Source organism: Cyprinodon tularosa, unplaced genomic scaffold, assembly GCF_016077235.1.
Source record: "Cyprinodon tularosa strain WSP-4 unplaced genomic scaffold, ASM1607723v1 ctg1504, whole genome shotgun sequence".
NCBI lineage: Eukaryota > Metazoa > Chordata > Actinopteri > Cyprinodontiformes > Cyprinodontidae > Cyprinodon > Cyprinodon tularosa.
Genome location: NW_024038337.1, coordinates 1 through 60,708, shown reverse-complemented (window position 1 = coordinate 60,708; position 60,708 = coordinate 1). Strand labels below are relative to the sequence as shown.

The 60,708-nt window shown below is 38.7% G+C and overlaps 1 protein-coding gene across 3 annotated transcripts; it reads right to left on the bottom strand.

Annotated features, from left to right (window-relative positions):
* Positions 1–11,198: 11,198 nt before the first annotated feature.
* Positions 11,199–51,036, bottom strand: n4bp1 (nedd4 binding protein 1). 3 transcript variants are annotated; one of them, XM_038279524.1, is made up of 13 exons: positions 50,330–51,036; positions 41,824–42,051; positions 40,597–40,770; positions 39,667–40,187; positions 39,094–39,466; positions 38,241–38,294; positions 37,995–38,135; positions 36,468–36,703; positions 19,640–19,770; positions 17,488–17,584; positions 17,049–17,156; positions 14,494–14,595; positions 11,199–14,399 (listed from the first exon to the last, which is right to left on the bottom strand). In XM_038279524.1, the coding sequence occupies exons 1-13, from the start codon at positions 50,639–50,641 to the stop codon at positions 14,060–14,062; spliced, it is 2,817 nt and encodes a 938-aa protein (XP_038135452.1). In that variant the 5' UTR covers positions 50,642–51,036; the 3' UTR covers positions 11,199–14,059. The 3 variants fall into 3 exon arrangements, with proteins under 3 accessions (XP_038135452.1, XP_038135453.1, XP_038135451.1); XM_038279525.1 differs by having other exon boundaries at positions 37,995–38,294; positions 39,094–39,236; positions 39,360–39,466; XM_038279523.1 differs by having other exon boundaries at positions 37,995–38,294; positions 50,330–51,035.
* Between the last annotated feature and the right edge of the window lie 9,672 nt (positions 51,037–60,708).

The following is a 60,708-nucleotide window of genomic DNA, read 5'->3' as shown; positions in this document are numbered from 1 at the left end:
GATTGCAGGAGACCGTGTGAAAAATTCTCGGAGAATGATTTTGTTTTGGAATCAGAAACAAGCAAATACTGCGTTGTGGCAAATCTGGGCGAAGGAGGAACAGCAAAAATCTTCGAAGGTATAAACCAAGAAACCGGAGAGATTGTTGCAATAAAAACAGCAACAGATGTCTGGGAAACTGACATAACCGAGGAAAAAAAGGTCCTAAGGAAAATCAAAGCGCTTGGTTCGGACAACAACAACATAGTCAAGTTTTATGAAGATTTTAACTACAAAGCAAAACAATACCTGGTGTTTGAAAAGCTGGATATCGATTTAGACAGTTTTACAGAACATATTGTAGGTGGTGGACTACATTTGAGTGATATTCGAGTTATTGCTCAACAGGTTCTGGTAGCTTTAAATTTTCTACATAGAAATGGAATGGCGCATAGAGATCTCAAGCCTAACAACATAATGCTGGTAGACCGCTCGTCACTTAAAGTAAAATTAATCGATGTGGGTTTCACTCAGGAGATAGATAAAATGGAAAATATTAGGTGTAATCCTCTGCTTTACATGCCTCCAGAGGAAATTATGCTCATAAAGCCAGATGCAAGTGTGGATATGTGGTGTCTAGCCCTCACTTTGATCTTTCTCTACATTGGAGAACACCTGTTCGAGTATGACGGCATGGAAGAAACATTGGCAGCAATTGTTAAAATGTTGGGTGAACCACATTGTAGATATACCTGTTCCTCTGCTTGTGAAAACGATTTCAGGGATTATGATCCCGAGTTGAAGCTAAATTCTTTGTATGACCTGATGAAAATCCGACCACCAACACAAGACCCCATTGAATGGGAGGATTTACTAAGTTTTATCGACCTTCTAAAACAAATGCTAGTTACTACACCACGGGAGCGTATTACATCAGCAGCCGCACTTGAGCACAGCTTTATTAAAATGAACCACTTGTCGGACTTTAACAGCAACAGTGCTTATGCTCATGAGGCCTACGAGGCCATGAGATATTACACATTTTTTAAGGCAAATTGGTCCAGCGAAAACGGCTCTCCGCAAAGATACCCATACCTTTGGTCCGACTTATGCCCAGAACCCGCTACTGTGACACCCCAACTCTACTCTAAAACCTCTGATCTACAAGATTATTCAATGACCTTCTTGACTGCTGGTGGTACACAGCCAACTGATTGTGGGAGATTGTGTGAAAAAGTATTCTTGGAGAATCCTTTTGTTTTGGAAACAGAAATAAGCAAATACTGCGTCGTGGCAAATCTGGGTGAAGGAGGAACAGCAAAAATTTTTGAAGGTATAAACCAAGAAACCGGAGAGATTGTTGCAATAAAAAGAGCAACATATTTCTGCGAAATCGACATAACTGAGGAAAAAAAGGTTTTAAAGAAAATCAAAGCTCTTGGTTCGGACAACTACAACATAGTCAAGTTTTATGAAGATTTTATCTACAAAAGAAAACAATACCTGGTGTTTCAAAAGCTGGATATCGATTTAGACAGTTTTACAGAACATATTGTAGGTGGTGGATTGCATTTGAGTGATATTCGAGTTATTGCTCAACAGGTTCTGGTGGCTTTAAATTTTCTACATAGAAATGGAATGGCGCATAGAGATCTCAAGCCTGACAACATAATGCTGGTAGACCGCTCGTCACTTAAAGTAAAATTAATCGATGTTGGTTTCACTGAGGAGATAGATAAAATGGAAAATATTAGGTGTAATCCTCTGCTGTACATGCCTCCAGAGGAAATTATGCTCATAAAGCCAGATGCCAGTGTGGATATGTGGTGTCTAGCCCTCACTTTGATCTTTCTCTACATTGGAGAACACCTGTTCGAGTATGACGGCATGGAAGAAACATTGGCAGCAATTGTTAAAATGTTGGGTGAACCACATTGTAGTTATACTTGTTCCTCTGCTTGTGACAACGATTTCAGGGATTATGATCCCGTGTTGAAGCTAAATTCTTTGGATGACCTGATGAAAATCCGACCACCAACACAAGACCCCATTGAAAGGGAGGATTTACTAAGTTTCATCGACCTTCTAAAACAAATGCTAGTTACTACACCACAGGAGCGTATTACATCAGCAGCCGCACTTGAACACAGCTTTATTACAATGAACCACTTGTCGGACTTTAACAGCAACAGTTCTTATGCTCATGAGGCCTACGAGGCCATGAGATATTACACATTTTTGACGGCAGAAAGGTTGGGACTCACATCATTACATCCCAAAGGAATTCTATCCAATTTTGATGAATTTCCAACCAACAACTCTGAAGCTCAAAGCTCCTTTTCTGACAACATTTACAGTGTCACTTCAGGCAACTACGACTCACCCAAAGATAATTTCTTTCCTGCTAAGACCGGAGAAATCCCAGAAAGCTTGCCCGTGCACTCATACCACAGGACCTCATCAAATTGGTCCAGCGGGATCCCCTCTCCTCAAAGCTACCCATACCTTTGGTCCGAATTATGCTCAGAACCCAGTACTGTGACACCCCAACTCTGCTCTAAAACCTCTTCAGGCATCAATGACTCACCCAAAGATAGTTTCTTTCATGCTAAGACCAGAGAAATGTCATCAGTTAGGGTCTCTGACCAGAAACAAGCATCGCCAACCAGTTCCAGATGTGTGGTAATAAACAACCAATGCGATTCTAAGGAGCCGCTCTTAAAAGAATATGAAAAAACCAGATCGTCACATCAAGATATCAAAACCATAACAAGCTTTGATGATCCCTCACAGGTAGTTAAAGTTAAAACCAAAAATAATTTTTGGAAGAGAATAAGGAAATTTTTCTCCAACCTGAACTGTTGTGGCCTTCGTTCCCCAAAAAGCAACCGTACTGGAAATTAAAAGGAGTTAATGGATTAACTTAAATCCATAACCCTTCTCTTCTTTCTTTTCTCTTCCTTTCCTTCACCTCCTAATCCCTTCCTCCCTCATCTCTTACTCCCTTAACCCCCCATTCCTCCTTCCCTTCATCCTATCATCCCTTTATCTCTTTCTACCTTTATCCCCTAAAACCTTTAAATTCATATTAAGTTTTGCCCTATCTTTGTCCATGTGTGGGTTTTCCCTGGGTACCCCAGTTTTCTCCCACCTAAAAAAAAAAAAAAAAAAATCAAAATAATTTAAATCTAAAATGTTACTGAACATGTGTTCCCGCTTTTCTAGTCTGTATGAAAGATACTGAGAAACAAACATAAACCATAAATTTTTTAACAGCGATACTAAATTAGTTGAAGTTTTGTCCATCTATTCTAAAATATTAAGATGGATGATGTGATAATAATTAGTGTATTAAGTTTTGCCCTATCCTTGTCCATGTGTGGGTTTTCCCTGGGTACCCCAGTTTTCTCCCACCTAAAAAAAAAAAAAAAAACATAGAAAATCAAAATAATTTAAATCAAAAATTTTACTGAACATGTGTTCCCTCTTTTCTAGTCTGTTTAAAAGATCCTGAGAAACAAACAAACAAACAAAAGCAACTTCATTTATGCTAAATTTAACAGCGATACTAAATTAGTTGAAGTTTTGTGCATCTATTCTAAAATATTAAGATGGATGATGGGATAATAATTAGTGTTACAATGATGCCAGTATCAGGCGAGGCCCCGATCCAGCACTAAAATGGTGGTATGAGGGCGCCATGGAGACACTCCAAGATCGCTTTAAATGCTCTGACTGGAACATCTTCAAGGCTGCAGCAACATATGATAACTATTAAATATTGATGAGTTTACTATGACTGTGTCAGCCTACATCAACAAATGCATTGAGGAAAATGAATTAAAGCGTGATCCGCCGCCGTCGTCATTACTGCCACTTGACTGAAATAGGGAAAAAAATAATACGGCAGAGCGAGCCAGCGCCGCAGGTGAGCAAAGGCTGTTTTCAAAAGGCAATAACGTCAACTGTTCTAATGACCGATACCGCAAACACAGTTCGAGCAAAGTCCTCTAAAGTTTGGGGCTTTGTAAAGCGAAAAAAGTCGTAACATGCAACTTTTGCAAAAACCAGTTAACATGGCACGGAAGCACCACTGTTATGATGCAGCACCTGAAAAGAAAACACGTTGGAGCCTTCGATGGCAGTGAAGAGAGCTCATCAGCAGGGTGAGCAACCATGTTTGTTTCGTTTTAAAGTGGGGAAACGTACCGTTAGTTTCTCAGGTAGCTCATCTGATGCTTTCCTTACCTTGTTAGTAGGTTACAGACAGTGATAAGGTTGGCTATTTGTTTTACTTTTAATTTCATTTGAATTACCTTAAGCAGCGTTTAGATTCACTTTATAAATAATTTAACTTGCAAATTATGAGGGCAAGGCTTTTAAAGTTTAAATCTTGTGGCAAAGATAAAGCAAAGAAGATCCTGTATTTTATAGAAGTAAAGCAGAATAAAATCCAGCCAGATCAGTAATATGTCAATTCATTATATGCCACATTCCCATGTAAATATCTGTCTTTGGAGGATGTGTTTTTAGCACCCCTAGTTCTCTCATTTTCATTCCAAATACAATTTATAATTTGAATCACAGGGAAATTTTTAATCTCTATGGTTAAAGGAATAGTACACCCAAAACATGATTAGCCTTCATTTTCTACTCACCCCCATGCTGAACAACACTCTGGAGTACTTTTTTGATATCTCAAATGCATCTGGAGATCTGGGAGGCTTTTTACTGTCTGCTGACATTCAAATAATGGAGGTCTATAGCGCCCGAGGCAGAAAGGTCCATAAAAGTCCACAAAAAAGGTGTCAATATTCCTCCATACTGCTCGTCCAATGTATTCCAAGTGTCCTGAGTGGGTAGCGTCCATAATTTACTCGAAACGAAGTCATTTAGAATGTTTTTAGAGCATAAACAGTAGTGTATAGGATTTCCTAAAAGTGCGTTCACGAGCCTACGGAAACCGCGGCAGACCAAACCAGATGAAAGTGCGCATTCAGCGTCTGCTCTGCCGATAATGCAAGCGTAGAAGAAGAAATGTGCTGTTTACCTGTGCAAAGAAAGAAACAACGAAAGAAAAATGTCTGAGGACTTCAGTGTTGAGGAAGAGCATGAGTTCTTTGCCGAGCTGAATGCGCACTTTCATCTGGTTTGGTCTGCCGCGGTTTCCGTAGACTCGTCAAAATATTTGTATTTTACAGTAATGGAAAATGATTAAGCAAGTAATTGAATATTTAAAATTTAAAGGGCACATCAAAAAGAATATTAGAATATTTCTAATTAAGACTACAACTTTTCATTTATGTCTGTAGATGGATAAATGAGGAGGTTTCAAATATGCAATACTACTCAGGGGTTGATTTTGTAAATGGAGCGTGTAACAAAAGTAATTTCCCTCTGGGATTATTAAAGTATTTCTGATTCTGATTCTGAAAAATGCAGGAACACTAATTAAAACAAAACCTTACAGATAAAATAAAAACATGTATAAACAAAGCAGGGGTTGACTTTAAGGATTTTTACCAGTTGCCCTTTGGGCAAGTGACTTTCACACTTCATTTGCCCAGAAACAATTTTTACTTGCCCAGTATAATGTTTGATAAATATAGTTCCTAATATTCATTTTTGTATATATATCAATGAAACATGTTTGTTTTTTTAAATGTTTTTTGTAATTCAGTATTTTTTAAGTTTCCAGGTTCCTGGTGTGTCTATGCATGCGTCAGATAATGAACTCCAGCCTACATTACCGTGTTAACATGCTTTTCAATCCTTCCTGCACATTCTTTTCAAACTAAACTTTGCTTTAAACTGTTGTGTGCTTGGAAAAATATAAATTGTAATGTTAAAAATCTAAAAAAAAAAACTTGACAGGTTATAAACTTAAGATAAATCCCAAGACAGAAGTCAATGTCACAAATGAATAACTTTTATTTTAGAGTCACGGTATGTTTATACAAGATAATACTATTAATATAATGTGACTTTTCTAGAGAATCATTATACATAGTTTTTTTATTCAGGATTTCCACAGTTTTACATCATTTCAGAATTCCCTGACTTTTAACTGACTCAGGATTAATTTTCCCTGACAAAATAAATGCAGCAACAAGACAATAATAATAACATAACAGGTCACCAATTTAACATGTTTAGCTCTATAACATTTAAATGCACCTCTCCAATGTCTAAGAGAAAGAAATTTAATGAACATTTTTTAATGTATGACCTGCATCACTGTACAGAAGACTGCCATATGATAGCCATATTTACACTGTGCGCATGGCATACGATTATGCCAGTTTTCCTAATCCCTGACCGATAATTTTTAATCTGGGGCACTGCATGAAAAGTGAGATTTTCGTCCCCGTAAACCCCCATAAACTCCCGCAGATCTGCCTGATTTTCGTCAGTTTCCGACAATTTGCAACCCGTGCTTGTCCGCGTTTGTCGTGCCACAAATTGTCGGAAACGGACTCTGACGTATGTGGAGAGCGATCAGCTGTACTAATGGCCCTAATTAGCATATGAATGCAGCAAACCCGCGCGGCTGGCCAGGTCTGGCTTGAATAACCTTCTCAGTATTGGCTGAAACCACTATTCTCAAACAAATGAAATCGCTCGTGATTGGCAGCAAAACCACACGTGGCCACGCCAGGCTTTAATTTTCTTACTGAGTATTGGACGGAACCACTTCTTTTTAAACAAGTAAAGTCGCTCGTGATTGGTTGGCATATATATATATATTTACATATATATATTTATTCATATATATATATATTTATTCATTCATATGGTGTGTATTTATGTTATCCTACACTACTACACAATTATTATGCTACCATCAAGGACATGAATGAATTTATACAGGAAATGAACATTTGCCAGGAAGCTGTTTATGCAAAGAAAGAGCTTTATTGAAACACACACACACACACACACACAACTATATACAACGCGTATCCAAACACATGCGTTTCTAAAAATTAAAAGTCCGTGAACGGTCCGTTTGCTTCCTCGGGGTTGGAGGTAACAGGCAGCATTCCCTCCGAGGCAGGTCCGATGTGCAGACGCCTACTGTGCGTGGCCCTGTACTTCGGCATCGCTTCTAACCGGGACTGCAGCTTAACACATAGTTCAGTGAGATCCGGCCTACGAAATGGCGGCGACCGTACAATCCATCCAGAGACACGCCGACGACGCCATCTTCTATGTCGGACATGAGGTCGACGGAGGCGGACTTCCAGAGTTCCACTTCCTCATCTGCCAGCACACTCTGCCTCGCTTTCAGCAGCTGAAAAAAAAACAATGAATCAGCGCACTGCATATGGACACAACACATCTATCAATGCACCTGAAAAATAGTCACATAATAAAGTCTTACCCTCTTTCTTCTGGCCCGACTCCGAGCAGATTGCCTGGCAGCCTCCGCACGCAGCGTGTTGGCTGGCTGCGTGTATCTGAAGCTCCTGCGTACCGTCTCATAATATGTCTTACAGGCAGCTGGAAAACAATTAAATGAGAGTGGTATGAATAAAAAAAAAATCAAACGCAAGTCACAGTAACAAGGAAGGAGAAAACATTAAAACAAGTCACTTACACACAATGTCGTCTTTATCAACATCGTGCAAATCTGGACTTGCCGAGATGGCTCCGAGCAAATAGGAGGTCACCGCCTCAGTGTGAGGCGACAGTAGTCTGTGAAAAAAAAAAGTACAGCTATGGTCGGTATTTATCCGTATCCATGTCCTTTTACCGCAGAATGAAAGCATATTCTTTAAATCTTACCCCTGCTCCGGTTCATAGCGCCTGCAATTAGTCTCCGAGTTGTGAAGACGGCGAACTGCTTCCTGTGAATCACAAAAAATACACTTTAATAAAGCTTTAGGCTAGGCTGCTTTTAGCTTACCTAGCTAGGCTAGGTTGTCTTTAGCTTGCCTAGCTAAGCTAGGCTGCTTTTAGCATAGCTACCAGTAATCGAACATATATTTACCGCTAGCGTGGCGTTGTGCACCCGTCTTCTCTTCCTCGAGTTCGTATATCCCGCAAAGTTGCTCGACTGCAGAGCCGCCATCTTGTCCTCTATGGACGGCAACCTGGAGTGCATCGAATACTCCAGCTAAGTGAGCCGCTCATTCATGTCGGCAGTATGCTGGGTAAGCTGACGAGACAGTCCGCTGATAGCAATCAGCAGTTTCTTCTCGTCAGTCTGCGGGCTGGCCGAAAGTTGTGGACTAAGAGCAGTTGGAGGCGAGTTGAACGCGAGACGTTGTGCAGCCATTGTTCACGTAACAACAAAATACAAACACGGTAACTGGAGGTGAAGTTCTTCTGAGTATAGTAACACAAACATGTCTGCTTATATGCTGGTCTCGCGAGTAGTCGTAGTGCACAAAAGTTCACACGTGATTGGACGATGGGGCCGAAGGCTCATCAGGCTCCTCCAATCACATACGACGTCATTGTTATACGGAAGGACTCGCGAGAAGAGCTCGCGTCGCTCCATTCTGGAAGGTGGCGGTAATGCACCTATAAATTGTTTGCCAAATGGTAATGGTGATTTTCTACGTTTGGAGGATTTTAACAGGAAGTTTAGAAACGATTGTTCACTAAGAATTTATAAGAAAGTTTTACGTAGTATCCCTGATGTCCTCATTCATTCTATTAAAAACAGTTTAACTAATTCCTTTATTCCTAGACTCCATAAGATTGAATTTGAGCAGGTGGACATTAGAGATAATAAATGCAACAACAAGTTTTTGAATCAATATTCTATAAATAATATGTACCCAGAAAGAACAAAAAGCACAGCTCTCTTACAAAATTTTAAGAAATCTATGATAGTCAAAATTAGGACAAATTATTTGAAATTCCCAATTCCTCCTAAATATAAAGAATTACAATTTAAAATAATAAATAACATATATCCTTCAAATTAGTTTTTAAGAGAGAGATTTAAGTTTAATGTTGAGAACTGTGGCTTTTGTACAACTCAATTGGAAACAACTAAACATCTTTTTTATGAATGTAAAGAAGTATTAAACTTATGGGATCAACTTCGAACCTTTCTGTCTTCTAAAACAATAAATTTAGATTTTATTTCCTGGCAAAACATTCAATTCGGTTTATCCATTAAAGAAAAAAAAATCTGGAATTTTTAATCAATATTCTAATAATTGTAACAAAGTATTATATCCATAAATGTCGCTATGCAAAATGCTCCCTCTCAATCTCTGCTCTCAAAAATGAACTTTCCCTTTTCAAAAGATGTCTGAGAAAGATACAGAATTTAAATGCAATTAAATTGTTTGAGTTAATTGAAGAATTTCAGTTGGTAGTCCCCACTGATTAATTTACTTTAACTACTATTATTATTTTATTTATTTTTATTTATTTTATTTTATTTTATTTTATACTTTGTTCCAGCCTGTGCATTTAATTGTATTTTTCAAAAGCAGGAGTTGTGATATTTCTTCTTGTATTGAAATATTTGTTATTGACTTGTTATTTGAGATTGTTATTGTTTTCTTATATATTCAATAAAATAAAAAAAAAGTGGAAATCTAAAAAAAAAATTGTTTGCCAACCGCCATTACAGCCAACTGATTCTGATTAAAACTAATTTTTGAAATAAATTATTTTGTGTATTTTTTTTACATAACATTTGCATACACAGTAATCTAGCGTACTTTAATTAAATAAATCAATTCAAGCTAAAATGTAAGAGTCTATAATTAGGCTACCGTATACTAAGCCTGATCTATTTCTACCATCTATTTGGGGGATATTTATTGCCACACTTTGGGCCACTTAATACCAATTTAGCATGCTGACCTATGTCCTTATGACCACAGTGTACCAATCTTCTGATGGCTACTTCCAACAGGATAATGTGCCATGTTATAAAGTGAATCATCTCAGAATCATTTCTTGAAACTTTTCCACTTAAGTAATTGTGAATTGAGCATATTGACAGACAACATTTTATTTTTTATCTTAAATGCAAATTTTTTTTTAAATAATTACTGCTCTAAATGTATTGCTCTGTCAGCTAAAGATCTGTTTTGGTCTCTATACTTTAATTAAAAAAATCAATTCAAGCTAAAATGTAAGAGGCTATACTGAGCCTGATCTCTTTGTATCAGAGATTTTCTTACCTTTTAGAAAGATGTCACTTGGGGTAAACCCCCCCCCCCCCCCCACCCCTGCAACCCTGGTTTGCATTTGTATAGCTCACAGCTTGTTCATTTACATGTTAAAGCCTCCCCTAGAATTCCATGGGGGGAACACTGCCTAAGAAATTCCACATCAATTTCTGACAATTTACGGGAGTTTTCGACGAAGCCTGCAAATTGCCGTAAACTGCCACTAACCTGAAGTTCCACGACAATCTAGTGCCGTATATTGACGAAAATCCCACTTTTCATGCAGTGAATGCCCCAACCACTAGGCCAAATACTTATTTTGTAAATGCAATTAACTCAAAAACAATGTAGATAGCTGTAATTACATTACCTTTATTCTAAATATGAAATTGGTTTTCCTTGTAAAGTGATTTTGGATGAAGTCTACTGTATTTAATGCTATATGAATCCCCCAGCAGGTTGAAAAGCAGATGAGAATTTCATCCTCATCACGTTAAAAACTGTGTCCATTTGAAAAAACCTCTCATCTTCTGCGGGCCACTTCTGGACATTTCTTTAAGCACAATGACAGGCTGAGACACTTAAGTGACATTTTGAAAAGAAACACAGAGCTGAAATATAACAAGTCAGCTTGTGTTCAAGTTGTACCTATTGATCCAGAGCTATCCCCTTTACTTGCAAGATGGTTCTGTGACCACAAAAGTAATTTAAATCAAGTTTTCAAAACTTTAGATTGTCAGAATCTGACATCTGATGTCTGAGTTTCCATCTGATGTTTATAATGGTGTAAAAACTTATCAAAATGCTGTTTCAGTCAGACATAATCCATTCAACTTCAAAGTTTTCCTCTGGAAAGTAAGGCTTTTCCTTTCACCACAATTACATTATGATTCATTTTCTTTGCATCTTGTAAACACTACTGGACACACCTACCAAAAGTCCACCTTCTTTAACCTTTTAAATAATTTTCTAATAAGAACAAATGTAATTAATAAATGTACCTCAATGCTTTTACATGTTAAGTTCTAAATATGCAAGTTCAAATCTGACAGAATGCAAACATGACACCAGATATTCAATGGGGACAGCTGCATTTATTTTGATTTTCCACAATCATAAACAATAATTGCACTGTAAGCAAAAATGCAAATATTTACAAACAAAAATCAATATACACAGAAGAAATATGATACAGGAAAAAAAAAATCAGTCCTTCAGAATCATTGCAACAACATAACATCAAAAAAAGGTATCTGTGCTGAATCTTTCATTTTAAACATGTGAAGGGTTCAGGTTAAACTAACACCAGAGGAACATAAGATTCGAAAGCTGCAGCCACACTGTCTCTATGAATTTTTAAGAGATAAACATCAAATGTTTCTCTGTTTGCCTATCCTCTGCAGGGCTTAAGTTCAGTGCATTTTATAATTGGTACAAACGTAAAAAAAAAAAAAAACCTCTGGGACTCAATCCAAGATGCACATGGAAGATAAATATTGTAGTGTTTGTTTTTCATCTAGACTCCGTCCACAACAGGGTTCATGAGTCACCAAGTATCACAGAACTGAACATAGGAAAAGTGACGGCATGTTCATCAAACGTGATGTTTTAGATCATCAAAGCAGCAAGTTCTGGTTCAGTGTGGGACTTAAAATGCAGGAAAATTAATGAGCGTTTCGTAAGTAGAGCTAGGTCTAATTCGTACGCGTTTTCTGATGTCTTTTAAAGAAACGTCAGCAATGTTTTGAAATAGAATTGTCTAAGTAGATTGTTCTCATTCACATGTTTGTGGAGCTTCTGCAATTTCTGCCACTAGATGTCACCACATCCTGCTTCTACAACCTACTTCCAAACAGATTTAGAGTCCTCCTAAAATGGCAGAATGCTCTTTAAGGTCTAGTCTAGTAAAATGATCAACAGCTACAAAACTGTAACCATTTTCACGCAGTGTTTTTCATACTTTGCTGTTTAAATCTTTTAATGACATGCAACCATTGTTTGGCAGGAAATAAAATCAGATTTTTAGAAATATTTTTATTTTTAGGAATAATAAAATATTCTGTTTCTGTAATCTTGGCAAAAATATATTCTCTCAGGTTATTTGTAAAAGAATATCAACTAGTTGGAAATGATTTACTTCAGATATTTTCTTTGCAGATCAAAATCCTTGCAGATACATTTTGAAAGGGAAGAGTCATGTAAAAGTAGTTTCCTTCACTCATCTGACCTGTAAGAAGTTCCTTTACAGAAGCTTGAAAGAGCCCATTAGATATCACTGATTGCTCAATACCAGGACATGGCTCATTTTTAAAAGTTAAACTATAGAGCTGCTCTGCTCCTCTTGTAATTGCTGTTTTTATGTATACCTAAAATAATTTTTGCAGCTTAATCCGGACATTACTGCTAATTTTTGCAACGACTGATTAGTTCTTTTCAGCTTTTCCAAGGTTTTCTTTCCGTACCAAAATGATTCTAGTGCTTAAATATTTCTATATTAGAAGCACTAAGCTGGTTCCACCTATGCACCAAGTCCATGCTAAACTTGAACCCAATTTGATCCCACCGTAGCCACTACTAATAAGTTTATCTATACTGCATTTTACATTTACAAAAAATCTCAAGCAGTCAGTGGTATCAGTTTGGTCAAATCCAAAAGATTAATCTGAGCTCCACATTTTCAATTCAGACTAAAAATCTAATTCAAACTAAATGTCAGCGTCAAGAGCTGTTAGAAACTATCGGAAATGCTCCATTTACTTATCAGCCAGGTTTGGCTAATAAATCCAGCGTGAAAAAGCGAATGCAACTCGTCTTTGAAGAGCAGCTTCTAGAACTGGATTTACATCTGAATTAAGGGATCTTGTTTGAACCAGTTTATAACACTGTTTTAGGAGAATGCGTGCAGCAGCCGGCAACTAAATGCCGACAGTCTTAAAAATCCTTTACAAAAATATTCTAAAAGGTTTTCAGCATCAGACTGATCAATTTGTGTTTTCAAAAAAATCTCAATCTTCTAAGATCCTTTTCAAAATTCAACAGCAGGGGGATCAAACATGAACCAAGAACAAGAGCCAGTTCTGACTCTAGAAGAACTGGGACCACTTTGATAGGAAACAAAACAACAAAACTAGCCCTGATTTTTGGTCTGCTGTGGAAAGAAAATAGTCTGATGTAGTCTGCAGTGTTCTGCTGAACACTTATCCCCACCTAGTGGTCAGGTATTGTTGTTTCAGGTTTTTTTCTTTTAAAATGTTTTGTTTCCTTGTCTAAAGTTAGAGGATGTTTTAAATAGAGGGGAAAAAACCTGCTGCATGAATAGATCTCCACCTGGTTTTGTTTCTGCTTCAGGAATAAAAAAAGAAAGAAAAGAAAAAAAGGGAAAGCTGATGAGGGCGACCAGTTTAATCAAAGTACGACTTCCAACGGGTGAAATATAAACTGAATCAGGTGTTATCACTGGAAATGAAGAGGATATTCTTAATCTAAGCAGTGCTGCCTTTGGTGCTAACATGCCTCTTCCCATTCACCTCAAATCACTCTGTAATTTTCTGTAACTGAGAAAAATTTTCAAACCTTGAGAGTTGATGTGGAGCTGAAAGCGGCCGTCCCCACCGTCGATCAAAGTCCTGTTGTCCGGCTGCTGAGATCCATTCTCACACAAACACAGAATTGTTCGAGGTGAAGAAAAGAAAACTGTTCATACGTTTGTTCTGCAGACACCGGTGCTGCTCACCCTGATGATTCAGGAAGTAAAAAAACAAAACAAAAACAAAAAAACTAAGGAAAATATCCCAGAAATCATTGTCGCAGATAGCAGCTAGTTTAATGATAAGTCTTTCCACAAAATAATAAAACCATTTCGGTGCCTTCCGACGAGGAAAAAATGGTCAAATAAATTACCCTAACACAGACGGACAGATGTTGTCTCAGTTTTTTCAGCCCAGCAGCAGCCCTGACAGGGCGTTCAGGTCTCTCATGTACGGGTTGTCGCTGAGGATTCGGTCGATTCGCTGCTTCTGGTCAGGAAAGATGTCATACAGCTTCCTCTTCAACTCTGACGTCTCCCCTGGTGAGCGCTGTGGCGGGGGGGATGGGGAGGGCGAGGAAGGGCGGCGGGGCGGATGCCATTCCGGAGGGCCAGAATGGGGCCAGTGTGCAGTGGGGTGAGCTGTCATGGTGGCGGGGGTCCGAAAAGTCTGGACGGTAACGGGCTGCTGCTGTGATGTGGCCCGGGGGTCTGCAGGCTGGAGAGGCGGGGGGGAAGCTGGAGCCCTCCTGGTGGGAGAAGAAGAAACAGGATTTCTGATGTTATCTTCTCGTTTTGCAGAAAGAAAGACAGATATCAACTCCAGCTGATCAAACAGCTCACCTGTTATCCTTCCTCAGGAAGTCGTCCAGGTGGGGTCCGTCTTTTCCCAGCGGGTCGTCAGGAATCATGAAGTGATCCTCAACAAAGGTAAACTGAAGCAACCTGTCAGGACACAAGAAGTGGAGTTTAAAAACACAGGATTCCCGCAGTCATTCATAAGGTGTAATAACTCCACAGCATCATTTCACCATTAAGAAATATCACAGCGCTGCACAGACCGCTTCCAAACAGCACTTCATAGCACTAAAGAAGATTAGCAGTTTTATCAGCTTGTTGAGCTGAAACTCGTTTTCCTGTCATGATGGAGATCTCCTCCAGCCAAAACACATCATGGAGACTTTAGCCTAAATATAGTCTAATGGTTATTGATACAAGATGAACCTTCTCCATAATCTTCCCCTCCAGTAAAATCCTGTTTAAATGGGACACAACAAGGTACAATATCTCTGTTCTGTTTCAGTAAATATGCGACTCATCTGATCACAGCTACTTCTAAAAAATGAAGAGAGACCAAAGTGACTCAAGCTGGAAAAAAAAACATTAGAGAAGTAAAAAACTAAACAAAGTTAGAGGGGTGGTAGATGGATAGATAGGTAACTAACTGTGAAATTAACAAATCAACCAACTATAACTAACTAACTATATACATACATAACTGAAGAAGTGTCTAAGTATGACCCAAAGAAAAGGAATTTTGCTGCTTAAAGGTACAGTGCGTTATAATTACACCAATATAAATGGTATACATCTATATGTATGTTATTTATTATCACCTATGAACTGAAAGTATCAATCTTCATGTTTGTCTTCCTAAGAAATTGTTAATAATTACATAGCAGTGGGTTTGTATTTGTGGAGGCAGACATCTCTTGGCTAGACCTGCGCAGAGCGAACAGACTAATGACTACAGAGATTATGCTCAATGGGACTGAGGCAAGTTAGGCCTAAATACAATCCTACACAAAATACTATTTACCAAATTATCTAAGTGAAACAGACTTAGACCAGCTACCGCCTGGTTATTATGAGACGACCAATTTAAATCGTCGATATTTTAATATTTTTTTCTGATCGGACTTGCATTTTTTTCTTGCCCTCGGTCCATGTTTGTTTTAGTCAGAGTGCCCAAAACAGGTGGACGAATCACCCAGGCAACAGAGGAAAGGCGAGACTGCATTTCTGAGCTCAGGCGGGAGAAGCAGGCAATCAGTGTAATAACAGCGGCTCAGAGAGCTCCATAACCGAAACAAGCTGCCCCAGCTATGCCCTACTCTAGGGCTGAGACACCACAGATGGTGCAGCTAGCCGCTGATAGCTCAGGAAGAGAGCGAAGGAGCAGAGAAGGGCCTGCTGGGAAACAGCGCTGATGGAGGAGGAGCCTACAGCTGGCCCATGCTAGCTAGAGGCCTTGGAGGATCGAAGTAGAACAGCGGAAGATCGGATTAGCCCGCTGGGCGGATAGGGGTCTGAAGGCAGGGGGGAGGGTTGAGTTTTACCGTGAGGAGGACAATGAGACAACGAAGGAAGCGACGACGGCAGGCCAAGGCTAAGCTCTGGAGGCTAACTGTTGGAGATAAAAAGAGGGCTGCTGAGGATCAGAGGAACCGGCTGCTGTAGTAAGCATTGGAGGAGGATGAGAGAATGGATCTGCTGCTCCGTGTCTGTGCTGAAGGTAGAATAGCTTTTTTTAAAAGCCACTCACAAACTTCTTTAGAGCATTCTCCCCTTTCTCCTTGGTCAATATTATTCCATTTTGATTTTAAAACCCATTAGTCTGACTATTAGACGTTGCTGAATATGATACACTGTAGCTTTAAGAAACAAAGAAAGCAAACAAGAAACTAGTGTGAAGGCTAAATATTGAAGTATCAAAGTCATGGACAACTATGTACTCACGTCAACAAGTAAAAATATTAATGTTAAAAATATATTAAATTACCTAACAAAATAAAGAACTAAACATCTGAAATATAATGTATCTAAATTAGTAACTCTGTAATTAACCAAGCAGCAAATCAAGAGTCTTAGCAACATGCATAAAAGCAACTAAAAAACAATAACCAATAGACTAACTTACCAAGCAGTAATCTAAGTAACAAAGTAATTACAGTAACAGTTACCAAATAAGTACCTAAACAGGAAAAAATGTTGGGAAGTTATTAAGAAGTAGCAAAAAAGTCTAGCTTCACTATTATCAGTTTTATTTGCTTGTTATGGAAAACACAAAATTAATTTAGTTCTGAACAAATACCCATTAAAGGCACCAAAAAAGAAAAACACTTGAAGAAATAAAGGAACAGAACTAAATCACTTTTAAGAACACTGGGATGTATAGATTAAAGTCTAAAAGTGAAATTCATTTTAATAAGAAAAACGAACCCAAAAACAAGCGATCAGTGTGAGCGATCAGTTCGCTTTTTTTTTTTACTTTAGTTTAAACAAACGATAAATCTTTATCCAGCAGCTGCATTGCTGGGTTTTCCAGCATATTGCTGGGTGATTCACCAGGTCAGCTTCTGACAAACCGAGCTCTGAAAACATCCCCAAATAATCACCTCTCTTGAATGATGCGACGCCATGTGTCCGAGGTGTCGACAAAGTCCCGCAGGTTGTCGTTGGTGACGATTATCCCGTCTGTTTTCTCAGCAAGATGCAGCAGGAACCTGATGGGAGGAAAAAAGGAGACAGGATGTGTTTGGATTAAACACTTAGGTTTTTCCCAGCGCACAAAGACCGGAGGGGAAACCTGAAGAGCTGAGTAAGGATCATTTTTCAGTCCCAAGACATTTACGACCCAGTCCAGTTTTTTTTTAGGAATTTCCTAAAACTTTCCTAAAGATTGGCATAAAACAGATATTCAACAAAAAGAGGATGCTCTGTTTTATTTAAAGATTGTTTAAAGGTTTAATTTTAAACAGTTTTGTCCTTCCTAATTAACAAAGAAAATAGCAGCTCCTTTAACATCTCATTTCATCTCAGAAAGACTGCCGTTACCTGTCGTCATGTGAAGATATTCTCTGGCCACAGACTTCTCTGGACGGGGTGAAGGAGAGCAGTCGCAGGTCTTCCAGCTGGTTCAGGAAGTGTTGTTCTAGAAAAAAATAATATATAGAAATTTAAGATAGCTGGACCCAAATGCCTGGTCAAAACTGTTGATCTGGGTTCTAGAGTATCTGATATATTTCCCTGCATTATGCTTTGTCATTCCTGGCTGTTGTTTTTTGTTTGTTGTTTTTTTAAGTGCAAAGCTTTCTAAAATTTTTAATTTTAAAATAAATGTACATTTTTATGATTTAATTGAAAATAATTTTAACTACATAAAGAGTAAATTAGCTTACAAGGAATAAACCTTTATGTTAAGCCCCTGTCACGCCTTGACGATTTAGCCAGCGTATGTCTGACGTCCAAGAATCTCCTAAAACGCTGGCATACGCTGAACTTTCTATGTATTTTTTCAATTTTGGGCGTATGCATAGAGTATTCATTATGAGTCCAGAGTGTATGTCCAACGACAGCCTAACTTATGCATGACAGCGCAACACCCAGGAAATGTCACAAATCAGTGTCATGAGGGGGGCAGCGATGCACCTAAAGGCGCCAAGCCTACATAAATATATTTCTTTGATCGGGATATTAACCTAGCTGCTATTTAACGCCCGACAAAAAAAAATAAAATAAAAAAGAATAAGTAAATCAAAAGAAAAAGAAAGAAAGAGGATCCATCACACTCGCCTTCTCACCCTAAGAGGGGGGTGAAATGTGGAGGAATACTGATGGTTTCCTCCTGTGAAACCCCTTTCATACCAAAACGCTGCCAATACACCATTAAACAGTAGCTGTAAGTTAGCAACAGGCTCATTGGTTGTCTGGAACACATCAAATATGTTGATGTGCGTTGGGGATAAGTTCTTTATAAGTTACAAATAAGTTATGCATAAGTTACTCATAGGTTTCGGATGAACTAGACGTCACGACTTATAAGTAACTTAAACCTAACGTATGTCAACGATAAAATAAATTACCTATGTCGACATGTGCTAGCGTGCTCATCACTTATACAAAACTGATCCATAACTTATCCAATGTATGTCAGCGTTTTTGCCAGATTTTTGGTCCGTCAGGCATACGCTATCTAACCGTATCTAATTGTTAAGGTGTGACAGAGACTTAAGAAAACTCTAAAGAAAATCAACACAAAATGCCCTGTCTTTAAAATTATTGAGCATTATAAGAAGTCAAGCCTGTGCAGATCTCATCCAAACCATTCCACATCACTCAGATCAAAACTGAACAGTTTTACTTTAGTTATAAATAAGTCAATGGATTCTTTCATTAGGATATTAATTAACAAAAACAAACTGCAAGGAGGAGGAAACTAAAGAATATCCAGAAAGTCTGAAAATGAAGCAGCTTTATTCTCTAACCTGCTTTGAAATGATTGTGGAGGACTGACCCCAGTGTTCTCTCCAACGTTGCTTCTGTTTGTGAAGGCTCTATGTTACTGAGGCCTGAACTTTGACTGGGCCAGTACAACAGCTTTACTTCCTTTTTCAGTCATTATGATAATTTCCCTCTTTCTGCCAGACGAACATTTGATCTAGAATACTTTGCTATTAAGACCAGTTTATGATCTGTAACACAGCCAGGGACTGTGGCTAAGATTATTACTACATCACCAAGATGAATGAGACATTTTGCTCCTCAAGAAAACACTTCTGCTACAACTGTTCCCAAAAAAAGCGATCAGATTTGTATTTTTCCAACTGGACTATCTTTAACTCTGTAAATGTGACTCCTTGTGATATAGGGCATTATTGTGAGCACTGCTTATCCTCAGCCTGGGATGGATTTAATGGCACATTCGGTAAAAAATAGTTGTTTTCTCTAAAGAAAGTTGGACTTAAGATGTATGTTGATGTTTTACAAACTTCTCAAACCAATATGTACTAATTGCTTTCTAGATTTGTCATTATTTCAAACATCTGTATGCTTCACAGCAGCGTCTACCATGAATCCTATTTTAACAGACACGCTTACTGTTGATAATCAGTACATTTTCATCAACAGAACAGAGGTCTTGGATAGGTCTTAGGTGTTAAACCCTATGGCAGCAGCTAAGATGGTCTTCATTATAGAGCAGCTTTACCTGTAGCAAGTCGGTCTCTCTTCTGACGCCACTGCGGGACAAACACTGTGATCTCCCTGTGGCCCCTCCTCCAGAAGGTCTCCACAGCCAGGGCGATGCCACGGCATGAGAAAAACCGATGAAGACCATGACTAAAGAGTTGAAGGAGAAATAAAGGATAAATTGTATTGAGAGGTTTCTGATTTCAAGCTTTAAAACAATGCAAACTACTGCAAAGCAGCAGAGGAACATTTCTATCCATTTATTTGTGCAGAGGTGGCACTAATATTTGACATAAAAAATAAAAAAAAAAACATTGAAAACTGGGCAAAGCCATAATTTAACTGTGGAAAATAAGAATCTATCTCTGCTGTGCAGAAATTCAGCCTGAGACTTGATGCAAAAGCATCTGTGACTGTGATGCAATCAGAAACAACACGCTGGAACTTTTTATAGATTAGCAGCAACTTCAAAGAAAACAGTGTTTATATTAGTATGATCAAAACTTCCAGACACACCATGCAAAGCATCAGCTTACACACAAAGTTGGTAGTGACGTGCAAAAACTGCAAGCGCACGTCACACTGCTCAAATAGGACCTGGTGGTAGGTAAGGGCAACCAAACCGCAACATAAACAACAAACAGCAGCAGAGATGAGAAACTCCCCGAGAGCAGGAAGCTGCAGAAAGACCTCCCAACTAGAAACTTTATCATGGTACAAAGATCTCTAAGTGTTCTGATGCACAACGCAGAATCTATTTTCATCCAGGTGTTGTTTGTCAGCTCTGCATCCAAACCACTAAACCGGTACGTGTCTGGGATTTTTTTTGAAGGTTAAAAATAGCAAAAGCATAAAATTTCTACCACTACTTATCCAGCAGCGGACGACATGAAAACAACAAAAACACGTTTCATATTCAGAACTTTCCTTTGAAAATGTCATTTTGCAAATATGTATCTTTCCAATTCAAAGAGCAAATAATAAATTATGACTAAAACTGAAAAAAGGTTTGATATAAGAAAAGAAAAAAAAAAAAAAAAGAAAAGAAAATTTGAAAAACTAACAATTAACTCAAATTAATAAATGTTTTTAAAATGTTTTCAGACTGAAAACATTTGCTCAAGTTTTACAAAGTAAGAAGCATTCGGTCCGCTTTGCAGATCGAGGCCTGCCGACTTCATCCTTGTCCATAAATATGGAGAATGAGGCAACTAAAAATAAACAAGGCACCTAGTTTAAAGAACTTGGGGCTCTTCTGTTTTTCCCATCATCCTACCAGACATTACATTCAGTGATAGAAAAACTGCTTAAACCATCCCTTCTTACTGGTCTTATGATTTGATATGCAAGAGTTGCACTGGAGAAGCCAAAGAGCCACAGGTTGCAGATCTTTGGTGTATAAAGAGACGGCAGAATCCATTACAGCAAAGTTTGAGAAAAAGGGTTCAGATAATCCAGTGAACCAATTCCCTCCAGACTTCTAATGTATCAACAGCCTCAACCTGTGCTTAATCTGAGCATAAATCGAACAGTTTGATGTACAGTGGGCGCTGATTGGAAATGGACACTTCACTCACGCTCCGCGTGTTTCACGTATTGTGTGAAAAACATGTGACTACTATAGCCACTAGGTGGCAGTCTGACTCCATTTCGGCGTCCCATGAGTCAGAATTACATAGGTCGAGTAGCAGACTGGAAGGGGTGTCACGTGTTGCGAGTGTGTAGCGTGGAGGTTAAGCTGAGTGGTCTTTGGTTCAACAGACTGTGGGTTCAATTCCAGCTGTGGCCGAGTTGCCTTAAATGTTTTTTTTTTTTTTTTTATTATAATTATTATCGCTTTTTTACAAAGTAATGCAAGTTAGAATGTAAAGTAATGAAACCAGGTTTTCTATTTTTGAAACAACGATTGGAGTTATTCGTTGGACATTCACGCATGAGCCTGTATAAAAAGAGGAGCTGACCAGCTCCTTTAGTCAGAGACTTGCTGTAGACACCGTGTCTGTACGTTTGTGGCCCTCCAGTCAACTGAAAAGCAGGTTTATCGGGGATCTTGGTGTGATATTGTTCTATTTTATTTTGTTTTTGATTAAAATAAAGTTAATGAATTAATTTAACATTGGGACTGCATAATCTTATTTCATGAAAATATTTATAGATAGATTAATAGTAGTTATAGATACACCTCCGATCTTATCTGAGAACTGTTATTTCTATTTATCTGCATCGCTATTATTTAATGAAAAATAAAATTAATTAAGTTGGAGCCGGGGATACGGACTGTAGCGCAACCAGAGAAAGGCGACAGAGACAGTGCTGCGGCTGGTGATGTTGAAATTAAAATCATATCCAAAGTTGATTCCTCATTAAGATAAGCCAAAGTTATTCAAAAGGGTATGTAAGAAAATATATTTTCTTTAGTTTTGTAAAATATAAGTGCCGTTGAAAGCTTTGTTTTTGTGTGTTACTTTCTTGCCGTGCAATACGTGACACCCCTCCCAGTCTGGTCAACTAGCAGACTGGGAGGGCTGTCACGTGTTGCGAACTTATAGCGCAGTGGTTAAGCTGAGTGGTGTGTAGACTAACAGCTTGTGGGTTCAATCCCAACTGTGGCCGAGTTGCCTTAAATTTTTTTTTTTTTTATAAAGTAATGAAAGTTAGAATGAAACCAGGTTTTCTATTTTTGAAACAACAATTGGAGTTATTCGTTGGACATTCACGCATGAGCCTGTATAAAAAGAGGAGCTGACCAGCTCCTTTAGTCAGAGACTTGCAGTAAACACCGTGTCTGTACGTTTGTGGGCCTGCAGTCAACTGAAAAGCAGGTTTATTGGGGATCTTGGTGTGATATTGTTCAATTTTATTTTGTTTTTGATTAAAATAAAGTTAATAAATTAATTTAACATTGGGACTGCATAATCTTATTTCATGAAAATATTTATAGATAGATTGATAGTAGTTATAGATACACCTCCGATCTTATCTGAGAACTGTTATTTCTATTTATCTGCATCGCTATTATTTAATGAAAAATAAAATTAATTAAGTTGGAGCCGGGGATACGGACTGTAGCGCAACCAGAGAAAGGCGACAGAGACAGTGCTGCGGCTGGTGATGTTGAAATTAAAATCATATCCAAAGTTGATTCCTCATTAAGATAAGCCAAAGTTATTCAAAAGGGTATGTAGGAAAATATATTTTCTTTAGTTTTGTAAAATATATGTGCCGTTGAAAGCTTTGTTTTTGTGTGTTACATTGTTTTTGTGTGTTTGTACAATAACTTCTTTAACTTATTTATATATATTACGGATAGTAGCCTATTATGCTGTTTGACTTTATGGCATCTTTCTTTTATTTAGATCAGCTGATGTGCGCTCCATCTTTCCAAGGAATTTCATTAGACCATAGAGATTATCATTCTACAGCCTCAATATCTTACTCTGATAATAATAGGCGTATTGTTATACTATTTTTGTTATTTTTATTATCATCTAGCTGGTAAAATTTTCAGTTTGATCTGGAAAAGGACGCTATGATGCCTTACAACAAGCATGAAAGGCCCAACCCCCCAGGCTTTTTAGGCACATTATGCAAGAATGCTGCTTGCTACCGCGATGAATAGCGGCGTTTCTAAACTGTTGTCAGGGATGGTTGTGACCCACCCAAAAGTCAGTGAGCTAATCCGGAGTATTTCCATTTTAAATACAGTGAACCCTCGTTTATCGCGGAGGTTACATTCCAAAAAGAACCAGCGATAGGTGAAATACGTGAAGTAGAAACCTTTTTTTTTTTTTTTAGAGTTATCATACGATGAAATACTCCTTACAACATTGAAATCAGGGAATAAAAACTTTATACAGGCCCAAGCATTTGTTTAACAAATAAAAGTACGGTATAAATGTTAACTACTGTACTGTACTGTAAAATAATGTAGTTATAAATACTTTTAATCATCAATACGAAATGAAGGGTTAATATTGCGGGGATCAGCACCGCCCCGCCGTGATGGATTGGATTTTTCTTCCAAAGCCTGCGGTGCAGTTGTGTGTTTTGGAGAGAAAAACACAGTTATGTGATCAACGCGCAAGTTAGTGAGCTAATCCGGTTTATTCCCATTTTAAATCATGTACTATTTAACCACGTATGACCAGAACGTAATCTGGATATAATGGGTTCCTCTATGTCATCCTGTTCTAAACATCACCAATTAATTAAGCAAACCACTTAATGCAGGAATGCCGCTACTACTATAGCGGCGCTTGAACTCTATTGTCAGAGAACAAGAGGGTAAATGTCTACACATCGGTTTTTCCAAGACAACGATGAGGTTGTAGCCTTGAATGGAGCAGCGACTGGCATGTAATATTCCCAGGGCCAAGAGATACATGTCATTTGCTATCAGTAATATATTGATTTGAAATGCAAATAAAAAACATTTTCTATGAGACATTTTCCTGACTTTATGTTTCACTATTATATTATGGGCTACTATATAAATCTTTTTAAGCAAACCTGTAAAAATGTAATGATAATAATGAGAATATTGGACCCAGAATTCGAGGCGAGACAGGCAGTGGGAAAGTTTAAAACGTTTATTAAACACCAACAGGTGCGCGGGGCTGCGTGTCTGCTGCAGGGCAGATCTCTGCAGGGATAGGAGAATACTGGGCAAAAAACTCTGATTACTTCCAAAGAACAATTATTATAAGAGCTGCAGAGTTCAGGATTATTCAACCACTCTGACGTTCCCCATAATTTGGCCTTTCCCGCTAACAGAGAGATTACATTGGCCACCTTGGCTCGATCAGAAGGAAACGCAGAGGGCTGTAATTCAAAATGAATTTCGCACTGAGTCAGGAAGGCTCTACAGACGCGGTTCAAGAGAAGCTGGACTATCAGTAGCAGACTACGGCGCGGCAGCTGTCAGGGGCGGGCAGCTGGAGCAGCCTGATTAATAATCAAGGATAAAACAAAAGCTTTCAACGGCACTTATATTTTACAAAACTAAAGAAAATATATTTTCTTACATACCCTTTTGAATAACTTTGGCTTATCTTAATGAGGAATCAACTTTGGATATGATTTTAATTTCAACATCACCAGCCGCAGCACTGTCTCTGTCGCCTTTCTCTGGTTGCGCCTCAGTCCGTATCCCCGGCTCCAACTGAATTAATTTTATTTTTCATTAAATAATAGAGATGCAAATACATAAAAATAGACAGTTCTCAGATAAGATCGGAGGTGTACCTATAACTACTATCAATCTATCTATAAATATTTTCATAAAATAAGATTATGCAGTCCCTACAGTATGTTAAATTAATTCATTAACTTTATTTTAATCAAAAACAAAATAAAATTGAACAATATCACACCAAGATCCCCAATAAACCTGCTTTTCAGTTGACTGCTGATCCACAGGACAGAAAACTGGTCATAATCAGGGAAGCAGACAGACTAAAGAAAGCTAGGAAACGTCTCACCAAAACACACAAATAACCTGTCGCTGATGGGAGGCAAACAATCAGCTTAGAACCGCAGAACCAGGGAGACAGGGAGCAAGAAGCAGAGGAAAAAACCAAACCATCAGCGCCAAGATCATGACATAAAAACCCCATTTCCATTTCTTTCGTTTTTAAAATTAAATAAAAAAATTAAATGGCAAAAATCCAAACGTGTCTGCTAGTTTAAAGTCCATCTTATTTATTTGAATATTTAACGAAAACATTGCAGATGCTTCACACGCACACAAAATGACAGAAAGATCCGAGCGTTTTAGTTTCTATATATATATATAATACCTTTCAAAACCTATGAGTGTTTTTAAAATCTAGTGATTTTTTGAAAGAAAATAAAAGAATAAAAATAGTTAAGCATTTTAAAAGGAATTTTAAAAAAAAAAGGAACATAACAGCATTTTTTAAATAAATGATTTATTATGAGAACATATCATTTCACCATTTATTGGGGGTAATTAATTGAATGCTTATTTATTTATTGAACATGTGTATATTTATTTATTTATTTAGATTGGAGTAGATGTGATTAGATGAGCTTTATTGATCTCACAGCGGAGAAATTCACTCGTCACATATTGGCATAGAAGTTACTGGAGGTGCAAACAGGGAGGAAAAAGGTGCATTAAGAATAAGCAATATATATACAGTATATCCAGGTATATACAGTATATCAAGATAAATAGGATTAAGGTGCATGTGTACATGTATGGCACACAATGAAAAACAAAACAATAGGAAATAAAAAAAAAAGAAATAACGATATGTGCAATACGGATGGCTTATATACAGGAGGAGAAATATTGCACATTCAACATATTGCACAGCATATTGTTCAATAAATACAAAACTATAATGTAGCTGCAGTGGTTTTTACAGGAGTTATTGTTGATATAGTGCATTATTATAGAGTCTGCTGGCAGCAGGAACGAATGACCTGCGGTAGCGCTCCTTCTTACAGACATGGTGTCTACTTTAAGTCTCTGACTAAAGGAGCTGCTCAGCTCCTCTTTTTATACATGGGAGACTCATGCGTGAATGTCCAACGAATAACTCCAATTGTTGTTTCAAAAATAGAAAACCTGGTTTCATTACTTTACATTCTAACTTTCATTACTTTATAAAAAAGCGATATATAAAAAAAAAAAAAAACATTTAAGGCAACTCGGCCACAGTTGGGATTGAACCCATAAGCTGTTAGTCTACACACCACTCAGCTTAACCACTGCGCTATAAGTTCGAAACACGTGACAGCCCTCCCAGTCTGCTACTTGACCAGACTGGGAGGGGTGTCACGTATTGCACGGCAAGAAAGTAACACACAAAAACAAAGCTTTCAACGGCACTTATATTTTACAAAACTAAAGAAAATATATTTTCTTACATACCCTTTTGAATAACTTTGGCTTATCTTAATGAGGAATCAACTTTGGATATGATTTTAATTTCAACATCACCAGCCGCAGCACTGTCTCTGTCGCCTTTCTCTGGTTGCGCTACAGTCCGTATCCCCGGCTCCAACTTAATTAATTTTATTTTTCATTAAATAATAGCGATGCAGATAAATAGAAATAACAGTTCTCAGATAAGATCGGAGGTGTATCTATAACTACGCAACCATTTTCATAAAATAAGATTATGCAGTCACTTGACTGCATAATCTTATGTTAAATTAATTCATTAACTTTATTTTAATCAAAAACAAAATAAAATAGCACAGTATCACACCAAGATCCCCAATAAACCTGCTTTTCAGTTGACTGCAGGCCCACAAACGTCACCCTCACAACGGCAGAGGTCCCAAGCGCCACCTGGTGGTTGTCCGGGTACATTGCAGTTCTTTTTGAAATAAAAAAACTGGCCTCAGGAAATACAACGTGATTCACGTGGGAATCACACAGGAATCACGCAGGAAACCGTCCATTTCCAACCAGTCCCCACTGTATGCTTATTGAAGAACTACCAGTATTCATGAAGACCAAGGAACACAACAGACAGGTGAGGAAGAACCAAAGCCATATTTGGTCCTAAAACTTAAAAAAAAAAATCTTTAAATCAAGATTAAACATATGTGTTTAGTGTCCTTTGACTGTGCTATCTAAATATTAATACATGTTTTTTTCTTTTAATTATATTTTCAATCATAACACCAGCTGTTTATACAGGTTATTAATCAATTTGAATTCTCTTTAATCATTTGCGTTCACTGTTGTTTATACTTTTTTCAATAATGTTTCCTTTTTTTATTTATTTTTTTTAAGTAGAGCAGTTTGGATTATCTTGCCGCTGAAATGTGCGATAAAGACAAACCTGCCTGAATCCAACATCTGAAAATGGAGAAAAGATAGACCACCTGCAGACCTATCAAAGCATGGAAGTCATTCTAAACTGACAGGCCGGAAAAGGAGAGCAGTAAGAGGAGAGAAGCCAAGAGGCTCCGAGTAATTCTGGAGAGATTTATAACTCGGGTTAAAAAATGCCAAACAAGAAAACTTTGAATTCGACAATCTGCCAGTCTGGCTGGATGTGTGTGTATTTATATGGACATAGAAAAGGCTGTCTGAGTGGATTTTAGATTTTTTACATCTTAAATTGCTAATGGGTTAGGAGCCAGTAAGAATGGCAATTCTTCCTATTATATTTTTTCAAATATAAAAATATATATCAATATAAAAAAATAGTTGTTATTGTGGAAAAGCTGGTGCAAAATGCAGCTGCAAACTATGTGTTCACAAAGTCCTGACGTAGGGGGCTGAGTAAAAATAAAATCTTAATCAAATATATGGAGGTTTGTCATTGCATGTCACACTTTAGTTTTTGGAGGAACTGAATGAAAATTATCTCCAAGTACCATATGTGCTTGTTCTTTCTGGGTTACTATCACATTGGAGATCTAGACTCACGTGGCTGCGGTTATTACAGAGACGCATGAAGGCAGCCTGAGCAGGTTGGAGTTTACAGAACATTGATGCAACTCAGAATATTTAGCAGGCTGACGTTATGTGGCCAAAATTAAAAACCAAAAGAAGGTTTTTGGGGACTAGCGGAGCAAACGATGATACTGTGAGTACGTTGCAGTTACAGCAGGAACTGGCACTTAAATGCTGCACGTCACTGCAACTTTTGTAATCATAAACTCAATAGAAAAATTCCCGCATCAAATCTGACAAAACTGTTGCTGAGACTCGAGTGTCTGACCTGAATTCATGATACTAATCTGGGGAAAAATGATAGACCTGTTTCACTTTCTCTGGTGTTTGTAACTCAGTATAAACAGAGTATAAACACGGTGCATTCAGAGGAAGATATTTCTCAGCTAAGGGTCAATATATGCAAACACTGGGGAAGTTCCCACAGCTGTTGAAAGAGAAAGTGATGAATGGCAGGAGAGGCGGGTAGATTATGCACCAGTCACCAAACTCTCTGTTAAAGCTAAAGAAGAGGGAAAATGGCTCCAAGTCATTTTGAATACTTTAACCACTTACCACCCCATTTATACCGCACGCCTACAAACAGTTTTTCAATCACTACCAGCTTTATGGACTTATTTTCTCCTCTTTAAAAAAAAAAAAAAATGTCTACAAGACACCATAAAAACTAAATAAATAACTTTTTGTAATCATAATATGAAAATATTTTTATTTCCTATTAAAGCTGTCCATTGTTGTGGGCTCCTTTTGTTTGTAATAATCCACTTTAATTTTTTATTTTTTTTTCCCATAAGGTAAAAGAATAAACTCCTCATGGGGGTTTAATCCATCAAAACCTGTCTTTTTTCTCTCATAAGGTCGGAAATTTGAAGTATAAAGCATTTTCTGGCCGAAATCCACTGGATTTTCCTATGGCCATGGTAGATGTGCTGGTTTTCAGCTCTATGTTAGCTCGCTGTAACAACAAACCAAGAGTTTCTCAGTGAAACGAGGTGTCCTGTGGGTTGCCTAAGTGAAACAAACAGGTTATCTCACAATCCTAGCGGCACATTTTCCTTCTTAAATTAAATTACACATGCATGCTGTGATGGAAGCCAAACCAATAGGAATCACATGGTGGTATATTAATTTCAGATAGAGAAACAAACTGAACTTTAAACTGCTGTGGTTTAAGCCGTTCATTTTAAGATGTTTATTACCCAAAGCTTGAAAGCCTGCACGTTAAAATGCATCCGGTTGCAAGAATGTGGGATTTAAGATGTATTTTTAATAGGACTTGCCATTTGGGTATGTCCGGCTTTTGTGCACAAGCTAAAATTAGGCAGGTGGTTAAGTGGTTGGATAGATTTTTCCTTTTTTGTGTGCCAGTCCAAATTCACTGCTTTGTACCAATTTCCTTCAGGAACCTTAGGACATTTTACTTCATAAAAAAGAAATGCTATAAAATATTATTTAAACATGAACTCTTTATAATTTAGAATCTATTTCATACAGATCTATCTAAAATGTTAATTTACTAAATATCCATTAATCACTGCTAATCGTTTTAGAGTAGAACAGGTAGAGTGGTTACTTAAGGTAAAATCCTTAATCTTTTTTAAGATGTGACCTTTATTCAAACTAAACTAAATCCAAGCTGTGAAAGATGTTCTAAAACAAGGTGGCCGGTGCTGCCATTATTAACAACAATAACATGTTGTCTGGTGTTAAAGGTTCTCATTGCTGTGGAACAGGCCATTATGCTGTCAGCTGTTATCATTAGTTTGTTCATCTGAATTTCAATCAGCACAACGGCCACAGAAACAGCGTTTTTAATCCCCTTATATCTCCTTATTTGCATTAATAACTAAGACACCTGTCTATTGGAGGACTGCAAGGTAGGTACATGTAGATATGTTGATTTTATTTTAATTTAAGTGTTTTTAGGTGTGTGTATCAAGGGTTAACATTTCTGAACCTGCGGTGCCCCGCTCCATCACTGAGACAACTTCATGATTTATTGTTGGTACAAAAGCTTTAGCTATATCAGATTAGATGCTTCCGTGGCTATGCTTTATCGTGGGAATAGTGATGTACACCCTTAGTTTTCCTTGACACCCTCAACATGCTTTAGGTGCAAGTCAAACATTTTGGTGTCATCCTACTAGAACACAGCCTTCCCCATGTTTGCCGTTTCCCCCCTAAGAGACTATCATGGAGAGAATATCTTTCTCTCCATGCAATATATGTGGAATGCACAACATTTGTCCTGATGAAAGATTCTCTAAAACTTGAGTTGTGGAACTCTGCAGCTCCCCCAGAGTTACCATTTTGGCTGCTGCATTAGGTAGTACCATCCATCAGCAAAGGAGTACAATCATATCGAGGGATTTTTTATTAATTTTTTTTCCCATCTACAGCTGTCTAGGGATGTCATAGTAAAACAAATGGATGACATTTTTATGTGTATTTTTAAATCTTGTATACTAATTCTACTAAGTTACGCACCACCTCGTGTTATTCTGCCTCCTAAAAGCCAAATGAAACCCACCAGTTACTCATGTAAATGACTTGAATTAGATCGAATTGTTCTGAAATGACCCCTTTACTCAGAGAGTTTCAAGAAACTTAAATGGGGCTGTGCTGTCTGTCATGTTGTAACATTTGGCTGAACTGAGTCAGAGGTGTATATTGGGTAGAGTTCGGGTAAAGCAGGAGGAAGTAAGAAAGAAACAAGAACGTGAAAGGAAGTAGTTGCACAAGTGAGGAGTCAGGATAAGGTCATGCAGGATAATCTGATTAAAGAAAAAGTAAAAACAAGACTCCTTTTATCTTCAACTACACATGAAGGCTTTCATGCACAGGTTCTGTATCAATCAGCGATTGAAAAAGCAGATTTTTTTTCTTTTTTACTAGAAAAGATATTCTATTCTGAGAAACGCCCCTGTATGACCCGCCCTCGCATCGACCTGGTGCTACAGCTGCTTTCAGACCTGTGTACAGTCATAGAGAAAGATGATGAGTCACAATAACATGTGAAGGCGTGGGCAACATTTGGTGCACCCACACTCAGGGATGTAGCACAGTCCTACACGGATGGTTTGCATGGCGCGTGCATGGTGGATATGGTGCTGATGGGAAGGGTGGTGGCTTCAAAGTCAGAAAGAAAACATGTAGTACTGGTGGGGGACACAACGCCAACTTGACAGATTCGATTCGTCATCACTTGAGTAACAGCTTTGGATCTTCACACAGACTCTTCTTCTTAAAAAAAAAGTCTGAAACTGATTCTATATAAATATCAGGTTATGACTATTACGTATTACCAAAATTTACTCCTTGTTTGGTTTTTACACCATCACAGAAAATGACGACTGACTCAAATGATGCATAAATACTCTCAATTTTAACCCATAAAAAAAAGCAATGACTGAACGCTTACATTATGCCAGTAAGTCCTGTTTACACCTGCGCTGCGGCCAGAGTAACATTCATCACCGCAAAGGTGAAGGAGCGAAGTGAGAACTGCATGATTCTTATCAACATGTTTTTTTTTGTGTAAAAACCCTGATGGTGATTCTTTCAAAACATTCTTACTTTTGCTGTTAAAAATTACAGAAATAAAACATATTTTGTTATCCCTCAGTTAGGAAATTCAAAGTCAGGTCAGCATAGTAAAAAAATAATGTACACCCATTTGCCAATTTCTTCAAAGCAGTGTAGTCTGCTTTGAAGAAATTGGCAAATGGGTGAATTCAAAGAAATTTACAAAATAAGTATTTTCATTTCATTTATTCTATAGTTACACCAACAAAATCAGGAAGACAGCTTAAAGAAACCAATCCCTGATGCCTTGAATGTCTGTGCCATAAACAACTCCTGCAAAATGTATGGAACTCAAGTAGTTTTCACATTTGCTAACTTTTTAAGTTGGTCAATATTTCTATAAGGCCCTGCTCCGCTGGTAGGGCTGGGTAAAATCGATTCCTTTACATTTTTGCAAAATCGATGTCTAGGGAATGAGATCTATTCATTTTCACATTCAAATAAGCAGGAAAGATGCACTCAAGATGACTTCAAGCCAGACAGCTGAAAATATACCCAATAGGTTGACTGAAGACATTGACAAATGGGGGCTGACCAGCAAACACCCTGTAGTTGTTACAGACAAAGCTGCAAACATGGTTTGTGCAGTGAAGATAATGCAGCTCATGAATGTCTGCTGTGTCATGTCTGCTTGCTCGAGTGAGGCTTCACTTTTCACAAACAAGTTTGCACTTTTGAAAAAGTTTTGTTCACATCTCATGTTTAAACTGTCTGATTTACAAGTTTGCATTTTGTGTTTAGTGTGACAGGAAAAAAACAAAATACATGAGCATTTAGAAACACAGTTGAACCACCTTCATTATTGTAAAAACAGATCGAATCCAAATTAATCGATTTAAAACTGTATGAATCAAAATCGAATAGATTCAGGACTTTGGCGAAAATACCCAGCCCTATCCGCTGGTGTATAAATAAGACATGGCAAAGAATCCTCCTTTCTCTTGGCTACTCTTAGGAATGACAAAGGCAAGAAACATTTAATTCAAGTACAGCAGATGTGTACTACTGTTCACATGTTTGGGACAATGGCTAGCACAGCTTAATGCAAGTCCAAAATCAATGAAAAGATTTACAACAGCGATGAACAAGAAAGGACAGGGATCCGGTTTAAAATCAATCAAGCATAGCAAGGAAGATCGTCAAGCAGTTATAAATGTCATCACACACTAAGCTTTAGCGAAAGACATGCAAATACAGACAAAAAAAAACTTTGCATACTGGATTCAACAAGTCTCCATGGCAATTAGGGCTGCAACTAACGATTATTTTAAAAAATCGATGAATCGGCCGATTATTTTTTCGATTAATCGATGAATCGGACAAAAAAAAATTTTTATATTAACCTCTTTATTCCAAAATAAACATTTTAGACAGAACAAACAAGCACACAAGTACAGGTTGCTCATTAACTGTACTGGTGCAATATGAAAAAATAAATGTTTGTGTAAAAACTACGCAAACTTACATGAGAAATGTAGCTGTACATCCACAAAATATAGGCTACTTTGTTTCATAAAGCGCAAAAAGAGACAGGCATTTTTGTTTTTTAAAGCCCCTAAGGGGTTCAAACAATAGGTCCCCCCATTTCAACAAATGACTTTTTTTAGACTAGAAGAGTTCTGCCTTTTAAGACAGGAAAGTATAGCAGTTAAAGTTGCTACTTGAGAAAATACTGAACCATAGAGATAAAAATAGCCCTGTGATTCTAATTATAAATTGTATTTGGAATAAAAATGAGAGAACTAGGGGTGGTAAAAAAACACATCCTCCAAAGACAGATATTTAGACTTAGACTTAGACTTCTTTATTTGTCATTTTGTATGCACAGGGTGCATACAGAACTAAATTGCGTTACATACAGCTTATGAACGTTGCATTGATATTTCAAATATCAATGCAACGTTCATAAGCTGTATGTAACTTATGAACGTTGCATTGATATTTACATGGGAATGTGGCAGATAATTAATTGACATATTACTGATCTTGCTGGATTTTGTTCTGCTTTACTTCCATAAATTGCAGGATCTTCTTTTCTTTATCTTTGCCAGAAGATTTAAACTTTAAAAGCCTTGCCCTCATAATTTGCAAGTTAATTTATTTATAAAGAAAATATAAACGCTGCTTAAACAAATTTAAATGAAATTAAAAGTAAAATAAGTAGCCAACCTTATCACTGTCTGTAACCTACTAACACGGTAAGGAAAGCATCAGATGAGCTACCTGAGAAACTAACGTTACGTTTCCCCTCTTTAAAATGAAACAAACATGGTTACTCATCCTGCTGATCAGCTCTCTTCACTGCCATTGAAGGCTCCAACGTGTTTTCTTTTCAGGTGCTGCGTCATAACAGTGGTGCTTCCGTGCCATGGTCATTTGTTTTTACAAAAGTTGCATGTTACGACTTTTTTCACTTTACAAAGCGCAGGCTATTTTAATTATTGTGATCAATTTGCGCCGTCAATCCCGGCGCATGCGCGCTTCATTTGCAGTCTGGACGCTGAGGGTAAACTCCTCACTAAAATCCTGCGGCTCTGACTCTGACTGCCGCGCTGAGAGGGATTCCTGTGGGAGAGGGAGAAAGGGGTTGGGATGGGGGAGGCGCCCCACGGCAGGCAAAAGCCGCCAGTGACACCGTAAAAAGTCGCCAGATTTGTCGCCAGTCGCTTTTTTGAAAAATAGTCGCTGGAGGGGTCTGAAAAGTCGCTGAGTTGGCAACACTGCAACTGCGGCGCTGACTCGCTCCGCCATATTTTTTTTTCTTCCCCCGGATGACGGCGGCGGCGGATGACGCATTAATCGCGCGACACAACTAATCGATGATTAAATTCGTTGCCAACGCTTTTAAAAGTCGATTTTTATCGATTTTATCGATTCGTTGTTGCAGCCCTAATGGCAATCATTAAATAAGATCTTTATGTAAACTGGTTTTATAAAAAATGATATCCTACCAGAACAAACATAACCAGCTAACCCACTGGATCAGATCAAAGTGAGCTAGAGCTGCAACTAACGATTATTTTGCAAATCAATTAACCTTTCCATTATTTTTTAGATTAATCGCTAGGGATGGGGATCGTTAATATTTATTGATATCGATACCTTTATCGATACTCCTTATCGATCCGAGTCTTTATTGATACCACTATCGATACTTTTCTGTTATTTGGTGGAAAGACGATGCGACAACATGTTTTTAACAGACAGAAAGGAAGTGGGGAAAATTTTTTTTTGAAGAAATGTCTTCTTTTGGTTTAAAAAAATATATCAATTTTCACAATTATTGGTTAATGTATTGTCTACTGTCACTTTTCATAATTTTTTTAGTGATTAGGAAAATATTTAGCAAATAAGTAATTGTATTTTAAATTAAATGTAATTTTTAATAAATGTTGGCATCAGTAGTTTAATTATATATTCTAAAATAATTAGAGCAATAAACAACTGTATTGCTCATGTTTCTCGCCAAAAACTAAATTTCCCGTTTTCTTTACGTTACACTTGAACGCATCATGATAACCTAATTGTCGTTTTACTGAGCCAATCTGAACACATCATCACGCAGCACGTCTGAAACTTTATTTACTTTTCAAGCTAACTAGCTTGTATGCTTCCGATTACAAGACGGATTTCACAATTACTATATTTAACTGACAGGACAAGCTACAAAGTCTGTGTGCGCTTACCAGTGGTACTCTGAGCGGATGATGGAGACGGGCCCGACTGTGGTGCGGCGGCAGGAGGAGGAGGAGGAGTCTTTTCAACCCGGAGACAGTCGAAGGTATTGCATTTGGCCTTTATTTGGTGCACAATACTAATGTGCTTGGCCATTGAGGTTGTTTCCCCCCTTTACAAGAGATGATTTTGCAACATAAGCATTTGCATTTCGCTATCTTATCTTTATCTTTGAGCTTGGTAAAATGAAGCCAAACTTTAGACCTTTTCGTCCGTTCAGTCATCTTCGAGTCACGAGCGAAGTTAAGTGCCAGACTTCTCTTGTTTTACTTTTAATATCTGTTTGCTTACAACTTCATTCCAAAACATTGCTGGACATGCTGCAGTGATTGGATTGATCGGATTTAAATGCTGTGACGCGACTCGAGGGACACACAATTATGTTACAGGATCTCCGGGAGAAAAAAAAGAAACAACCAGACTCGATAGTGGTATCGATAAGCCCAAACCTTATTGATTTTCGGGTTTTGAAAAAAGTGGAACCGGGTCCTTGATAGAACCGGGTTTCTATCCCCATCCCTATTAATCGCTTAATAATCAGATGGCAAAAGGTTCCTTAAAGAAGACTTTTTATGAAATTAAACAGGTGAAACTGAAATGTTTCCCCTTGAGGAGTTCTGGGTAGGGGATATTGACAGAAGAAAAAGATTTTTTCTAACTTAAATGCAAAATGTTTACATTTTTATTTTCCCAGTTTTGGTGCTCAAGGGTTGGTTGCTCTGTCAGCTAAAGGCATGCTTTACAGGATTTATACTTCAGTTAAGGATTAATCGATTACTAAATTAGTTGACGATTGTTTCAATAATCAATTAATCACGATTAATCTGATTAATTGTTTCAGCCCTGAAGGACCTGTGTTTCTGTTGGCCTTTTTCCTTCCTAATCAGCACATAAGTCAATATAAGCAGTTTGTTTAAACTTTGTGAAAAGACTGAAAGCAACCAAGAATTGAACTGGTCCAAAATTAACCAATATACTCAGAACTTCATGAATAAAAACACAACTGATTCCAGTATGGACCAAAAACTGAAAAATAATATGTTTGGATTTTTGTGCTTCCAGCTGATGCTGTGTGCAGACTCACGCCATCGCCACGTTGCTTCCGTCTATGATGATGTGCCTCAGGTCTGGGTTTCCCCGCTCGTTGGGCAGGTTCAAGGTAAAAGGAGTCCGCAGCGACTGGTGAAACCGAGCCAGACCAGTAACCGGAGGGGCCGGGGGTTCGTTTGCAGGAGGGGTCCGGGCCATGCCCCCCTGAAATCCTGTATGGGCGATGGTCTGATAGGCAGAGGGTGCTGTTCGGTTGATTGGCTGAGCTGACTGAGGAGGTCAGAGAAAGCAGAGACATAATGCTATGATGTTTGCTGTAATCCAGAACCAAACGTGTACAAATGCTCCCTGTGTGCAAAAGACAGCAGCTCATTTTGAGATTTGTAAAGTGGAACCTGAGTCCATGTGTAGAAAATTACGCCACAAAACAGAAAAATTGAACTACGGGATTTAAAAAGACAAAAATAGCAATAGTTTTGCTGGTCCTTGTTTTTAATACATGAAACCAATGTATGATTCCAGAGACTTTGGTCCTAGTTTACGATTTTGACCATCAAGCTAATTTAGAAGTTTGTCCTTTAGAGGTTTAACATCATAAATTCCTCATATATTTAAACAACTTCAATAAATACCAATTTATAACCATTATTTAACCCATTATTTAGATTTTCTGCCTGCAGCAAACACATCTAACAAGGGCCAAAGATGAGATAATAACCAGCCAACTGGGGAAAAAAAAAAAAAAAAAAAAGATATTCATGTTATATATAAAAAATATTAGAATAAACAGAATGGTGATGATGCATTAATAAGGACATTATTCAAATTATTTGGTAGGGATTAAGTTTTTGTCTCAGACTGATCAAATGTTAAATCACCGATTACACGGTTTGAATATCAATTAAGATTTTTAAGAAAAAAATATATTTTATTCTGTCCAGCAAACTAAGATAAGTTGAGTTCTGGACTTTGACTAGGACATTATAACACCTCCGTTGTTTTCTTTTGCAGCCATTCTGTTGTAGATCTGCTGCTGTTTTTGGGATTAATGACCCGTCGACGACCCAATCTTAAAACAGGCGTCTGCTGACATTGTGCTTTAGTAAGAGTTATGGTAAAATCAATGACACAAAGTATAACAAAAGCCTTAATCACCACTATGCTTGATATTTGTATAGGATGAGGCAGATTTGTTTATTTTGCTTTGCATTTTTTAATTTAAAACAGCTTTGAATTAATTTATTAAAACTGCAGGATTAATCAATGGCCGATTCACTGTGAATATATGACGAAAAGTGTTTGAGTCTAAATCCCAGAACTGAATATTGCTGTTATTAACAGGTCCAGCCTCTTGATAACAAAACCTCTGATTCCTCTTTATAAGGAGACAAAGAGCCTATATTTGACAGATTAGTTACGATTACTTGAAGTTTATTGGGTTAAAATGGCCTCAGATATTCAGGTTGTGTTGAAAAATAGTGCTTAGAGGTTGTTTTCCTCTCAATTTAAAAACCAAGTCAGGATCAAACAAAAACAGAAGAGAGGCAGAGGCGTTACTCACCCATGCAGGGGTGCTGCGCAGCGGTGTCATGTTCTCCACTTTTACAGATCCACCCAAAGTTTGAGTCCCGCATCGCGACAGGTAATCCCGCTGGGTGACTCCGCCCCCTCCTCGAGCCAGGTAGTCCGTTCGAGATCCAGACTGTGTGGTGTCAGGGTGTGGCATCGTCATTATCCGAGACTTTCTACCGTCTGCTGTTTTGGCATTAGTGGGAATGACGTCGTCGTCATCGTCGATCGTAATTACCTCATAGTTCCCTGCTCCACCCTGAGCACTGGAGCTTCTTTTGATCGTGATGGCCTTAAACAAGGGTTTAACGTTAGTTTTACAGAATTTAAAGAAAATGACATGATACAGAGCGGAGGACGAATGTTTCTTAGACAATCAGATATAATCAATGATCTCTGAAGGAGGTTTGTGGTTAGCCAATTTAGATCAACTTTTCATTTCTCTCCATCTTAAATAATCCTGAGTGAGATTAATATATTTGAGGTAAAGACCGCATTGTTGGCCTGGCTGACCAGCCGAGATGTTTTGGTCCCCTCTATAACGATGGGGGTTGAGAGAAAGCTTCCTGGATGGCAAGCGAAAAAGTCTTCAAACTTGTTTTTTTTTTTTTTTTTTTTACTTTTTTGGAATGACTATGACCGGTACTTATGGTTTTAGCGCTGACAGAATAGAGATAGGAGAAAAAATATATATAAAAAGCAGTATTTTTTAAGTTGTGTTTTTTAATATGTGAAGAAAACAGACCATGAAATTGATAGCATGCTAATATGTTTCCGCACTACAGTAAGGGGATTATTGTGCTCATCAGAGACAGATTGAGAGCAGATAGTGTCTCTGTGGCAACTGCTTTTTTCAAACAGTCCTCTGTAGCGCCAACCTAATAACGTCCATACAGTTTATTTCCAAAATATTTGGTTTGCATCAAGATTTTAACTGTTATTTTATTGACTCTGCATATGCATAAAGAAACATTTTTTTATTCACAATAAACAAAATCTATCTTTTGTTTTTGGTCATCCTACCTTCTCCTAAGCTTGGAAATGCATCAGGGATCAAAAAATAATACAGTTAGACGTGAGGTGTGGTGTACCTGCTGTGTGCTCGTTTCACTGCCACTGCACTTCCGCCTATGTCCCAAACCATTGCTACTTCCTCCTCGTTGGCTCGGCTTTATGTTCTCCTTCGATCTCCCTGTGTCTCCGATCTCTCGCTCCTTTTCCCTAAAACGGGACACTGTGGACGAGGACACCGCAGAGGAGGAGGAGGAAGAAGAAGAAGAGGAGGAGGAGAGATTGTCAGACGCATGCACAGCGTTCATTTGTCTCTCTCTGTCTCCTCCTTTTGAGTCCTGCTCACAACGTTTGGTTTCTTCAACTATTTTCTCCAGGATAAGAAAGGTGTCCTCAGTCTGTCCTGTTGACTTGACAACACGTTCCACCACTTCCTGCTGGTAGCCCATGGTTCTGAAAAGAAAAGGGGATCCCACAATGTAATTAGAAGTTTATGTCAAATAGTAATGGGCTTAAGTTTTTCAAAGACTCCTTCAATATTAGCTGGGTCAGATACCTTTAAAAATAGTTTGTCTTAATAAATAATGGAGGAAATGAGGCTTAATTGATACATTAAAAATGTCAAAATGCATTGCATTATTATGAGAATTTACCTGAAAAAATTGACCAGGCAGCGGAGGTTGGTTTCCGGGCTGACTGCCTCTCCATCGTCTGGGATGCCCTCGTAGGACTCCTGTGTGATTGGACCGGCCACTGTGTTTGCCTTTCCTGAGTAGGAGGAGGAGGGCGTTGCGATCGTTGAGGAAGCAGATGGGGTTTTGGACCTGCAGCTGCTGCCGGCCCCTCGAACCTCCCTGTCCCGGGTACGCTCCCTCGCCATTCTCTCAGGCGACTCCTCCTTCCGCTCCAGTGAGTATTGTCTCTTTGTGTCTCGAGTCTCACTCTCGGACGAGCGCCGCTTGTGTGAGGGCCGAGTGCCGTTGAGCAGGACCCCCTCTTGACCCACCACTATCCGGCCCCCTGCTTTCCCGCCTCCACAGACTGAAGACGCTGCACCACCTTTCTCATCGAAGCTGGTGTCCAGGATGCGGTTGGAGAGTTCCGTCACCGGAGTGCTGCTCTGGGAGCGGTCCTGATCCACCTCTGCCATGGTGGGTAGCAGCACCTGGTTCACCTGAGTGTGGAAATGGATATCATCATGATGCTGGGTAAAAAAAAATAAAATAAAAAATAATTTCCTTTAAGTTTCAAAAGACTTATTGAGATAATATACACCAGATTTGCTAAAAAAACTGTGACAGATGAGAAACACCCAAACTTATAAGTTAACTTTTTAATCAACTCTAAATGAATAATTTGAGCTACAATTTGAAAACTTATAAGCAATTTACACAACCCTGTACAATAAACTGGTTATACTTTGAACTGAACTGTGGAAATAATGTAAATTTTTTATCAATCTTCTTATTTATTCATATGCCCCTGTAGGTATAGACATGCATTTTTGAAGCTATGATCTAAAAGGTATGAGAATCTTCTCAGTATTGTGATTAAATTCCATAAACTATGTAGAAAAGACAAACCAAAGCAGATGTGTTTGTGCTGGTGGGGCTGTGAACCAGTCCCAGTAACTCTTCCTTCAGGGCACTGGGCAGCAGCAGGAGCTCCATAGTGTATTTATCATCTCTTTCTTCCACAAACGACTTGAACGCTCGCTTCACTGCCGATTCTCTGTCACTTGGCAGACTCTTTTTCTCCTGCACATAAAACAAAACCAGGTTCAGACAGAAAAAGCTAAGTTTTACTTTAGGAAATGACAATAAAACATGTGATAATTGCTGATAATGTTCATAGCCACAGTGGTTTAAAGTTAGGACTGAGCAATAAATCAATATCAATATAGATCTTGATAAACGATTGCATAGCCAATAATTTCAGTGAACACTGATCCAGAAACGCACGGCATTCTGGGGAATGTAGGCAGGGGAAAGGTAGGGCTGAACTTTCTTTAAAGCAGGGCCGGTGTCCTGCAACTTGAGGAGGCTTCTCTGTTTCAATAAACCTCATTTCAACAGGAGCTCATTAGCAGGGCTTGACTGCATGCTAGTTAGGCTGATTAGCCCTTTCATTCAGGTGCGTAGGGCAAGGGACGCAACTAAAAGTTTTAGGACACTGGCCTTTGAAGATTTGAGTTTCAAACCACTGCTTTAAATGTTTAATGTTAAAGTTTTTGATCACATGCACACATCTGCACAATATTTATATCCAGCATTAATCAAAGATAATACTACATGGCTGTACATGTTAAAAGAAGTTAAAAAGGAAAAAAGTTAAGTAAGAATAACTGAAAAGTTAAAACGTTACAAAGTTAATACACTAAGTCAAAAAGTTAAAAATGTAAGTGCCTTTATCAGCATTAATGTTCTGTTACATTTCTACAAAAAAATGTTTCTTTTACTGTGACTTTTTTAGCGAATTTCTCATAGAAGAACTTATGGTTTTTTTTTTTTACATATTAGGAAAAGTGACTATTATTACTTGTTATTACATTGACCTTGATTTTTACCTTCAAAATAATAATTAAAACTTGATTTATTTCAATGAGTGCGCTATAAAGGGCTAGAACTAAATTGGAGAAAATATGAGAAATGTTTTATAATAAAGCTGTTTAGATTCTCAATGGGTTAAACCTAACAACTAAGTCTAAACCTATACTTAATGTATTACTGCAGGTTAAATCATGTGTGACTATGTATGTGACAAGTAAACTTTGATTTAATCTTTAGTAACCATCAAGACACCAGCCTTACTTGGAAGAGTGCCACAAACTGCTGGACTCTACTCTGAGCCATCACAACAGGCTCAGCTCGGCCCACCAGCCACAGACGACCCGGCTCTGGCACCAGAACCTCGGCGCTGGTGTCACGTATGAGTCTGTCCAGAAAGAGGCCCCTGGCCCCGGCGAAGATGCAGTGCATGTCAGTAGGATAGCGCTCTTCTTTCTGCAGCTCTGGGTCGCAGAGCCCTCGGACATACTCCTACAGAAAAAGAATGAAGAAATGGAGAAGTAGAGAAAAATAAAATTACATAGATCCAAAAAGATAGAGAGAGTAGAAGAACTAGAAAGCTGAGGTTAGCGTGCATATGCAGATATTAACGCCTGGCTCTTAAACTGACACGTAAAGGTGAAACCGAACGATTCACAATGATTCAGGGACAGACCTGGCAGAGGCAGATTGTAAAATGAATCAGCTGTGGGACGGGTAAGCAGCTCTCTGACTAATGTTAACTGGGCATGTCATATTATCAGTCAAACACTCAGCATGTGTAACGTGACTAAAAAAATAACCCAGACAGAAAAGCTCAGATTTATTTTAAAAACCAAAAAGAAGGACATGTAGTTATCAGCTGGAAATCTTAAAAGTGAAAAAAGGATAGTAATATGAAATATTTTTTTATAGAAAGCTGAAGAAAAAAGTCAAACATCAGGTTTATAAAAAAAATAAAAAGTCATTGTAAGGTAGTAAAACAATCTGTATACATTTCATAATATAAAGTTAGATTTCTATAAAGAAAAAATTTGTTTTCTATTTTTAATACACTTAGGCTACATTCACAAAGCAGTCTGAAGTGACGCAAATCCGATATTTTGGCCCATATGCGACCTGTATATGATCTTTTCATGGCTGTCTGAACAACACAGATCCGATTTTTTCCAATCCGACCCAGGCCAATTGGCTATGTGGTCCTGAATCCGATACGAATCTGATCTTTTAATGCAACCTGTGTCTGAACCGCCAGGTCGCAGTCATCTGAACTGAACGCCATTAATAACCAACAGAGGCCACTATTTTGGGTCTTGCTATGAAGAAGCGGCAAGAAAAACAACAACCATGGCAGATGATGATGGGGAGAGCAGTATTTATGTTTAACCCTCTTGAAAATATTTGTGCCTGCAGGCCTGCAGTGTGAACCAAACCTTAGACTCAGTTCAACAACTCTGTTCAGGTTGTTGTGTGTAATCTTACAGAGTTCTGTCTCTGTGAAATTGTATTGAGTACAGTGGTCAATGAAGGCAGGCAGAGTTTCAGATATGGATCTAAATAAAGCAATATTTAGACCAGTCATAATAAAAGAAAGTATGAAATTAACATAAAAAATATTTAAAAAGAAGAATATCACTTATGATAACTACAATCTTAAAAACTAAATGTTTTAATGCCACTTAAGCACCAAGTCTTGCATGCAGATCTCCATGATGATCATCTTAGGTAGGTGTTCCTTGCATTCAGCCTCTTTGGGTTTCTCAATAGACTAAGGTGGTACTCATTGTGCACTGAGCCTTAAAAAACCCAACCCAAAACATAGGTCTAAGGCTAATTAAACCAAACTAAATGATTTTTCTGCTTACAAAAACAACCTTAAATGCAGGTATCACTACTGCTGCTGCACTCTGACACCGAAGGTATAACTTGCCTTGCAGGGTTTGAATCACAGCCTTTGCTCTTTCTGCTTAGAGTTTGCATTTTCTAGCTTCCTCCCACTCTACAAAAATACCTTCAAGGCCTCAGGTATCAGTGTTTGGATGGATTTTTGTGTTGTGAAGGACTGAGAACATATCCAGAGTCTAAACTGTATCTCTCCGAAGGACAGCTAAGAGAAAGGAACCAACCAGCGTGACCTGGTACAGACTACTAATGCCACCATTTCTAAATGGTGGCATTAGTAGTCATTAATGCCATTAATGCCACCATTTCTAAAAATAATAATGTTTAAAACACACTTGGCTAACAGATTAAACTCAGTCTGTATTTTATATAAAAATAACCCTTTTCCAAAGTCTAAAAACTTTAAATATAATCGTGATCATATTGAAAGCTTTGATGAATCAGGATGCAACATATTCATGACAATACATGTAAACCAGGACACCGATCTTAAAAAGGACTTCAGTTTCATAGTTTTAAAATGTCAGGAAATGTAGAATATTGAAAAATATAATTATTCTCTTTCCCTCTCACCTTCTCAGACCTAGAAACACTAACTCCTAACTTTCTAACTTTCAAGCGGTAATGAAAACTGTTAGCAGTGAGCTAAAAACTACTATGTGCCCCTAAAGCGACAGGTTGTTAATGTTATTTTTTAGTCTTGCTTGACTAGTAGAGCTCAGAGCAGCTGGCAACACACGACCGAGACTCATGAAAGAGGATGCAGAAATGAGAAAGAGGCTCTTTAGTGGGAAATAACGTAGAAGAAAAAAAAAACACACACACAAACTGACTGGTTAACTGTTGATTGAAATGATTTTTTCTTGAGTAATCCAACATCATCTCTGAATGCAGACGAAGCTCACATGACTTTAAAATCTGCTCTGAGTTGACACTTAAATGATTGAAATGACTCATAAACAGAAGGTCCTGCTACCGCAGTGCCCCACAAGTCCAGATCTGAGAAGGATCAGATACTAAGTCTGGTAGGGTTGAGGACAACTTTCAAATAATTCTGGACCTCTTTCATCAGATGATTTCATTGGGTGTGTTCATATAAGTGCCGTATAAAAAAAAATTTAAAAACAGAAAGTCTACTTCCTAGATGGAGATCCCCTGGTTTAAATGCAGTCTGAAACTGCAGCCTTGACGGTCAGAAACGTTCACTTAGCATTTAACATTGTGGAAAAACAGACAAATTGAACATTACTTCACTTGGTTCACACCAAAACTTCCTCTCATAAAAAAAAATGTTTTTGCCACTGTGTAAAATCTGCAAAATAACTGAACAAACCATGCAGCTTTTCAACAGCAACAAAATGTCCTTCAGATCTATACAACAATAGAACAGAATAGTGGGGAAATTCTGTTGTACAAGAGAAAAATTAACATCAGATTAAAAATTACCGTTCACTTATCAAACTAGCAACCTCAGATCAAACGAAATGTAGGATGATTAGAAAGTATTAAAAAAAAGTCTACCGGTACATAATATTTCTGAATAAAAAGCTGTAATGGACCAACCACCTTTATTCATAAATTACTTTAAACACCCTCAGGACCAAAGCGCTACACACAATACTAAGTACAAATTAATCAATTTAAAAAACAAACAAAAAGACATAGAATAATAGAATAAAACACAGTAAGACAAAGTCAACGTCTCAGATTGTGTCAAAGGCCAAGGAAAATAAAGAGATAATTTAAAATCGGAGTGAAAAGGCCTCTCCTAATGCCCAAGGGACGATCATTCAACAGTTTGGGAGCCGTTACAGAAAAAGCACACTCCCCTCTCATCTTACGCTTCATTTTTGCCACCCTCAGAGACTACTGGCCAGCTAACCAGAGGGAACGGGAGTGTTTGAATATAGCAGCTCAGACATCAGCCGTTTAGAGCGTTAAAAACAAAACAAAAAAAGCATTTCAAAATTCTGCTTTTAAACAAGTAGAAAATGCTGGAAGACAGGATCTGCGACATGCGCTACATAGTGCACATAAGGTGCAGAAATCATTCACTGAAAAAGCTCTGCGGGAGCCTCGTACTAAATATCAGCGAACAAATGTCTAAAACATGTCAGGAAGAAACCACAAAAAAATAAAATAAAATACAGGCAGTGAGGCTGCTCGATATAGTTTTATGAATGTTTGTGATTGCATTCCATTCATAAAAGCAAATTTATGAGATGGCGAACTTATAGTTATATTTTATTTAATTAGCTTCTAGCTTAAAACTGTAATGTGTAATGAAGTGTAGTGTATATTACATTATAATTTGTGTTATATATATCTCCTGAATGAGTTCTTCCATTTGGCCGGTGTGGGATGGCTCAGGGATCACCATAAATATTAGATCTGTCAATCAGCTCCACACACTGTATACACAAAGTGCAGTAGTGCGAAGTTGAACCGGCAAAGGTGACACACGCTTCCTTCCAGTGCTCCCCTGTGAAGCTGGTCAATCTAAACCAGCCGATTCAAGCACCATCATGTGCAGGCAGGTCAGTAAAAACACTGAACACATGTTCTCTCACAATTACACATGACTTTACGCTGCAATTTATCAGCATGTGTGTTAACCTGGTTAATCATCCTCCTATCTGACTGCTTTGGAATTAATCTGATAATCTTTTATTTTCAGATACAGCGAAAACAGTAATCTGAGAATACATTTATGCTGGTCAGCGCACTGGCTGAGGACTCAAAAGCATCATCTTAGGTGGTTTCCATTACTTAAGGTAAGTTGGGTTATTTTCTGAGGGAGAAAGAAATGTTTTCTAACAGTTAATCAGTCATATGAGGTACAGTGAGGAAAATAAGTATTTAAACACCCTGCTATTTTGCATGTTCTTCAACTTAGAAATCATGGAGGGGTCTGAAATTGTTATCATAGGTGCATGTACACTGTGAGAGAATATTTATTTGTATGATACAGCTGCAAATAAGTACTCAAGCACCTGTCTATCAGATAGAATTCTGACCCCCAAAGACCTGTTAGACTTCCTTCAAAAGGTCCAAGTCCAATTATCCTAATCTAGATGCACCTGTCTGAGGTGATTAGCTGCATAAAAACACCTGTTCACCCCATACAATCAGTAAGAATCCAGCTACTAATATGTCAAAGACCAAACAGCTTTCCAAAGACACTAGTGAAAAATTTGACTGGAAAGGGCTACGGGGAAATTTCCAAGCAGCTTGGTGAGAAATGCTCCACTGTTGGAGCAATCATTAAAAACTGAAAGAAGCTAAACATAACTGTCAATCTCCCTTAGACTAGGGCTCCATGCAAGATCTCACCTATTGGGACCACCGTTTCCAAGGTTACTGTTGGTAATACACTAAGACGTCATGGTTTTAAATCATGCATGGCATGGAAGGTTCCCCTGCTTAGACCAGCACATGTCAAGGTCCGTCTTTAGTTTTCCAATGACCATTTGGATGATCCAGAGGAGTCATGGGAGAAAGTCAAGTGTTCAGATGAGACCGAAAAATAACTTTTTGGTCATAATTCCACTGTGTTTGGAGGAAGAAGAATGATGAGTACCATCCCAATAACACCATCACTACTGTGAAGCATGGGGGTGGTAGCATCATGCTTTGGGGGTGTTTTTCTGGACATGGGACAGGGGGACTCCACTGTATTAAGGAGAGGATGACCGCAGCCATGTATTGCTAGATTTTGGGTAACAACCTCATTCCCTCAGAGCATTGAAGATGGGTCGAGGCTGGGTCTTCCAGCATGACAATGACCCGAAGCACAGCCAGGATAACCAAGGAGTGGCTCTGGAAAAAGAATATCAAGTTTCTGGTGTGGCCTAGCCAGTCTCCAGACCTAAACCCAATAGAAAACTTTGAAAGGAGCTGAAACTCTGTTGTTCTCAGCAATAGCCCAGAAGCCTGACTGATCTAGAGAAGATCTGTGTGGAGGAGTGGGCCAAAATTCCTCCTGCAGTGTGCAAACCTGGTGAAAAACTACAGGAAATGTTTGACTTCTGTAATTGCAAACAAAGGCTACTCTACTAAATATTACCATAGATTTTCTCAGCTGTTTAAACACTTATTTGCAGCTGTATCATACAAAGAAATAATTAAATGATTTTTTAAAAATACGTTTTTTTTTTTAGATTATGTCTCTTATAGTGGACATGCACCTCTGATGATAAGTGGGATAACTTGAAAAATAGCAGGATGTTAAAATACTTATTTTCCTCACTGTAAATATTTGCTGCGTCAAAACTTCAACAAATGTGTTTCCATCTCATTTTACTCACATTTACTCTTTTCAACAAGTCAAAGACCACATCAAATTTAGCAAGTTGATATAAGTTTTGATGTTTTTAATCAAGCTCTTCTGAAGCTATACTTTTAAATGTGTAGAAAAGCATTGATGGAAAAAAAAATCTACTGTTCAACAATAATACCAACTTTGCATTAGCTCTCATTATCCCCACCTTCAATAAGAGCACCCCGGGACATGTTGATGTTGCTAAACAGAAAAAGGTTTTATAAGGGAAAACGTCACAGTAAAACTCTTAGTTTCTAATAACTTGTTATTCATTGCAAGAGTTATAAAACAAGATTTCTTTTTTTCTTTTTAAATCACACATACCGTCTCCCTCAGGAGGCTCAGGGGTTATAATATAATACGTTGTCCATAACTTGTCGACTTGAATGCAGGTTAATTAAAAACACTATAACTCGCTACATCATAAGTTGAGCTTTTGTCTGTACGCAAACTGAAGCCCACTAAATAACATCCCACTAACTCTAAATGTTTACAGAAACTCAAAATACATAATTTTTAGAAGAAATGTCCATATGAGACGGATCCTTCTCTCGAAAAAAAAATCTTTAAATAATCTACTGACGATTAATTCATTAAACAAACTTTTAGCGTAAAAAATAATTCAAATTTTGATTGATCAAGCTTGAAACTAGAAATGTATTTATTGTAATTACAGTTCATATTTAGCTCATCAACCTGTTAAGGAATGAAAAATGTAGATTACCCAAGGGCTAAAATGTTTGTGAAGTTATGTTTTTGGAATCAATTATTAATAATTACATGTTCCAACCTTGTCTACGATAGATAAAAAACAAAAACAAAACAGATTCATGTTTTTTTTTGTAAGTTTCTTTTTTTACAAAGTGTTTTTGTCCATATGTGTGGACTGCAGTATCACATTATCACTTTAGAAACAATGACCTAGTGGTCTACTTCTTTCATTTCCACCCCTGCTTTCTATGCTAGAAACAGCAGCAATTTGCTTAAGTGGAGTTTAAAATGTGTCTCGCTTCACTTTGTTTACTTCTATAAAACAATCTTAGTTGAAAGAAATTAATGATTAAGAGGAAACTATAAGTATTGCTAAAGAAAACACAAGCTACAAAAAATTAGTTAGGAAAAACTAAGCTATCGTAACAAGAAGTTTTTATTTTGAAAGTAATTTTAATTGATTTACCAATCCCTGCCAAAGACACATTGCTTGAAAAACCACATAGAGGAAAATACAACTTCATAATATTCACAGTAATATTACTGTCACCAAATTAGGACTTAAATTAGGGACCTTAGTGGAACCAGGTTTCATGCTGTGGCTCTGAGCCTTTTTTATGTCAGTTTTCTTTGTGTGTTAAAGTTTCAGGCTGTGTTGCAATAAACACTGCTAGTAGTTTACCAGGCAATTTGCAGTTTCAGAAAAAACGATACCTTAAATGCCAAACATTCCTGATAAAAATGTAGCCAGGGTTAAACGCTCACATTTAACTGAATATGAATAAAGATGCTTTACCTGCCAGTGCAAGATCAAGTTTCCTTAAAAAAAAAAACAACTTATTTTGAGATTTTAACAGTGAGGATAATTTTCGAAAGTTTTTTTTCATGTTTTAGAAAGACAACTCTACAGTCAAATACTGAATTATTTTTCTGATTGAACTTAATATTAAAGGTCCATTAGCTGACATTTATTCTGCCTCTAAAACACTCATCAGTCCATAGTTAACACTTTAACACTGATTTTAAAACACTTTTTTTAAAAATATTCTATTTCTTGATGTAAAATTAGGATCATGGATCACCTCAGCATTGAAATCGATCAAATGTAAAACTAGCAACTGTCAATGGATGTTTGTTTTCACACAAATGTGTTAAAACATCTCTTAATACCAATTAATATGATCTGGGAGGTTATCTATACCAGTACTAATTGGGTTTGAGTTAAATCAAATCTGTAGTTTTAATCAGATTACAATAAATTCAAGGTTTTCAGGTGATTTCTTTAGCTTTATGTGTCATGTTTGCACTTTCAAAATGAGAGTTTGGCCTGGAAGGACCCAGTTTCTGCCCTTTCATGTGGAGGCCACTGATATACAGTTGTTTTAGTTTTTCTTTGATACTTCCCTTATAGAGGAGGGGATTTATTCCTTTTAACAGTTTTATCTGCTAAAAAAAATATAGATTTAACCATTATTTAAATGAATGGCATGTAAATCCTATTTAATGAGAGGAACAAACATTCATATGTTACAAAGAAACACATGAATTGATTGTGTCATAGTATTTCAATATGGCAATAAATGTGTTAAAAGACTTCTAGGCAGCAAATTGAGGGAGAAGCTAAAAACAAAGGTTTTAAACGCAACAGGAGAGAGAAAAGCTGTTGGTCAGTAAAGTTGGTGTCACTGGCACACCTGTTCATGGAGGAGTCAACCTGGACTTTATGTTTCTTTATTTCTAATAAAAATGGCCTCATACTCCAATTAATGTGTTACTTGTCTGAACATCCTGACGTGCTGTTTTGTTTTTGTTAACAGAAGGTTTAGTTATACCCACCTTCGCCTTGGACACGTCGTCTCTGTCCCCCCGGAGCTGAAGCCATATCTGCCGGGTTGTTTTGCTGCCGTGCGGCTGTCCTGTATGGTCCAACAGACCGATAATTGTGAACGTCACTTTAAAAACCTGCTCCACTCGGGGCCTGGCGCTCTTCAACTCGTCTTCTTTGTCCTCAAGGACCGTAAACTCGTCCACTGTGAGGGCCTCTGTCTGCTGCCTGCCGGCCGAAGCGGAGAGCCTGGTGCCCGGCTGTTCAGGGTACGCTAGCTCGGTGACTCGTCTCATTCCGAGCAGAGGCCGAGTTGTTGACATCCCGCCCTGTCGCTCTCTGACCACCACGCCTCTCTGTTCAGACCTCCTGGGGCTGCTGGCGGGTTCTGGAGGTGTTCATGGTCTCCTGTCCGCGTTTACCTCGGAGTTTCAACGTAACGTTAACCACCACTAACGACATGAACGTTTCGGCAGCAACTAGCGTTAACAAGTCGGAAGCTCGGTCTGACGTATCCGGAAAGTCCCAGTGATGGCCTCATCAAAGCACGACAGCCCAGTCAAGTGTTATGTCCTAAGATGATTATCTGGCAGACACTTATGAAAACAAAAAGTCCGCTCAAAGTAATCCATTGTCTGACACCTAGGCAATAAAAATACCACCAATAAGGTGACATAAGTGGGCCGAGCGAACCAAAACAGATTTTATATCATTATATCCACCGATCTGCCCCCTAGTGGTCAGCAGGTGTTAGCAACAATTTGAACTGGGGTAAGGGTTCCGACCGGTGATTAGAAAGTTGGAGAAAATAGAAGATGGAGCAGCTGTTTCTTCGAAATCCAACACATATCAACCTACTTTTTTTCTTTTTAAGTAAAATCATAAAATGTAAAATGTTGAATGGCTGCCCTCATGGGCATTTCCTGGGTCTTGGAACACTTGGGAAACTAACTTGGGTGGGAAAAAAACGCTTTTTTGTTTTCTTGAACATTTTGTCACGTTGTTGACACCAAACCTGTGGATTGCATCAACTCATTGACTCAAGGCAATCCCTCACACTAATCATGCTTGTAGCGACTGTGGAGAGGAAAAACTCCCTTTTAACAGGAAGAAACCTCCTGCAGAACCAGGCTCAGTGTTAGCGGCCATCTGCCGTAGCCAACTGGGGTTCAAGGAGACAGAAGCAGACATAGAAAAAGAGGCAGAGATACAAAAGGCAACTGTCAACCAGCTCCACAGACGGCCCTGTCCAGGAACCACACAGCCAGGCAGACGAGCTCCAGCCCAGCTCCTATGTCAGAGGATAAAGAAAGCACATCCAGCCAGTCACAGTCAGAGACTACTCTGGACTACTCTGAAAAACAGGCCGATCTCCAACATCTATAAACAAAATTGTTGATGGCAGCAGCACAACTGATATGTCTCTCCAGGAGGGTGTCAGAGCCAAACAGGATCAGACTAGATGAAGCTACTATGAGAAAAACCAGAGAGAGCATAATGTTAGAGGTTGAACAGATCCTGCAGAGTGGGAGAATAGAGATAGAATGAAGCAGAATGATGAAAAAGGGGTCCCTATAACCTCTAGAAGTCTAGAATTCTAGAAACCTCATTTATATGGGATATAAATGACAGGTCCTGATCAAAAATAACACCAAGATTGTCATTACTGTCATATCATATTTTTCTTTCCTTGGCAAGCCCAAAAGTTAGATGTGAGCTGCTATTTTCCCTCTTCATCACCTGCCTTCTCCATCTATGCTCTGCTGACAGAAAAAAAACCCGGAAATTTGCAACAGAAACTGTTCAATGAATTATTTTTAGGTTTCTTTTTTTCAGTTGATTCTCACAGAATGTTTTCAAGGATTTTAAATAAACACGGACAGCCAGTGACCTGATTATAAATTAAAACATCAGTAAATAGCACATTCAAAAATTCCTGATGTATATCCATTATTAAGGGGGGAATTAAGTGGTTTGCCCAGTAGTTTCTGAAGCTGGATGGAAGTTGTTGCAAGGGACAATGGTTTAGTCAGGTCCTGGAGATAGGGAGCAAGGGAGCAATAACTTCTGTCCAAAGAAAAAAAAAAAAGGTACAAATGTTGAGATATTGAAATAATTCCTATAGCATATGTCTGCTATAGTACTGGAGGCCTGGTGCTCTGATTTTTTTAGAATTTGTTCCACCTCAGCTGTCCTCAGGTCAGGCCTGCTCCTAAACAGATCTTGATTTGGGTGTTAAGAAACAGACCTGACCTGAGGACAGTTGAATTTAAGGCATTAAAACACTATCAAAAAATATATATTGACATAGACAGCAGATGATGGTGGTAGGTCTGACCTATTTTTAAAGGTTAAATGTTACATTTAAAAAAAAAGGTTAGGGTGTCAATTTAAACTCAGCTTTTTCCCCTGGTTCTTATTTTAAATAGGTTACATATAATTTATCATGGCACTCTTATGGGCTGGCCCATGGACCACAACAAATCGAAGGGAAGCCACGCATGGGGATAACTTAAAGTGGGATTTATTTAACAAAAAAATAATAGGCTGGAGAGGAGAGCAGAGAGAGAGAAAGAAGGAGCTGAGCTCCTCCAAGCTGGTCCGGTCTGAGCTAAGCTGCTACCAGCCGGGGTTGATCATCTGACTTGGGTATGAGCGTAGCTTGGGCTGTGGAGCTTGGTTTGGGCCTCCAGGTGAAGAAGATTGGTGCTCCTTAAGATGGATCTGACGTCAGTCTGGCCAGCTGCCTCCACTTCCAATCAGCACCAATTAGAAGCTCTACACAGGGATGTTAAGGACTCAGGAAAGGCCTTGGGCCATAACAGTACATTTTCAACCATATCACACAGCTTTACTTCTTAAAATGGATTCAGGTTTCAAAAGTCTTGCTAATGACCTAATTAATTGGACTTAATTCAATTCAGTTCCGTTTATTTATATAGCGCCAATTCACAACACATGTCATCTCAAGGCACTTTACAGTTCAACCAGATCATACAAATTGATTCAAATTTGTATCTGCTTATAAGCAGATACAACACTAAAAGGCACAGGAAACTGGACCTCCATTATAGTATAGTATACTACTGTATAGTATAGTGCAGCATGGTGTAGTGCAGTGTAAATCTTTATTAAACTGGAGTCAGGACTCGAGTGCTGATACCCTCACCTCCAAATCCACTAAAATACTTATTTCACGTCACGTGCTGTTATTGCTGAAGGAGGCAGAAGAATAACTGTGTAACAACGTTTACTGTGCTGACGTAAAAAAAACAAAAAAAGGTGTGAACCAGATTTTTTTAGATGAGGACTGAAGTTTAACATTAATATAACAACTAAACACACTACAGGATTGAGTGAGAGAGAGTAAATCATTCATCCAAATAAAAGATCTTTTAGAATTGGCCATAGACATTTAGTTTGTTTTCAGGGCCAGTTTTAAGTTGTTTAGTTAATTTATTATAGTGAATTGGTAATATGGACTTACAGGCCTTTTTTGACCCAGTTTGAAGAAATTAAATGTGCTCATTAAAAAAATAAAGGCATCTGTGATGTAGACAGTACTATCGCAGTTGCATTGTTTGGCGGCGAGGTGTCGCTGCAGCCCTGCAAGAGTTTAGTTGTACATGTGAGGAGCACACTGGCAGCGATGTATGTCAGCTGTTATACTTACAGGTGGTCCCAGAAGATGACAATAAAAAAACATTACTATTGAAACAATACCATCTCCCATCAGTTGACTCTACATGTGTCAGAAGTGGGATATCCTTGGCTACAAGATTTCACAGAGTCGCTGAGGACTTTTGGAATGCAGCTAACAGAGGTAAACAAAACACAAAATGACAGACGGATGCCCAGAGCCACTGGTCTTCGAGGAAAATGTGGCAGAGAACTGGAGAAGGGTTAAACGTGAATATAAAATATTCATTGCCCCTGCACACAGCGAGAAGTCTACCAAGACAAGAGCCTACATACTCCTCAAATTCTTGGCGGAAGCCACAGAACGAGAGCAGGGGTCTGTTTCAAGAAGCAGGTTTACCGAAAACTCTTCAGTTTTCTCAACCTGAAAACAGGGAACCTCTAACTTTTCCGTTTCACAAAGAGAGTTTAGTCAACCTCTGCTTCAGTCACCATAGTAACATTCTCCTCAGAGCTAACCTGGTCAGTAGCAGGTTTTCTTCTGTAAACTCCGTGTCCTCTGTCTCCACTCTCCTTACAGCCAATCATGTTGTTTTATTTCCTGATTTAGTAAGATTTTTGTCTCAGTTTTGTGCATTTAGGTCTGTTAGACGCATTAGGTTTTTTTTTTATAAAAAAACATTGCATGTCCATTTGTGGAGGTTCTTGTTAAAGTCTTAGGGAAACGGCTGTTCCAACCGTAGCATTTCCAAATTCTCCTGAGTGGTGGCCGACTTTACAAGAGTGAAAAAAGTGAATGTGATTGGTCATTTATCAAGGGGGTGGGATTGTTGTGGTGGAAGGTTCACAAGCCTTTTGGTTGTGGCCGGTTTGTTGGAAGCATTTTGCTAACCAGTTAGCAACTTAGTGCTAGTAGGTTTCCAATGGGAAATTACATTGGGACCAAGTAGCACTTAGCAATGACACTGTCAAGAAATGGTACATGCAAGAGAAGGAGAGTTTTGTGTCGGAGGTGGTGGATGAGTCTCCTCCATCATACATTTTTTATTTACAGGAGGAAAGCAGGGATGAAGTTGTTGTGGAAGAGGAGGCGGCAGAAGCATCGTCTGTGTAGAAGGCTTAAAGGGGAACACCGTTTTTTTTACCGTATTTTCACAACCATAAGGCGCACCATACTAAAAGGCGCAGTCTCAGTTATTTGTGCCATTACTGTATTTAACACACACATAAGGCGCACCGGACTATAGGGCACGGGTTTTATATACAGGGACATATCCTCTACTACGTTTAAATACCTCTACTGCGTATTTAAAAATAGAGCAGGAGCAAAACTGAGTATGATTGTGCTTTATTCATGTATTTATTACAAAGTATTAATCAAACCTGGGAGCTGGCCTTGAGAAAGACACATCGCTGATGACACAGAGCGCTGTGATCACTCCTCTGAAACAGTTTATTGACGCATAATTTAACTTAAAATGCAGAAATCTGCCGGCAGAATGTGTTCGCTTTTATTATCCTGGTGCCTGCATTTTAGATTATTTAGATGAAAAACACCTACCAGCTGCCGCGGTGAACCGCTAGGAGGCGACCCGGCCATAGGCTGCTGTTGAATGGAATTCCTACTGACAGCGCACCGCTGGTATGTTGGGCTCTGAGTGGCTCCGACAGAAATAATAATGGAAGGTGGGATTGTAATCTGGATGAACTGACTGCAATGATTAAGTTTTCAGGTGGACCTTCTCACTTAAAAACATATTAAAACTACTTTATTCCCACTGATCACAGCAAATATAGCTGCAAGGCAAAGAAAGGACAGAGTAGCTCCGCCCAACGCGCGTCAGACACACTTTTGCACCGCACAGCCAGAGCAGCAAAGCTGCTTCAGCCGAGCGTCAGAACTAAACTGGTACAAGCAGCAAAAATGAAGCAGCAGACGCGTGAACGTAGCATTACTTTGAACGGCCGGTTCACACTGATGTCGAGCGGTTGAAGTTCCTTTGTCAGACCTGCCGGAATAACAGCAAGCACAGCGTTCATTAGTTTCACCATGTTTTTCACATCGGCTGTGAGATGGGCACGCATGGAGTCGCCGATTAACAGCGATGGTGATGCGTGGAAAAAACCACCTGGTCTCCTTACATACACCTTCAGCCACTCTTTCATCATCTACTCAATGAGGCACATACCTGTTCTTTTATAGACAATCCACGCCCACACTTCCCCCTTTAACGTTCTCATGGTGGTCTAACAACGTCCGTAGTAACAACACACATAGGGCGCACCGCACTATAGGGCGCGCCGCACATTTTGAGGAAAAAAAAAGACGTTTATATGCGCCTTATAGTCGTGAAAATACGGTACATTGGCCCCTTGATTTTATGTTATTACATCATGTTCTACTCACCCATATTGGTTTTGTGTCATTTGGAATCCAAGTAAGGTCTTCCTATGGGCAACGAGTTGAAGGCACAAATTAAACTGTTCATAATTTATTCTTTATGGTACGCCAGCATTTATAACATGTTGGCGAATCACTGTCCCCCAGACATCCGCGGTTATATTTTTTATATTTATATTTTTTTAAAACAAAGCGGAGTGTGTATGACGTCATCCGTGTGCGCCGGCTACCATTCATTCATCCTGTCCGCTGAACTGCTGATAGTTTTACTCACATGCCTGGAAGATGTCTAGTGCTACTACCACAGATGATCTCGCTCTCGAAATGGAATTGAACGATTCAGATTAGCTAGCCGAGGCGGAGGAGGAGAGTCCTCATGGTGCTGAGGAATATCTCTTGCTTCCATCTGTAAGGTGTGCGGTCACCATGGTTAACATTGAGAAGCATGTTAGACAGGCCCTTTTCAGCCAACCTTCTGCCAGTGATTGTCCATCTGATCGTCTGTTTGTTCCTAATGCTCTGAGAGGGAAGGTCCTTGAGATCTGTCTTTGTTCTCATCTGTTCTGTCATCTGGGTGTTACTAACATTCTTTACATTGTTCATTCTCAGTTTTGGTGGCCTTCTCTGTCTGCAGATGTGCGGGTGTTCGTGGCAGCAAATCCCCTCAGTGTAACCAATCCAAATCATCCAAAAGACCTCCTTCTGGTCTTCTCCGACCTTTGGGCACTCTGTCCCGGCCTTGGTCCCACATTGCCATGGACTTTTTTACTGGTTGGCCTTGCTCTGATGGTAACACTGTCTTCCTTACTGTCAGTGACAGGTTCTCTAAGTTGGTGCATTTGGTCCCGCTGTCCAAACTCCCCTCAGCTATGGAAATGGGTGAGGTCCTCATCCATTATGTTTTTCAGCTCCATGGTCTCCCCACAGACACCGTCTCTGACAGAGTTCCCTAGTTTTTTTTTCCCAGTTCTGGAGGGAGTTCTGTTTTTTGTAAGGAGTCTCTTGTCAGGTTTTCACCCGTAAACAGAAAGTCAGACAGAGAGGGCCAATCGGGAGATAGTGACTAAGATCCGCATCCTCTGTGAAGCTGATCCCACCAAATGGGCCAACCAACTTCCCTAGGTCGAGCATGCCATAAACTTGTCTTCCTCTAGCACCACTTGACTTCCATTCTATGTTGTCTTTGGTTTTCAGCCACCGGTGTTCCCCATACAGAAGGAGTCCAGTGTTCCCTCCAACCACCTTTCTGCCCTTAGGTGCCAGTGGGCTTGGAGAAGGGCCAGGAGGGCCATCTCTAAAGCCCTGGTTGGTCAAGCTAAAGCTGGACCAATCTTATGAGGGCATTCAAAGCAGATTAATCTAATCCTTTTAAAAGTTTGTTGGTGTGAGAAAGGAATTACCTAAAGAGTCCCTTTACAGGCTTGATTGTTACTGGCCACGGTCAAATGAGAGCTGAGGGAAACAAATGTTCTCTCCTGGTCCTCTAATATTACCTCAGTGCATCACATCCCTGCTGGAATGGAGATTAAATGTAGCTGTTTACAGAGAAATATTGAAACAGAGGACTATAAACCTCATAAGGGATACATACAAGCAGAGAAACCACTTTTATAGAAGCTTAACACTGGTGACTAAAAAGTAAGAGGATGGGGGAAATATGAAGAAAGAATCAGAGCTTACTATTAACTTAATAGACTATCATGTCAAAGTCTTATTAGGCTGTTATTATGGATGAGATACACAAGGGAGGAATGCTCTCACTGATGTTGCTCTCAGACTAACACATTTGAAGTTTCAATTCAACATGATGGATAAAGAAGCCTGACATGTACAGGTTATTAAAAATGTTCAAGCATTTCATTTGAAATGAAACAAGCACATCCACCATATCAATATTCTTTGCTCAATTGTCTTTCCCCATATATGACATCTCATTTGTAGTCTGTTGGTTTGAGATGATATCAGCCCACCTTTTCAAACAATACCAGCTTCAACTCTTCTCAGAATGTTGACAACATGGTTTGGGAGTGTAAACAGGTGGACATTTTGTTTTGTTTTTCTAGTAGTGTATTTGTGAGTTTAGACACTGATGTTGGACAACAAGCCATTCACTCTCCCATTTTACGATACTAGCTCGCTAATGTGCTCTGACTCTGGAACTACTGGCTGGCAGGGAGCTGATGGTGGAGGCAGTAAAGGAAAAAGGTCTTCTCTTTCCCCATAAAAGAGGTCCCATAACTTCTTATGGGAGGGTGGGTGGTGATATTTGGACCTTGTTTGAGTTTTCTTATACATGAGGCAAGCTGTTGGTCATGGAGGTAACAACTGAGATCAATGAGTAAACTGACCTGGTTGGGAGGTGATGTAAGGCTAACAGCAGGCTGACCCATGGGAGAAGAAGTGGAGGTGCCAGGCTGACACGCCAGAGAGGGAGTAGTGGCATCAGGCTTACCCGCCGGAGAGGGAGTAGCGGCGTCAGGCTGAACTGCCGGATAGGCAGTGGCCTTCTTCCCCCCCAGGCAGTGCTTGTGCTTGTAGGAAGCTGATGACAGGAGAGGACCAACAGCTGGAGATGGTGGAGGAACAGGGTTGGAGGTAATTGACAGCAGATTTGGAAGGTGACAGAATGATGGTTTGGGTGGTGGAGGTCTATTGAGTAGCTGAGAGAAGGCATCCTGTATGTTCCACATACAGGATGTGGCTAAGGCCATGTAACCTGCCTGAAGGAAGGAGGTTTGGGGTTCTGTATACATTTTAAGTATTTTCTTTACCTCTTCGGCAGCACTCACCTGCTTCCAAGGTGGAGTGATTATGGAAAGGTTATCGAGTGAGCCTCTTAAGAGTTTTAAAAGTCACTTGCCTTATCCATTAGTGACTCTGCTGGATCCATTTTTGGCTTGTTCCTTCTGTCAGGGTTTGATTTAGATTTTGAGGACCCAAACGCAGTAGCCTGGGTGCCATTCCGAACTTAGTCCCGCCCACAAGGTTTGAGGTCGGGAAGTTCGGTCTGGCATTGTTCAATAGTAGCGGGAGTTTGCTCGCACAATATCTGGCAGGCCAATCAAATTGTCAGGGCGGGCTTTATACGATGATGGACAGATGATCAACAGTAACGTAATCAACCACATGACCAAAGCGCGTTTGGGTGACAACAACAATGGCTGCCGCTGGAGAGTTGAGGTGTGTAGATTCTGCTATTAGGTCTGTTCTAGAAAATATTGACAGCAAATTAATTTTAAAAGAGGAACAGAGAAACGCGATCAAGGCATTTGTTGAAAAGAAAGATGTTTTTGGCATCCTTCCTATGGGATTCGGCAAAAGTTGAATTTATCAGCTGGCTCCCTTGGTCATACGTCACGCACTCCGTTGCTCTTATTGGTTGTAGGTCTATCCAATTGAGTGCAGAGGCATTTTTTTTCCTGGTTCGTTTGAAACACGCCCCATAATCAAAGCTCTATGGAGCAGTATCAGACTCATATTCTGACTAGAATTGAGTCGGACTACGTCAAAAACAATATGAACCACCTTTCATCGAACTCGAAACCACGCCCACATTCCAAAGTGACAGCCGGAAGTCCCGCCTTAATTAAACCGGAAGTCCCGCCTTAATTAAACCGGAAGTCCCGCCTTAATTAATATAAAATTAATATAAAATTAATATAAAATTAATATAAAATTGATATAAAATTAATATAAAATTGATATAAAATTAATATAAAATTGAATTAAAAAACTAATAAAAAATGAATAATTAAAAAATTATTATAAAATTTATAAAAATGCATATAAAAAATTAACTATGTTATTTGAATAACGGTTATGATGATTAAATGATTATTTTTAATTATTTGTATTGATTTCTTATATAATCACTGTAAGCACTCCGTTTCAGCCTCTGCCTGAGCAGCTGTGTGATGAGTGCAGTCACTCACACTCACACAATGCAGCCACCCCCCAACCCCCCTCGCTGCAGCTGCTGTAGCCCCCTCACTCTGCCCTGTGCCTATGTGGCCCTTTGCCTATGTGGCCCTCTGCCTCATAGGATTCTGCAAGACTATATATCTTTATACACGATAAATAATGATGTACATGTATATGTATCGGTCTATTAAAAGAAAAAAAAAAAAAAAAAAAAAAAAAAAAAAAACTAATGTCTAATTTTGTCCATTCATACGGTTTAAGCGTCCCACATGCGCAGTAGAGACTTCAATAACGTCACAAGCCGTCTTGCTCCTTGTTTACTTCCGTAAAAATGGAGGGAAGGTTTAGATCGCATCTAGCTGTCTTTCCCAAACTTAAATACACAATCGTTTTTAAGATGGTTAGAAAAAAAAATAAATAAAATGCTCT

Bases quoted from the DNA above. Each gene is read 5' to 3' on its own strand.
- n4bp1 (XM_038279523.1), bottom strand. From the start codon at position 50,641: ATGTCAACAACTCGGCCTCTGCTCGGAATGAGACGAGTCACCGAGCTA. The intron at 36,704-37,994 runs GTGAGTAACGCC...TGACCTCCTCAG, and splicing joins TGCGCAGCACCCCTGCATGG to TCAGCTCAGCCAATCAACCG. The intron at 17,157-17,487 runs GTAACGGCAGTC...TCCTCCCATCAG, and splicing joins ATATCTTCACATGACGACAG to GTTCCTGCTGCATCTTGCTG.